Below are 72,089 nucleotides of genomic sequence, written 5' to 3'. Positions count from 1 at the left end.
CTAAATTAATCAAAAAGCGTAATTAAGTTTGAAATATAGGTTACTATTCTTTTAATGCATATATATATATATACTTTTTATACAGAGGTGAAGATTCGTCCCTGTGACCCAAGTAAAGCGTTTTATTTAAACTCTGAGATAATAATGTTATAAATTATTCGTTTAAAATAAAAACATACCTTTGTACTTGTATCAGATTAATATTACTCCGATATGAATGAATTTAGCTTAAAAGCACACTTAACTGAAATTACATAGAGCTTTTTACTTATTTGCATTTTAAACGGCTTTACATTTTACAAAGGACCTTTGAAAATATTTTCAATGTCATAGGAATAAAAATCTTAGAGAGGTCTTTTATCAAATGCAACAAAGCTTCCAACCTTATGATCGTTTGTGTAATATATATTGCGTAAATCGAGTTAACTCGGATTTATGCGGAAAATTTCCTTCAGCAAGCACTTTTAAAACGCCCAAGACTACTAAGGTATTTGAAGTAAATGCAGGGAACGTTAAATTCAATATTTTCTTTTAGTTTCGTTTGAAAATATTATCTTGAATGACTTGCCCTTTAATAAGTTTTACGAGATCTTTTCATCGTTTCTTATTTACAATTGAAAACTTTATAACACCTCTGATTGAAATTCAAAAATATCTTTATTTAAATAGACGTTTAGATGCAATTTTACATCGTCAATTATTTCAGCTATGTAAGTGGTAAACTACCACTTGCTCGGAATACTGATCTGCTGAGAAATGCCAGCTAATCAATCAACAGTTACTCTTTTTAAATTAAATAATCTGTGTTACACTTAACTTTATAAAGATTCTTAGGTAATATGGTTAGACGATGTGCTATTTGATTTAGCTAGAAATAAATGACTACACTAGAGCAGTGGTGGCTTAGCGGTAGAGAACTGAGACTTGCGATCGAAAGTCACAGATTCGATTATGTATCTTCTTGATATTAATGGAGTTTCTTTCTACTTCTATGGAGTTTCCTTCTTCTTCTCTACAACTATTACACCTTACAGTTGAGTCAAAAATAAAATAGATTAAAAAAAATAACGAATTTACGATACAATAAGAGTCGTGTTAAATTTCCAATGTTATATCAAGAGATTTTTTATTGAATGACAATTTTGTATGGTTTACACTTTGTGTCTTTCAAATAAATTTCTTAGAGAATGGATAGTATATCCTGCCATTGATATATTTGAGGGAAGCATGCACCTCTTGCGATGGGCGTCTATAGACTCAAATGACGTCACTCGTGGATGGAGAATATTTTTTTATAATCATCATATGTAAGTGCATATATTTTGTAATTACGAATTCTGGGCAAAACAAACCCAAAAGTATTATTGGCTTTAGAATCACGGAGAGGGACTATGAACAGGATTCCGCTACAAGATCGATATGTTTCGTAAACGAAAGAAAGTAACGACTAGCGGATTGTCAAGTTGAAGCGGTTATGAGTAGGCCACGAAGTCCGCGGAAATGCGTTATTTTACTATTTAACAGTTGTGATTTTTTTCAATATTTTTAGGTGTACACAGAAATAAAAATAAAATGCATACAAGTTAAAATATTTAATGTATTACGGAGACACTGTTTTTTTTTATTTAATTACAATAAACATAAAACAGAAGAACAAAAAATAAAACCAAAGGTGTTTTATTATTCTTTATCACTGCCAGAAATTACTCCCATTCTTTTTTCAGAATCGGTTCGAGTTCACTTTTAACACTCGAAGTTATTTGTGCCGATTCGATGTTTGAAGCAGAAATATTTACACTATGAGAGATGGTAATTAAATCGGTTATTAACAATTGCTTCGAATTTTTGTAAGATCTTTGTAAACTTCTTCATATTTAGCCAAGTCACACATAAGCTCGGGATTCCCCGTGAAATGTGTACACAGCACACGTGTTCAATCACAGCAGCATTTAGTAGAGTGCGATAAAAATCAAAAATAGAAACTCATTTCCAAAAACCGTGTAAAACAAGTACCGTGTAAATCGGGGGATAGGTGTACTTATAATTCAAGTTTTCATTTTAATATATATAATAAGATAACGACATTTTATTGTTAAATAATGGTAAATAAAAGTTAAAGCAATATTATGTTTATTCCGTCATGGACAAATACCGTTTGCCCGTTGGCATTTTCAGCTGAGGGCGCTTCGTATAAGCCTCTTACCAATAACAATGCTCCAGGGCGGCCTCAGGTACGTTATTAAAATTATATACTTGAATAATATATGTGTATGTACGTATGTATATTAAATGTTAAGAATTAAACACTCCTGTATCGATGAAGAAATATGTATGATGAGTAACAATGACGGAATTATTTTTTTTTAAACGGCACCCATCTTTCAGGACCTCTAATTACACCCAAATATGTGTGAGTCAATCACGTTACAACTATAGTAAAGTATTTTTTTTTTAATTTCACTTGCATTCACAATCTCTTTTTTATTTTAGCTTACCATATTTATTGGTTTTATATTAATGCTATTTCATATCCTTATCTGTGTAACAATTATTTTTTGATAGTAGAATTTCGTTTTAAGATACTGATCCCAGTGTTTTAGATGTGTATGTATTAGCTTCGTGTAGTATCGTATTGAGAATAAAATAAATTATCTGAAAATCATTCTACATTACTACTACTATTAATTTTTAATTAAACAATAACACAATTACATAGAAATTGTTTTTTTAGTTTTTCTATTAGAAACTTTGTTTATTATAACAGTGAACTATTACCAACTTGTGGCTTCTTTTGTAAATTGTTACTACAAAGAAGGGAAGTTGTTCAAAGAAAAATTAAGTGCTGCTTCAGAACTTAAAAGATGTTCTTTTTAAGTTTCGAACAAAAGTGCATTTCCGCTAAGAAAAACTGCGTAAGAATTATTGTAATTTATCGGAAACGTCGAACGGTGGTACATTTTAAAATCGACTACAATAGTCGTGATTTTCTCTTTTAGTAATAAAACAATATTGTGAAGAAAAATTTAAAGTACATTGACTGATATAAAGTGATTGGTTTAAAATATAACCTTTAAAGGTGATTGTAAATCACGTTCATCAACTAAAAGCTTTCAAGCTTTTACACTTATATTCGATCACCCAATAAGATGACAACTGTACCTTATGACATCATACTTTTTTAGAATGTCAAAATCTAAAGATACTTGTTAATAGTACTTAATTTTAATATGAAATTATTCGAATTTAAAAAAAGACTTTTTCAAGATTTTTTGAATTTAGTATGACAGCAAGTGAGCAATCTTTATCACTTATAACCTTGTATATTAATTCACACATTTGTGTATCAATTATAAAAGATTGCCATTGCTGATAGATAAGTTTCCAGAGTATGGGCAGCAGCATCCTCTGCGTACCATAATATTTCATCATTACCTACCCGCCTGTCAATCATTGTGATCATGGCACATCCCCCATAGACATATACATATTATATATATATGCCGCGAGCCTATATATATACACATATATAAATATATATATATATATAGACGTCGCGTTGGTTGCCACCCTCCCCGTTAGTTAGATTGACGACATAGTCAAGGTCGCCGGAAGCTGGATGCCGGCAGCGCAAGATAACGGTGCCTTGCAGAGGAGAACTATCGGCAGAAAAGAGAAGGAGATGTTCGTAGGAGAGCTTAATTTGATAGTAATATCTAATTTAATTCTTCTATAGGCTTCAAAAATTATATATATATGTGTGTGTGTAGTGTGTGTGTGTGTATTTGGCAGTTTTGTTTTTTGACGTTTATCCGTCAAATCGATGTAATGTCACGAGAAACAAGGTGGAGAAGTTGTTACACTGCTAATAATAAAATAGACTTTTGTTGGAGACCGCCACTTTTACTGTTTTACAATCCCAAACATATATACATATATGTATATGTACACTACATATATTTTTTAACATGTATATTTTGATATTTGTGATTAAAAATAAGAAAATAAATATATTTTCATTCGTATAAGTTAAACTCATACCATATACAGGGGACCTACGCTGTGAAAAGCGATTTCAACGAAGATGTCCGTCAAAGTAGAATTAATTTATCTCCCTTTGACGCTGACAGTAACAAGTTTATCGTATTAATAAACATTTTTATAACGTATTTAGTTGTATGGTGATGTTAAATTCATTACCGTGATATGAAGATTCCATTACAACTACTCGTAGATACGGGATAGTTAAATATTTAGCTTAAAATTAAAATTTCTTTGTCGTTGAAAATATCCAAAATTTAAATCTTCTACTTTTTATTCGTGTTAAGTTACACGTATATATATGTGTGTTTACTACACATGTATGTATATGTATGTATGTTCACCCTAAATGTAATGTATATGTAATCCTTCATGTCTCTCATCCCCATCCAAAGGTTGCTTAGTAGAGATCGCCTTGGGCGATAAGACAGCCTCTTGTACCTCTATATATATTGTTTAATTTTTAAATTTTGTTTATTATCTATGGTGTACAACAAAGTGTAAATAAATAAATATATGTTTTAATTTAAATAAACAATATATATATTAAAATAATGTCGAAAAATTCCATTTTGATACAAATTAAAATCAGATTGATTTGCCCATAATGGAATCCGTTAAGATTAACCTACGAGGTTTTGTGAAAAGAAGAAAGAGATTGAGTTTAATGCGAAGTCCTTCGAGATAAGAACCCATATCGAAATCTCTTAGCTTTATTTCAATTTGTTTGGTATCGTTTATAAGCAAAGCTTCTGACCTATGTCTCGCCAGATGTTCATCTATAACGAGGTCTTCGATGTATGCTTGCCTTAAATAAACCTTTTCACTCCTAACTTGAAGACTTCTAAGTCATAGTACCTCCTAGTTCGAAACAACGACGGTTGATTGTTCAATTTGATGGATGTTTTTGTAAAGGAGGTGAAATTAATTGAATTTCCTATCAATTTTTTCCAGCATTTAAGTATTATATTCTATATAATCGAAAAAAGAATATATGTATATATAAAATATGGTGACGAACTAAGATATTTAATTTCACGTTATTTTTGGAAAGGTGAGTTTTTTTTTACTTTTGTATACAAGGCGATTGATTGGTAGCATGTTCAACAGCTTTAACTACTTCAGTACGAGCGTCGAGTATAGTCGACGGCCACAGGTCAATGCCCACAGCCGGTTCTTACCTGCGACGAGCTCTATTTCGCACACTTGTGATGGGAGTGTTTTACATTACAAGCTGATACAGATACGCATTACCTTTATCTAATGTTATTACAATAAATTCTAAATGCAGAGACAAGTTAAAATTTCATTGTTGACGACTATACTCGACGCCCGGGGGATGTTAAGGGTTAGGTGACTGACAAATGCCGTATCTAGGTGGCTAAAGATATAAATGTATAAATAATCCGTAAAAATATTTTTACATCTATTTCCAAAACATCCTGTATAAAGCGATTAGGAATGCGATTGGCCAATAACTAATTTGATTTATTTAATATTCTTTATTGTATATGTCAGAAAATATATAAATAGTTTCATAATAATAAACAAAAAAGTGCAATTTGCAATTTATGCTAATTTTGATATGTTTAAAGCCTTTTTGAAACCATTGATTGGATACATTTATCGATTTAAGGCTTTTATATTTATAATTTATTCAACTTGTTGTGTGACTTTAATATTAATATATATATGTAGAAATTAATTATTAGAATTCCTCGAACTAAATCCTTGATACCTTGTAGGATTATTTAAAGCCTTTGATGGCACAGGGAGGTTGCATTTCAGCAACCTAGATGCCTAAAATCAACAAGGATCCAGGTTAGGGTAAATACAGGCTACACTACGACTCATCATCGGCAAAGGAAAATGCAAATTACACGAAGGTAAAGTCGCAGTGGATGCAATTCTGAATCCACTACGTAAAGAAAATTGAGGTTTCTAATTACAAAGTGTCCTTACAAAAAAAAAGTGACTTCATTAAGCGCCAGTACGATGTCACTGTAGTTGCTCTGATAAAGTTACAAAGATACTCGCATTTCAAAAGGGAACGAGTTGAAGAGTCGTGTAATTTTTATTTTTAAATTTAAATCTAGAATTTCGACATTTAAAATGCATTCCACGGTTTCCTTTTTTTAATAATTACTTACTTTTTTTTGGAAATAAATTACAAATGACCAGTAAGATGTTTTGTAATACGATGTTCCTATTTATTGCGTTTTATTTTTTACAAACAGACATACTTGCCAATAATCTTTCTGTTAACAGTTCTAATTGCAACACATTGCTAAACTTTTTAATACAGATATTTCATACGAGAAAAATACATAATTTTGATTACTAGCAAATTACGTGATTATTCTTCATCCAACTCTTTTATAAAATGAAGAATAATCAACTACTTTGATAAACACAAACATATTAATAGATTTACATAAATAGTGGTTTGGTGAAAGATTTTTTTACTATTTTCCTCTCAAGTTTTTCTTTTCATAGCACCATCACACGTAGTGATTTAAAATATGAAAAAAAAATTATTGAGGAATCTATCAAAACGTTCACCAGTTTCGCCCTTAGTAAAACATTCAAGTGTATTGTTGATTTATAAATGAAAAATACATTTAAAAAACTTTTAGGTTAAACGGTCGATACCCATATTGTGGTGGTTCTGGAAAAATATGTACCTAGTCCGCCATATTGGAACGGCGTCCATCTTGAATTTTAAATTTTGACATAATAATCGTGTTATTACTAGTGTAGCCCTTTCATTTGATACCCATTTGAGGGGGTTAAGGAAAAATATGTAATCCGCCATTTTGTATCGGCGGCCATCTTATATTTATAATGTTACTGATTTTATTATATTGTATTGTCATCTAAATTAAATGTGTGTACCAAATTTCAGATCAATCTGACAACGGGAAGGTGCTTAAATTTCAATTTCCAATTTTGACCCAAATAAATAAACAAGTAAATTCCGTACGGGTCGAACTAAATAAAACCGTTTAAAAAAAATTGAAATGTCGTCACAAACGTCTTAATTTTAAATTTCGAATCATCAAAAGCATTCTAGATTCGAATCTCGATTTTCGTATTGTTGGTAAAGTAATATTAGATAATTTTGCTGACAGCAAATGTATAGCTATATATACAACCTTTTAACGTTTTTATTATCATTGTCTTCAGAGAAATACCAATTTATCATTTTAGGTTAGAAGGCGTGATCGTTTTCGCTGTCGCCTGGTGCATTTACAAATTCCGCCGGTTCTAGGAAGCAGGGCGGGAATAGTATAAGCGTCTAAACTTCATTTTACATAGCAAAGCTCAAGTTATCCTACGGTAGCCTCGGCACGGGGCGCCATATACCTTATAAACATATACTAAAGTCTGAGTACTTGAAATGTTTTAACAAGTTTCTAAAGGAATTATGATACAAGTTACGAACTTCGTGTGAAATAACCACGTTGTTACATCTATATCAATTTATCACTATGTATATTAGTATAAAAATCTTAGTTTTCTTGGTAAAATACTTTGAAAAAAACTGATTTATTTTGAATTAATTAATTGATTTTACCTTTGTTTGATCAACGCAATAGTAAACTATTGGATATATACATTTTACAATTAGCAACACTAAACCAAAAACCTTTTGACTCATTATATGCTGTTTATAAACAAAATACAGCGAAAGAGATTTGTTTCATCAGCACCATTCGGACAATCGCCCCAGGATAGTACATCCAATTCAAAATATAATCACCTTTTTATCCTTTTTTTTTTTGTTTTATATACGTAATATAATATATTAGGATGACCGGAAAATATTGACATTTCTGTCGACATATTTCACAGAAAAACCGTTCGATTACCACTCCGACATTGAAAATTTGTATACTAGAATGGCGAAAGGTTGTTGATAACGAAGGTGAATATATTGTTGATTAAAATTAAAAACTTTTTAAAAATGTAGTTGTGCGAATTTAACTTAAGAAAGCGACATTGCTTTCCGGTCCCTCTAATATATAACTTGCTGCATATAAAATGAACAGTCTGCTTGCTAAAAAATAAAAGTTTAATAAAATAACACTTGTAAATAATAAACAGTAGCTTATATGGTAATAGATCTTTCGATATGGATTTTTCTCATATAAAAACATATTTAAGTTGAACGATTTTAAAACAGGAGAGGTTAATTCGAATAGTTTTTTTTTATCAAAACGGTTTTTTCTATTTTCCAAAATACGTGTATATGTAATCATAAGAAAAAAATAAATGAAACTTACATATACTCGTGGCGTTGAGGCATCGAACATTTGGCTGATTGCAGTAGTGAAAAGAATTTCCGTATAGAGCAATGTGAATATAAAAACAAAAACAGTAGAACACATCCGCCACAGGGATGTTATTCTGACAAGCTGGAATAGAAAACAAAGTTTATTTTACCTCGCCGAGTACTTTTTTTTTTTCACGTATAATCTACCAGCCAGTTAAAAGATAATTGGCTATCGGTGTAAAATCTTTAATGTTGAAAGGGTCAATGTTTTTTTAAACCTTTGCAGGTGAAGCATTTGACCTTTGTCTCGCCTGATGCTAAGCGATGACGAGGTCTACGATGGTACATGCTTGCCTAGAAGAAACCCATTCACTCTCGTCTTGAAGACTCCTAAGTTATAATTGTCTGGAAACAATGACGCCGGTGGGTTGTTTCTATTTTACTGTTCGCACTATAAAAGTATTAGCAATACGATTGGTGCAAGTGGAAGGAATTTCAACCGTGTACGGAAGTGTACATTGTTGTCTAATGGAAGAAAGGAGACGAGACACTCTCATAAACTGTTCGACGATACTCCGAGCTTTAAAGATTAAAGCTCACCAAAGTAATTAGCCTCTTGATTTGTCTCTGTATGGAGTCTAAAGCTCCGAGAGTACTTCGATCCATCCAACAGATGGCTACAATATTCTACACTTGACCGGACTTGTGCTACATACAGATTTAAGAGCTTTTCTGATGTTAAATACTGCCGAACTTACAGCTACAGCTTATTTTAGTTGATTTGTCAGCAAAAAGCTTTCAAGCATTTACATGTTCTTCTAATCACTCTGTATAAAATAATGACTTTAAAAAATAAGCGACAGGACCAATATGACTGACTAATTGACTCTGTGTTTGGCACTAATCGGTGTAGCATGGCTCCTGAAGGTGCCCCGTGGAGGGGTGAAACGCGCGTTGAGTAATTTAGCGGTGGCGGTTGTGTGATTCGCATTGTTTGCCGCATACGCATTTATCAGCGGGCTGGCGGGCGGTGCACTTTATTGCACGACTACCACTTCATGTGCGGAAGTGGCTAAATATTGGTCCTTTTCTTACTTAGGAACAATATTGTTTAGCAGTACAAAACACTGTATTGACAGATAGTAAATAATTATTAATTTTAATATGTAGTAATTCGAAATTCGAAAACACTTTTTATTACTATATTATCATTACGTTATTTATTATTTCTGAAACCATTTATTTTTATAGAATTTATTATTTATAAATCGACAGCTGAGGAGATATATATTCACTTCTTTTCTTTTTTATATCAGACACTAGCATTTTAAGCCGCTCCAAAAATCACACTCTTAAATTTAATTATTAATATTCAAATTAATTCCTTACATATAAGACATGTCAACCTCTATTGAATCATCTAGTTACAAAAATAAATTACGGATCATGTTAATTTACATTTGTATTAAATAATTGAAGAAATACGGATCAATATAAATATACCAGATCAAATATCAAATAATTTTGGTCGAAATTAACTTCAAAACAATGTTAATACTGTTACAATTCATTTTAAAAATATTAATGGAGGGATATGTTGATGTGAATAAATCAGTGGGCATGTCCCCCACTGGGTGGATTGACGATATTGTTAGGAAGTCGCTGAACATGGGCAACGTAAGACCGGTCTTCGTGGCAATCTTTGGGGCATCTTTCGGCTCAAAAGAAAAAGACAGTATAGTAACACTATATAGATGAAAGTCTATATTACCCCAAGACAATACTATACCGCTGTTCCGCGCTTTAGGTATCCGCGTAAAGAGACGGAAAGGGGGGGGGGGGGGGGGGTATAGCCTACTACGTTCTCATACTCTTTTTTTCACGACTCCTACCTCGCGGAGCGTTCTCAGAGCGCAGTACAGCAGTTTATGTACCACTATAGGTATATATAAAATATAAAATTTTGACAATAGTTTAATTGAAAAGTTTTATCTCGAAACGGAAACGAAAAGAGATTGAAAAACTCTGCATTAGACTAATATTACGGAGGTTTTCATATCACATTTTCCCGTCTAACATCTAACGTATCCGCAAACTCTCTGGAATATGCAAGAATCTGTACAAAAGCTCCTATTATTGTTAAGTTCATTTCTTTGTGTGTATTATTCTTTTCTCGGAAGCTCTCACGCTTGAACTACTGTTCAGCGGATTTGTTTTTTTTTAAACCGCATCGAAAGCTCCGATAATTGCCAATAAGCTTACCACCTACAAATATACATAAAAAAATGAAAAAACATTTAAAGCTTTTCGCTGAAAATTATAGCTTTAACGTCTATAATCAAATTTTAATTTTTAAACTAAATGTTTTAAATAAAAATGAATAGAAACAAAAATAAAGATTACTTGCCCTGAAAAGCGTAGAGTCCGTTACAGTGGCAAGAAAGAAATTTATAATCCATACGAGTGTAAGAAGAAATAATCTCGCTGTAAGATCATTTCTGTCCGGTGTAAAGTAGGTTAATCTGAAACATTAATTTGGTTTTAATAACGGTATTTAACGGGTGGCAAAAACAGTACCGGTAGACTTTATTATCTATAGTTGAACATATAACATTGTCAGTCGAAAAAGCGATACCCATGAACTGTATGGCAGTGTCCATCATGTACACTGATGAGACTCAATGCGATCGCAAAATCCATCGACGTGGCGAATACGGCAACCACAACAGATATTGACGCATAACCTGAGGATGACAATATGGAGTAGGGATCAGGACTTCCTGATCGTTCCTTCGTACGAATACTTATTCGTACGAAGTGTAATATAAAAATTTAGACGTTGTTATGGCTTCGTTAAGATAGATGAAGAGACTAACTTTTTTAATGACTGTAACATGTATAAACCGGTAAAAAAAATCGGAAACAATAAACGTAAATTTAAAACAAAAGCACGGACGCTAGTGTTTGTGGAATATCGAACATAAATTTAAAAAAATAGTTGAACATATCGTTATACTAGCAAGGCTGTTACAATTCAATCTAACTCAGGGAGCGAACGAATAAACTTTGTCCCTAGCGTTAAGTTACTACTTAAAAACTAAACGCGCCTCCTGTCGCGTCGAAGTGCTGCGTAAACACTTCTCTCTTCTTCTTGGTGTCTTCTTTGTGTCTTCATTGTGTCTTCTTTTCGTACGTAATCCTGTACGTTGTTGTTGTCTTTTTGATGTCTTCGGTTGACCATTTTGCTTGGACGTATCGAGTCACTTTGTAAATGACTTATTTTTTTAAAAGCGCCTCATAACCTCTTTCGATATCGGTGCATCTTGATCCGATAGTGCGAGTAGCCTACGTTTTTTTATGATCGAGTTCTTTTCTGATATAATTAGCCGCTTGGGCCTGATGGTTCGGGTGATGTACAGCGTATTGGATGTATCTCCTTAAAATATCTTTGAAGTGATGATCTAGCGGAGTGGTCATCAGGTAGTCTTCTAATCGGTAGACCGACAACATAGCCCGAGTCGCTGGATACGGGCAGTGTTGGACCGATCATCATAGCTTGTCGTGGCGACATACGTGCATTATAAATATATAACGTATTAGCTTTCAGCAGTGCATTTAATCTAATAAAACTAATTATTTTCTCTAATTTATTCTTAATAATAATGACTGGTATGTAGCGTATTATGTGGTCTACGAAAAACGCTGGTTGTAAATCGCTGCCAACAGATCATTTTGTAAATCAATGAAGGAGGTTTATATGAAGCTATGGACGTCCAGCGACTAAAATAATGATAATAATCTAATATATAAAATTCTCGTGTCACGGTGTTCGAACTTGAACTCCTCCGAAACGGCTTGACCGATTTTTACCAAATTTTACATGCGTATTCAGCATGTCTGAGAATCGGCTACTATCTATTTTCCATACCCCTAAGTGATAAGGGTGGTCCACCCCTAAATTTTATTTTTATTTTTTTCGACAATTTTTTTGATTTTTATTTTATTATGATACAGCATACAAAAATACATACAAACCTAAATTTTCACTCCTCTACGATCAACCCTTATCTTACATTTGTTAATTAAAAACTTTAATTTTTTTTGCAAAACAACGTTTGCGGGATCAGCTAGTCATAATATATATTATTTTACTTCAAGGAGTCATCGTTTCAACTCACTGATAGATATCTAAATGGGTTTATACAAAAACTCCCTCGCTTAGAAGGCGGGTTGTCGATTGCAGTGCAATGTTAAGGCTTTACAAATTATAGTTACTTTACAATTACTTGCCGTTCATATTTTACTTAACCTAATAGCTTTCTACATCTAGCCGTTCTTATTAATCTCAGCTTCATAGCTTTACTTAAAGCTAACTTACATCGAACACACATCGAGATTAGGATCGAGTTATAATTCTATTATTGTATCAGCATACACGCTTACTATAAAGCATGGCCATGACTCAAAGATATCTATGGGGCGATTCAACGTGATCGCTACGCTTAATGGGTTGATGGTCGCAGTGTGAAGGTATGTTTAAGGTACGCAGAGGACACATGAATCTTACACTATATATATATATATATATATATAACACAACTTTCCTAAAGAATTTGAGGACACACTCTCTTTCATTCTTTTTCATTGTAATGGAGGCAAGTGTTGTCTCTTCTATCTTTTTGCCTAGCCGGCATTCGGTCTCATATCGGAGCCGTCCAAATGCTTATCTAAACTTTGGACTAGAGAGGCCTCGAAGGCTTTTCCGGAAAAACATTGTTCAAGAACTGGGAAAAGCGTTGGCGAAGTGCTTTTTATCTGACGGTGATTACTTTGAATGTGATGAAATTGATTTAGAAGAATAAATAAAGAATTTGCAAAATATATATATATATATATATACACACACACACACACACACATATATATATACATATATATATATATATAATCAGTGCTTAAAGTGTGTTTTATATGAAATTCGACGATCAGTAAATCCTCTGCCGGATTAATAAATCTATGAAGGTCCAAAAATATACTCACTGATAATTCACATTAGCCGAGGTAACATTCAAGTTAGTCATTACGTTATTCCTACAGTTTAATATGATGGTTATAGTTTCCACGCATGTTGTTTGTATCGGTAATTTTTCACACTCTGACCAAGGCGGTAGCATATGTAGACCGGCGAAGAAGAACCGAACTGAGTCAGCCAAATCGCCTGCTAACTATTCGAAATATAAACGATAAGAAATTAAATTAAAAATGTATTTATATCTTAAAGAGGACCTCATATTCGTCGCACATTACAATGCTTAGGTCTCCCCAAATATCCCAACGATGTGACGAAATAATGAACAAAAATAAAATAAATCTGAAGTAATTATTTAAAGGCGAAATGGAACGTCCTTTGCTCACAGATGTTGTAAAGTAAAATAAATAAAATACGTTTGTCTTTACAATCACGAACGAAATAATCCCAACCAATATCATCACCATCATAACTTCAGCATTCAGACATCCACTACTGAAGTTAGACCTATCTTTAAGTTTTCTTACAAATTTATATGAGTCGTATCCCTATCTCTTGAGGGTGAACTTTGTACGTTGCTAACCCTTTCGTTACTAACGGAGTTAGCCGGCTTCCACCTTGTAATGTCGGTATATGTGTAGATCCTTGTTTTAAGATTTATCACAGCCAAATAAATTACTAGTAATTATCCTTACTTATTTTTTAATTAATATACAAGTAACATCTTTAAATGTGACACGAATGAGAAAATTCGAACAACAGTTTACCGCATACAATGTGCACACTTCACGGAGCACATGCCCGGTTCAGTAGCATTTATAACTTAATTAAAGCTGTGGTACACTTTCATAATCTTATCTTATCTCTACCCATAGCTACTTCAACTATCAGCTGATCTACTACATAAGTTAACTAAACTATAAATTTTGATGAATAAAAACTAGACGAGAGAACTGACTACGATATCACTTATATAAAAGTGATAGTAGCGTGATTGTTCAAGTTCAAAATTACACCTATCCCCCGATTTACACGGTAGATACGTTCCTGAGAAAAACGTGTAAATCGAAAATTTTAAATTTTCAAGTCAAAACCGTGTAAATCGAAAAACTTGCAGAAAATGCATTATTTTGCTATTTAACAGTTGTGATTTTTTTTCAATATTTTTTGGTGTACACAGAAATAAAAATAAAATGCATTGACAAGTTAAAATATTTAATATATTACGGAAACGCTGTTTTTTTTTTATTTAATTACAATAATTAAACAGAAGAACAAAAAATAAAACCATAGGTGGTTAATTATCCTTTATCACTGTCAGAAATTACTCTCATTGTTTTTTTCGTAATCCAAGGTTCGAATTCACTTTCATCACTCGAAGTTATTTATGCCGATTCGATGTTTGAATCAAAAATATTTACATTACAAGAGATGGTAATAAAATCGGTTATTAAAACAAAAAAATAACTTTTTTGGAAAACCATGTAAAAGCGAAAACGTGTAAAACAAGTACCGTGTAAATCGGGGGATAGGTGTATTTATATGATATTTAATTTATAACTAATCTTTCTGTACGATTTTTTATATAAATTTACTTTTACTCGAATGATTTACATAAAAGAATACATTTAAATACATTTCACGAGTATAAAACATAACAAGAATACGTGAAGATGTTGAGGAAAATTTACTTACAATAATATTCCACATGAGAGACTGCAGCAAGCAACCTAAATGAATGCCTCTCAATAACGGATTCAAGTATTGATAACAGTCAATCTTTCTCGTGTACTGTTTTATGAAAATATCCATAAACATGTATGTTATACCCATTGTTATTTCTAGAAATATAAAATCTAGAAATCTCACTGAAAATATTCAAACATATTAAATTTTAAAAAAGTCTATTTTTACGATATGATATAAACACAAACATTAAAATAATAAATAATACCTCGGTCGTGTAAAACCTTTGAAAACACATCAAAGTTAGGACTAGTTGACGAATATGTGTATGCGATATATATAAATTTCTTTATACTATTCCATATGAAATGTTTGTTCAATGCGTAATCCTGTAAAAGAAAAAAATATTTACATACCCTCATATATTAATACGAAATTAACTAAAAACTAAGTACTCGGTAATAAAAGTTATTTAATTGAATGAGTGGTTGTAGCTTAACGAAAGAGAACTGTCTTTCGTAGGTTGTATGCTCGATTCCCGTGATATAAACTTATATTATTCACATTGTGCATTAATTACACAGGGTTGCCTCCGCTCAAAAATAAGTTTCCAGAGGATGGGTCACTGCCCTGAGCAAAATAAAACACTACGATCTTTGAGAAAGTCCTATGCCTTGTAATGGGCTAAAATAATAAGAGAATTACAAGTAAATCTTTATATTGTTTTGTTTCGATGTAGATCTCCTTTGAGTAAGATCAAAGCTAAGAACTGTTAAAAGCGTAAGGCTATGCGGCTAAGTTAAATCTAAGCGACACTATATGTGAAGTTGAGAGGTTAAAATAAACCTAAATGGTTAAAGCTAGGAAGAATGTGAACGGTTCGGTGCGTAAGGCTTTTAAGCTAAGAGATATCTTAACATGTCGTGGTGTAAGATTGTATGGTTTTGAGGAACCTGGATGGCCCGAATAGGTTGTGAAATTAAGAAGAACCTGGACGTTCCTATGTACGGCTGTGAAACTATAAAAGAAGAATCTGAAAAAGCTGGGGCTGAAGGAACTAATCTAAATGTAATATAAAGAGAATAAATAAAAAGCTCTACCAACGAATTTCTAGCAGTACAATCTCTACAAGAACGCGTAGTATAAAATAATTAATTCTAATATATAGTAATGCAGTCCAGGAGGAAATGGCGAAGTAAAAGAGGTGATATATGAATAATAATCGAATAAATAGTGGAACAAGTGAGAAAAATTGAGAAGGACGAAAAGACAGCGGGGAAATAAAAATTAGAAAGTGAATAAATTATTTGAAAAATGAAAAAATAAATATGTTCGAATTTTTAACGAAAAGTCTGCGCAAGCGCAAGACTGGTCTTGTGGCGATCTTTGAGTAAGACTGATACCATGAATTTTTAAAACGTTTTTTCTTAATATATCATTATTACATTCTTCATATATTCATTCTTCATTCTTAATATATCATTAACCATTGGTTTATGGATGGGGCGTACCATATTTTAATTGACAAATATCTTTAAAGCTTTTAAACTGCTTTGTATAAATCAATAGTTATTGGTATCTTTGTAGCGTAAATCGTGATACAAAACTGACTATCGCTCTGTACTCTTTTGACCGTGAAATTTAAAAGCGACGTAACGAACTACGGTTAAACTCATGCATATTAATAAACTGGTACCCGAAAACTCACAAAGGAAACACGAGAGAATTAGTAAAGCAACGTGACTTCAAATCTTAAAGTTTACAATACAAACTACTCTTTTTTAATATGACGCAACATAACATGTTTTTTTTTTATGACCCCCGCTATTGGGGGCCTCTCGTACGTTTATGGTGGGACAGGGACTTTATTTGCAATTAAACTTTTCACGTGATTTTTTATTCTCTCTCTCTTCTTTCATATTTTACTTTCTCTTTCGGTCTATTATCTATCTTTCATGCTACATTTCTACTTTCTTACCCTTTTGCTCTGTTCATCTATCATTCTTTCCTCTTTTCTTTTTATATTTTTTCATTTTACATTTTTATTTTACATTTTTACTTATTTTCTATAATACATTATATGTCACATAACATAACATGTTATAATACGTTTAAATACAACGCTATTGGTTACCATACTGTTTTTATATTTATTCTTTAGAACGTTCATCTCTTTCTAGAAAGCTACGAGGATTTTTAATATTCCTTTTTTTACATCTATTTATATTTTTTTCACCTTTTACTTTACGCAACTATTATGTGTTACAAAACAATACGACATAATAAAATACAGTACAATACGATACAATACAATACAATACAATAAATATTCTCACACTTTTATCGTGAAGTGACGATGTGCTGATATGCAAATCACCGGCGGTCATTTTGTTCAATCCAAATCCAGGAGAATTCCAGGTTAAAGGTAAGCCCTCGTGTAACTTATTTAACTTAAAGTGGACAGATTGTAACAAAGTATACAATCTCTTGATAGTTCAAAAAGTCCGATCGATTGTAAAACATTAATTTTCTTAGCATAGCATCTTAAATTCTGTAGATAATCACTGCAACCAAAATTATGTAATTGAAGACCTGGGTACAATGCTCGATGATCACAGTAGAGACTCCGAATAAGAAAGCCTTAAAATAAACATGGATAAGACTTAAGTGATGTATAATAGCAAAGGGCCGCCCATCATGTACATTGGTGATCAAACGCGTTAAAAAAGATATCATCGCATGATCAGATTCGAAAAATCCCGAGTATAACCGTACAAGTGAAAAAAAATATCATCGCATTAAATTTCAACTGTTTTCATAAATTTCTCAAAGTCCGTTTAATTACAAAGGAACTGGAAAATCGTGTAGAGTGAAACGTTACAAATAAAAGAGAAGACTTAAAGTTACATTTTCCGGGTTTTTTATTAGGATAATTAAATTAGTATGGAATTAGAAACGGAATAGAGAAACAGAGTGATGGTAGTTGAAATTTTAAAACGCATTTTAATCTTGTTTCGTGATTAAAACATCGCGGATACTTATAAACTAAACAAAACTGAGAACGTAAATCTTATTTGTGGTGTATTTTTATAATCAACCAATTCAAACATAAATTGTTTCAGAGATATTATTTTTAAGAAATGTCTCTTTTATTAGAAAAAACAATACTTTAAAGTTAAAGCCTTTTGAAAATGTTAAATAATAGCCAAATTTAAAAAAAATACTGAAATACGTTAATAAAATAAACATTTATTTGTTTCAACCCATGGACGCCCACTGGAAGGCGTAGGCCTTCGCAAAAGATATCTATGGGGGTAACATACCATAAACGTAAACCTTGACAAGTAGGTTGGCGATCGCTGTGTGATATTATGTTACGCAAAGTACACTACTGCTAATCCTTTGAAAACTCATTTAAGAGCAATCCCAAATAATTAATGCACAAAGTGTGAAATATAAATGATTGTATCTCGGGAATAGAAACCGTATTTTATTATCGATTATTTATGAATAAATTATTGTATAGCGGTATCCACATAAAGTGATGGTACTCGAAGTTCTTTTATGTTTGAGTTAGATATTTTCGAAACATTGCCGATGTATCTAAATCAGTGATTCCCAAAGTGGTCTATATTGACCCCTAGGGGTCTATGACAACCTGCAAGTTGTCTACGTCAGCGAAAAAAAAAATTGGGGGTCCATGAAATGAAAATGGGGGTTCACGATAGTGGATCTCAACACATACACTGATAGTACCTATTTACTTACATCATACTATCTTATAATATCAAAACATTTACATTATTTATAAAAGTACCTATGAAGTAAAAAAATTATTATATATGTTTATAAAATTGTGTAAGTTGTAGGATGTTGGTATTCGCTTCGTGGTCGCAATACATTTTGAACTTGTAAAAACCTAATAAATGTATAAATTAACATGTGTTTTTACTTTAAGTTTTTAACACTAAGCTTCACTACAGTTAGAAATTTACAGGAGATCAATATCAGGTAAGTAGGGGGTCTACCCAACACGGAAAAACATGGCAAGGGGTCTACGACACAAAATAGTTTGGGGAACTCTGATTTAAATCAATAAAAATATATCTTCCTCGCATTTCTTAGACGTGGTAATCCTTGTGCTATACGAGTACTTGTTTAAATGCTGTTATATTGTTGAATGTTAAAGAAAAATATTACGCATACCATGGCCAGCATTACGCACCAACATGACTATCCTACATCAAAATTAATACGAAGCCCTCCATCAACAGGTTCTAAAATATGTTTTTTTTATATGGCACCCGATTTTGAGGGCGCCATATAAAAAAAAACAAATAATTTATTCACGGAATTCTATTATTTACTTCCTTATTTTTCTTCCATTTTAATGTCAATTATTCTTTCTTCTTTTATTCCTTACATATTCTTTCATACCTTTTTATTCTTTGATCCGTTCAAACTTCACCTCAATTTCGTTGCACTCCCTCACCGAATTTTACAGGCATTACATTTCCATTTTTGTTTTATTTTTGGTTTCTTATACATTATGCATTTATTTTTTAATTTATGATTTGACTTATTTATACTTTTATATTTTCTTAATTTTCTTAATAGCACTATTTCACAATTCAATACAGAGTTAATAGTCCGTTTCCTAAAATATATTGGTAATATCACCCTCAGATACCTAGATCACTTAAATAAACATCTGAACCTTTAGAAAGTAGACAGAAAAAGATCAGATGGGCGATACTGCCCTGAGGTAAACTTAGTATACAATATTTTTGTTAAAGAGTTTATTATCGATTTTGTCGATATATATGTTAAATATCATCATTACTAACTAATATAACATTACTTACATTCAGCTCTAAGACGTCCAGTTCTGGACATAGAGATATCATTTACAACCGGCGTCTTCCCACTGTACTATGCAGCACCTACCGGTTCTCACTCAAAAACTAGTGAAACCTATTTAAAAATCCATAGCCTTAACAACACAGATATCCCGGCAGCCTATATTTCTGCGCGCTAGCCTATTGCCATTTCAAAATGCCAATTCTCCGAGCCATGTCGCTTAATATTGTTCACTCACAAATCACCGTGCATAGTTCGTTGAGAGAATTATCGAAATCATCACCGGTAACACACATCAGTCGTAGATTTTCGTCTTTAAACAAAAATACGATAATACTTACGTTTCAAAAGAGTATCCAGTGTAAGTAACGTTTAACTTAAACTTAATTTAACGTTCACGAAACGGATAAAGATTTAAAGGAATCTCACAAATATAATTCGAAATTAAATATCATTAAAGCTCTATCCAAAATATTATAAAAACAGATTACAAGTAATGAAACGATTATATAAACATCTCAACCTGTCAGAATGTGACTTTCATTTTGACGTAAACGTGATTATAAAGATAACCTTCTTTGTGTTAATGCGAATAATTTATTTAAATGCTTTATTTTAGCAATTTATATGCGAATAAATAGAAAAAGATGTTTTTGTTCAGCTGTGCTAACCGGATATGATTTTTAAGGAAGCATAATCGACGTTTCAGCCCATAGTCGCCTACTAAAAAGCACAGGCCTCCCCCAAAAGGGATGGCAGGTGGCTTGGCTATCGAAATCCTAAATAAATTACATTAAATTGCATAAATGTTAAGGAAAGTGACATTACATGGTTGAGATATAACGGAACTGCATCGTGTTCGATTTATTAGATATCTAAGGGAGGATATACCATGATCGCCGCCCTAGGCAGGCAGATTGGCGATCGCAGTGTAGTATTATGATATGCATAAAACGCTGCTGGGCATCCTCAGGAAAATTATTTTGTAAACGGCCAATCCTAAATAATTAATGCACAATATGTGAGTTTCATAAGACTTCTAATAGAATCAGGCGTTACCTCGCAGAAGTCCATCTTAACTAAGAAAGGGACTAATATAGCTACTTCCGCTATGTAGCAGTAGTCGTGCAATGTAGCGCACCGCCCGCCAGCCCGCTAATAAATGTGCATACGGTGCTTCCTTAGGAGATGTTAGACTGATACTACTGGCGGGCGGTGCACTTCATTGCACGACTACTGCTGCATAGCGGAAGTAGCTATATATTAGTCCCTTTCTTAGTTTCATAATATGGAATCGAAACTTGATCTGCGATCGCAAATCCTTTACCGCTTGACTACCACTACTCGTTTTTTTATTAGTATAAATTAAAAACGTCTGATTTTGTGGTAATTCTTGAAGTTTCTGAAGTAGAGGACATACAGGGTGGACAGGCCGGCAAGCAATCTTATTGGAAATCTAGGGGGTGAACTTGTGTCTAACCTATGCTTTGTAGGGCATGTATCGGCTGAAAAGAAGAACCTATATCCAGCTGTAGACGCTCTACAGCTGAAATAATTATTGTAATGAAATTTGTCAATGATGAAGGAATGCTACTTTTTGTATAGCAGATGTTAGTAAGGTGATTGTGCCCAGAAAAGATACAAACAGATATCCGAGTGTTGATTTACCTAACGAACATCCCACGGTTATAACGACTATAATATATATATGTCTATATATATATATATATATATATATATATATATGTGTGTGTGTGTGTGTGTATATATATATATAAATGTATATATATATATATATATATATATATATATATATACGTTTTAATTTTATTAAAACGTATATATATATTTTTATTGTTCCACTTACCTTTATTAATTTATCAGTGCTCCTTCAAACGTTTAACTGGTAGAGAAAGCCTTTGTTATTAAGTTCGCGGTTATATATAAAATGTGTTTGAATATATAAATAAAACATTTTAAAAAATAACTAAAGCTAAAAGCAAATTACAAGCTTAAAAGAGATGAGAATAATCAAATCAAAGTAACTTACTTTAGTAGCTTTTAAACTTTAATTCTATTAAATCATGAAAATCTTTCACAATGAGAGCATTAACTAAAACACCCAAGGGAAGTTTTGATTGTTTGAAACAAGGCTTTAGTGCGAAGGTGCGATGTTGATTTGTTTAAGCTTTACCGAATCACTTAATGTCAACGTCGATTTCGCATTGCCACTTTGCTGTTAAGTTAGAATTGTATAGTTTATAGATTTGTATAGTTTCTTTAAGCCTTTATAAGTTAAAAAAAAACAAGAAACTGATTTATGTCATGAATAAAGCAATATAGTTTAAGTAAATGAATAATAAAATATTTTTAATTGTATAAAAATAAAACTAGTAATTTAAATTTCAAAAAATAGTATAATGCAGATAAGATAATTTATTGGTATCAGGCGTTACCTCGCGGAAGTCCATCCTAAGTAAGAAAAGGACCAATATTTAGCCACTTCCGCACATGCAGTGGTAGTCGTGCAATAAAATGTACCGCCCGCCAGCCCGCTGATAAATGCGTATGCGGCAAACAATGCGAATCACACAACCGCCACCGCCAAATTACTCAACACGTGTTTCACCCCTCCACGGGGCATCTTCAGGAGCTATGTTACACCGACTAGTACCAAACACAGAGTCTCTGTATAAAACTGTGATCAAGGATCGAAGATAATGTGTGAATGAATGTGAAGAAAGATAAAGATAGTGAGAAGGAAGTGAAATAAAAGAAAAAAAAATCAAGTTGTAAAATCCCTGCCTCATATATGACAGAGGGTAACAAGTTGTTCCAAAACAAAAAAAAAGTTTTTAAGTCATGTATTTATAGCTCACTTGTAAGTATAAAACTTTAAAGACTTAAGACAAGTAGGAGGTCGGGCCATTTCCACCCTTACATGGTAGATTTCATTCGGAGGCGTACTACCTGTTTCGATTCTGTGTTTTTAATCCGCACAATTCATGTATTCCAGAGAAATATAACCCATGTCTTTTCAAAGTCAGATTTAACAGGTACTTACTGAGTTTGCGTACTTCATCATCTACCACAACGTCGCTTTCCAATAGGCGAGTTGGTGGTCAAAGACGGACTAGTAAGTGATAATAAACACATATTTTCAATAACCCTCTATTAAGTGCTTACATTGTAATTTATTTCATTAATTTTCTTTAACAATTTTTTTTCTCTTTTAACAATATATTTTTTCTTTTACTTTACAAAATCCACGATGTCAGATTATAAACATTAGTTAATTTTAATGTGTTGTGATTCTAATTTCAAAAAGATTTTTTTACTTATTTATATGTATATATATATACGTGTGTGTGTGTGTATATATATATATATAAATACGGGTATATATGTGTGTGTGTGTTCTCCCCTTCAATCGTTTATACCCGTAACCAATCATTCTGTTTTTTTTGTTTATTTATTCAGCAAACGCGTTGGTGTCATAAATACACTTGAAAACCACTCGCCGTAACGAGGACCAATACCGAATTGCCAGTATGCGTATAAACAATTTATTTCGTAAGAATTTTTCATAAAATGTATGGAACTTTTTGAGTCTTTCCGATTATTAATTTGTTTATAATGTATAGCCCTGTAAGGATTTAATTCTCATCAAACAAAATATATTAAATATTTTAAATCAATTACAAACAATATACTGCATTGAAGACATTTTTAAAATAGGACACTACTCTTGATTCTATTTTAATTTTTTAAATCTTAAGTATAAAACCCAAGGTAAAATTTGCTTATCGGTTTCAGGATCAATCAGGACCATAGATGCAAAGTTTGTAAGCTGTGATTTAAAATATATAATTTAAAATACAACTGTCGTTTTAGGTGACATAAAGCTTTCTAAATACTATTTATTTATTTAAGTACAACCGTCGTACATGTTAAAAGTACATTAAAAGTTGCAGTATAAATAACGGTTCTGTTATGTGTTCCTTTATAGGTAACACAACACTTAATTATTACATTTACTATAAACAACATTGTAGAAAGAAACATACACAAAAAGTAGAGAGAAAAGTAATCGCGCGTAAGAGGAGTCTTCTGGCTTATGACATTAGACACCAAAACAGTTCTTAATTTGAAATTGATTCCTCCGGCGAGCAATTTTATCAAGGATGTGTACTTAAAATACTCAATTAAAATCACAAATGTTATTACAGCGAATTATTAGGATATTTTTTTTTAATGGACCCCGCTATTGGGGGCCTCTCGTACCCCTATCTTTGGTGGGACAAGGACTTTACGGGCAATTTATTTTTTCACATAGTTATTTATTATTTCCATTCTCTACTTTCGTTCTTCACATATTCTTTCAATCTATTCTTTCATGCCACATTTCTGCTATCTTTCCCTTTTACTCTGTGACCTTTCATTCCTCCCTCATTACATGTAACATTTTATCTTTATTTCTTTTCGTTTACATTTTATATCACATGTCGAGTTACATTTTATCACATTTTTATTGTCTATTTAAAATTTTTCTTATTATCTTTAATTTTTATTTTTTTGTATCACTTTTTTAATTATTTCCTTTATTAGGATGGTTTACGAAGATGATTATAAGAGCCGGAAAAGATATCAATGGCAATTGTTTAAATATTCTGTTATAAGAGCTGCCCATTCGTTGTATAGAAGAATGTAATGGCATTATTAACGCCTAAATGATGTATATATAATATTAAATTTAACTCGTACCATTGGGCATTGATAGGACTCGGAGTTCTCTCATATTTTGTTTCAAATAATTTTTCAAATTCCATCATATATGTTGTGTAGATCTATTTTAATGTTAGTTTAATAATCGCTCCTGAAAGATAGTGCTAACAGATCAACACTAAGATTAATACAACCATATTTGAACTCGTTCAGATGGAATTTCATCTCGTGGTACTATGTCATTCATGGATACGTATATAAAATAAAATTCTACATAATATCTTAGACCTTTCGTTTCTTAGTTCTATATTTAAAATTAAAAGTACAATATATAATGTATCATATTATAGCATTCAAGAGTTTTTACGTAATTCAAATGTGTGGAACTTGATTTATTGACTCATTTATATGATTAATATTATAATTAACATCAAAATTTTCTAAATTTAATTTAAAAAGAGTAATTGTTGAGTTTCTCTCCGGTTCTTCTCTTCAAATCAGCATAGCCGGTGATAGCATACAGCTTATAATGTTTAAATATACGACTATTACAAAGCACATGTATATTCCTTCTTAAATAAAGATATTTTCAATTTTTGAATTGTGATTTTGTGGTCGACCGCAACTAAAATTAGTAAAATATCATACAACGAAAATTTTAACGCTCAAAAATATATTTTAAGTTGCCCCCAATATGTGAAAATAAATGGCAGAATGACGTCATTGACGTAAAAGATAAGAGCTCGATTTTCGAATTTCAAATATTTTTATATTATTATTTTTGAACGAGCAAATTTGGAACACTTTAAATGTTGTCAACGTCTTTTTTTCGATCTATCGTAGTTGCCAAGTATTGTTTTTATTTAATATATTACAAAATAAAACGGGTCTCATATTTATGTTTTGTAATTTGTTTTTTAAAAACTATGTATACATTTAAAAACAGATAAAATTCATATATTCAACATCGGAACTTTTAACAGTCATTTTATTGATCTTCGACTTTTTTAATCTGTTTTAATTTTGACTCTACTCTGTGACTCTATTCGCTGTGTAGAGTTATAGTTGTAGAGACGAAGTAAGAACAGATTCTCTCGATTCACAGATTTATATTATATATATATATATATATATATATATATATATATATATATATATATATGTACATTTTCTTTCAGATAAAGTCTAAATTAAAATTATATAATCAAGTGATATCGCAGAATGCAAAACAAGAATTCTTATCATTTCAATATCATCTATTAATCAGCTCTCATACGTTCTGAAATAGACTATATAAAACTATTACTATACGAAGTATGATTAAACAATACGATGACTAATTTTACTGTGCACAAATTATTTAGTTTACCTCAATTTTAAATTAATTTCCTTCAAAATACTCTCCTTGGCTAGCGATACACTTATCCCAGCGTTGATTCTACGATTGGAAGGAACTCCTGAAATGCCTCTTTCATAAAGCCTTTCAGTTGTACTATCGTAGGTCTTTCAATGTCGAGAATTGTGTCGAAATGGTTTCCTTTTGACACTGTTTTTATTTTTAGAGGAACCAGAAATTGAATGCTGTTAAATGCGAAGAGTAAGGTAGGTGTGGATAGATAGTCATAATTTTTTTCCAAAGACACGTAGATTAGTAGCGAGGTATGGCACGGTGCATTTTCATGTTAGAAGAGGAAATCGTTGCTCCATTTTCCGGTTCACTTCCTCCATATGTCTTCTCGTAAACTTTGTAGAAAGCTCTCGATTAATCGTCTATTCGGCTGAACCATTTTTCATGATCTTTGCATATATTTTTTCATTTTTCACGCTTCATTCACGCTTTTGATTACTCATACCAATTATAAACAGACTTTCAAAGTAACCACAATATAACCGTACATAAATTTTGCTTCTTTGGAATCTTGTTACAAATCAAAATAAAATTTTTTGGTATGAAATACTGGTACAGTTATACTGTGATGTAATATACCTATCCTATGCTTGATAGACGCCTGGTTTACGCTGCTGGTATCCAGCGGCTTCCTGAGATCTTAACTATGTCGACGGTCCATCTAGTAGGTGACCACCCACCACCCACGAAGCATTTAACCGCAATGTCCGTGAATTGCACGTTGTCGTTATAGCTAGGAATATATTCTAGTAATGTTTAAATAAAAACGCAACATCATATATACACCTAGACTAATTGGACAACACTTTTGTTATTAAAAGACATTTACAAAATTTCAAATAAAGAAGGAACAACATTATTATCTCATGTATATCTCACAGAAAATTTAACTTAAGATTTAACGTCAATAAAAAAAAGAAACGTATCAAATCTTGAAGTGTAATAAAATAGAAAACTTAATATACAATATGTTTTATTGACAATTGAACGACGACAGACATGCATTGACGATATGAAGTTTTAGTAAAATAAATGCAACTTTTATATATCATAATATATATTTCTACATATATATAAACCATTACAACCAGTATATGTATTTTGTTACGAATGTTCTATATTCATATGATATTTCTCACTGAAAATACTATTTAACATCACGCGGTGTAAATACAGCTGTATATGGCTTTGGTCCTGAAATCAATCCAATAACAGGTTCACCAGATGGAAGGACATCCTCGATGCAGTCGATTTGAAACTTTTGCAGGATGCCGACAAATACGATAAATATAAATGATTTTGCTAACGCATCCCCTGGACATTTCCTTCGTCCTGCGAACAAGTTTAAACAAATTCAATAATGAAATAAATAGAAGTTTATTTTAAATATAAACTTGAAAGAATAAGTGTTGGGTAAATCGAATGTAAAACCATATTTCCACACACGTAATATAAAGAAAACAGAAATCGTGTAAAACTAAGCAACAACAAATTGAATTAGCAATTCGCACACCTCAAAAAACGAGAAAGGCACCAATTGTATCGTTTTGAATTCGCCGTCGGCAAAATTTTAAATGCATTTGTGTGAGATTTTCGTTGTTTTTTTTTTGCACGAAACTGGAAAGGCATTGTAATTAAAAACAAAACGAAATAGAAAACTTTGTGAAGAATATTAAATGAAACGCCTTTGTCTTTGAAATTTACTATTCGTTAATTTTATTTTGATATTTATATTCTTCGTAAGTTTCATTGTTGTATTGCTTTTTTAAGGCCCTTATTATAGCGTACCTTTCCCTTCATTCGTCACAATATATATCTTACTACTCTTTCATTTAACAATTCTATCTATTTTTCTCCTCCACACTGATTACCTTTCGTCCATCCTCAATCACTGCACATATGTCTTTTTACAATTTGCAATACCTCAGATTATATATTTCTAATTTTCTCTTACATTTATATCACAATTCTTTTATTAAATCACAGTAACTTTGTATTAATTGCACGGCAGCAAGCTATATTCAGAATTAACTTATATAAACAATAAATAAAATATACATACAGAAAATCGCAAAAGGCTAAGCATTATTTGTTTTAAATTATTTTTATTTAACTTATTCGCTTTAGCCAATTCTATGTATCAATTTTTTTAATTATCCCATGCAAAGATATAACAGGTAGCGCAAAAGTAATGTCATAATATAAAATTGCTTTATTTTTTACAAATGACAGCATATATCACTGTGTTACCACATTTATGATGTAAGTATAAAGAGAATTAATTATCAATAAACAATCGTGTATATCTATATAAAATACACGTTCATATAATCGCGATAGCAGATTTTTTTGAATTGTATTGTGCAATTCAATTATATACAAATGGAAATTCTATTTATATACGGACTCATCATGATATTTCTAAAATCTTGAAGGTATGAACTACTTCTCGAATGTACTTTTCATAAATCTAAAGTTAACGAGAGATTAACAAACGGTTAACTACATAGGTTTTTACGAAAGTATATTTTCACCAATGTTCGTCAGGATATCTATGTAACTACTTGGTTCCGAGACTTGAAAATTGATATAAATATTTCTGTCGCATTATAGAGGTCATCCAATAATTTTTTCAAAATTTAAACCGTAAGAGGCATTAGTAAGAACAGGACCAATATTTAGCCACTTCCGCACATGCAGTGGTTGTCGTGCAATAAAGTGCACCGCCATCCAGCCCGCTGATAAATGCGTATGCGGCAAACAATGCGAATCACACGGCCGCCACCACCAAATTACTCAACACGTTTTTTACCCCTCCACGGGGCATCTTAAGGAGTAATGTTACACCGATTAGTGCCAAACACAGAGTCATTCATAAAAGAAAGATATTCATAAAAAAACACTTGTTTTAATTGTTACAGCTCTATAGTTATAAAATATGCCCACAATAATATTTTTGCAGGTTAAAATTACCAAGAATTGATTTTATGGAGTAACATCACATAGCAAAGCGGGCCGTGCGGAATGGCTTTGGCAGATCTAGGACACATTTATACTTATTACTATATATATATATATATATATGCAACACGCTTAAAACATTTAATAAAATTTTATTTATTTAGGCATTATATATATCAGCTGCGCAATATAACCTATTTCCGCAATCAAAAACAGTTAAAAGTATATCTTTAATTAATTAAAATAAAAAAACGATAAAAGTTTAATTTCGCAAATGATAAATATAATTCGCTTTATAAACATACGCTGTGAACTGTATTAATAAATAAAAGGTTTATTATCTCGATCGATGTACGACTTATTTATTTATACTTTTTACGGTTTGAATAACGTCAAAATTAATGTCTTATTGCAAAGGTGGGCGGTATTTTTTTTACTTAATCTTCTTTATTTTTAGCCGATGGACTCCCACTGCAAAAGATGTGCCTCACCCGTGGGCCCACTACCATGATAGGTCCTGCGCTGTCCACACCCGGCAACTTATCGCGAACTTACCTAAGTCGTCGGTCCTCCTAGAAAGCCTTACCACTCCGCCTCTACCGACTTGTGATCATCACATATAAACCTTCCGCCTACTGATGATGATGATAGATGAACAATAATTTGAAAATCTCCAATGATCTTAGTTCTTCTGATCTTTTCACATTTGATTCGATCTCACAACGAAATTTCAAGCATAGCCCTATCTATTTCTCTCTGACTTCAAACCTTTCTATTAGGCCCGTCGTTGGTTTTCAAACAATGCGATATTTATGACGAGAAAATGTTTCGGAGCTTCCTGAACGCTGCCTATTCGAGTTAAACTTACCATAATAATAAATACTATTTATTTACATTAATACTCTTTGTCAATTGTAAAACAAAACGGTTAAATATCTCGCAAAGCATTAAAACATTTTAACACGTTCACTGCGGGCCAAATTTTGAAGAACTTTCAGCTGGTGCGGTTGAGGTCGAATCAGCCTCAAGCTGAACTTCCTAGTAGTGCGGTTGAGGCCTTTTCTGCCTCATGTTCATCAATATTTTTTTATAATATTGAATCAATGCTTCGCAGACATAAAGAAAGCTATATTTGTCTTTGTCATACCTCATACGGTTGAGTGTTAACAGCCGCCGCACTAGAGAGAAAACACGAGTTTTACGCGCCGCACCAGTGCAAAGTCTACCATGAGGCTGAATCGACCTCAAGCCGCAGTGAACGTGTTAAAATCGAATTCTATCGTTCGATATTTAAATTTATATGTTAAAAATTACTTACCAAGACCAAATGGGTAAACATTCTCTACATCTTTGAGTGCCCCACTTTCGTCTATAAATCTCTCCGGTTTAAATTCATTTGGCTCGTCCCATAATTGTGGATCACTGTACAGATCACCTACTGCGATAAGTACAGTCGTGTCCTTCGGTATAAAATAACCGCCAATCGTTGTATCTTCTAAAGCGCGCCGCGGACCCGCCAGTGGTACAACTGTATAATATCGATGTATCTCTTGTAGGAATGCAGTTGTATAAACAAGTCTAATAACAAAAAAAAAATTACATTCTATACACACACAGATATATTCGTCATCATTTAGTTTAAGTAATTACGCAAACTGCTTCAAAAGCCTCGATGGGTAACACAGTTAAATTAAAATTTAATTAAAATCATACATAGCCTCTTTATGCGAACTAGTTCGAAAAAAAGACAGACTTATGTTCAGCATTGAACGTTTTAAGTCAAAGATGATAATGATAGACCAGAACAAAATTGTTCACAGAAGTTGATGAAAAAGGTTCGTCGTTTCAGCCCATACATGCCCACTGCAATATGCCTTCTCCAAAGATATCTACAGGATCCCAATGTGTTAATATAATACGAAGAACACGCAAAATACGGAGAGTAGGAACCTTCGGAAACTTATTTGTTTGCTATGGCAAACCTATATAATTAATTAACAAAGTGTAAATCATATATGTTTATATATATATATATATATATATGTGTGTGTGTGTGTGTGTGTGTGTGTGTGTGTGTAAATATATAATATATTATTAATTATACTCGTATAATAAAGCAAAATAAACCCAATAAACTAAATGTATTACCTGTTGTTATTAGTTGAGGATAGACGACGTAAGTAAGGCGAGGTATGGAAGGAATACAAAGATGTAATGAAATGCAACTGTAGTAATAATGACAAAGAGGTAAATAAAATAAAAACTGGTAACTGTGATAAACAGTGATAATATATAATAAATTATCATAATATAAAATTGTAGAATGAAAGAAGAGGAAAGATAGATGATACGAACGACGATAGAAGAGTACAGAAATAAAAGAAAAAGAAAGTGAAAATTTTTTTAAAGAATGTCAAACCCTGTCCTATAACAAATAGGGAGTAAGTAAGAAAAGGACCAATATTTAGCCACTTCCGCACATGCAGTGGTAGTCGCGCAACAAATGCACCGCCCGCCAGTCCGCTGACAAATGCGTATGCGGCAAACAACGCGAATCACACATCCGCCACCGCCAAATTACTCAACACGTGTTTCACCCCTCCACGGGGCATCTTCAGGAGTTATGTTACACCGATTAGTGACTCTGTGTTTGACACTTAGGATGGACTTCCGCGAGGTAACGCCTGATTCCATTAAATTGCTTTTACTCCAGTGAAAACGTCTCCGCTTTCCTTTTTTTTCTTTTCAGCCGAAAGAAGACCAAAGTTCATCCAAAGATGGCCAAAATGGTCGATCTTATGCTGCCTATGTCTTAGATCCGCGTAGTAGACACCCCATGGCGCCACAACTAGCGTTTCGACCCTAACGGTCGTCAACTGCATGGTTGATGTATACCTCCAACTGCCCCTTTTCGAGCAATTCTTGAAAGTAACTCTACGACTCCGTTTATACTACGGATCTCTTCATTCAGAATGAGATTCAAATCAGAATTCGATCTTACAGCCAAACTTCGAATATAACTCATAGATCAGGATGTCATCACTTGAACACGTTGAGGACCTTCATCTTCAGACACAACGGTATTTGGGACGAAGTGTTTTGAAGCTTCCCGAACGCTGCCCATTTGAGTTGAACACAAAGAGAGATCTCTTTCTCAAAGAGTGATCTCTTTCTCAAAGAGTGATCTCTTTCTCAAAGAGTGATCTCTTTCTCAAAGAGTGTTCTCTTTCCCAAAGAGTGATCTCTTTCTCTAAGTTGGATATACCGAACTGGGTGGTTTGTCCCAGATATATATAGTCATCTAAAACTTCGAACGTAACACCTTCGATAACTACTTAAGTAGGCACGACATAGACATTAGACATCAACTTTGCCTTGACCATATCTATTTCAAAGCCTATTTATTCGAAGGCTCTATTGAGATCATAGAACATTGTACCTGGGTCTTTCATGGTCTCAGCCATAAATTAATTGTTAGCTGTATATTCACCATTTGTAGCTTTGGCTTTTTAATTTGATTTTAGATTTTTTTAATTTAACTCGTGTAGCTTTGTTCTTGTGAACACAAGTAACCTTTAATATGTCCTATGTGGGTAATACATGAATAATTATTAAATTAATCAAGCAGATGGTGTACAGTACCTGGCGATAAATATTGCACATCGACATTTGGAAAGAGAAAATCGGGTAATTTCGGCTTCGTAGAGCGTTATCTCTGTCGCACGAAATACAACGACAGACAAAGTTAATGCTCTACGAAGCCGAAATTGGCCAATTGTCTTTTTCCAAAAGTCGATGTGCCATACTTATCGCCGGGTACTATATAAAATTTAAAACGAATACATGAATAAAATAAGCAAAATAATGCCGATTATAATGTTTATTCTATCACAAAAAGGGTGACGGTAAATAATTCTTTAGCAATAAAAACCTCTCTGATCATAATTGTAAATTAAAAATATCTCTCTCTCCGTCATACTAAAAATTTGTAAACATATTATAAAAGTGTAAAGTTTATTTAACGTAATAAAGAAATTGTTCAACATCCATTGCATCGTATTGTAGTATAAGCTTGCGTTAACATCGACTTTCAACCGAAAATATATCCGTGTAAATAAAAATATACGAGAGAGTACTTGAAATTGCATTATTCATCCTACAATTCGCGGAATAAAATTAGTTTTTCGTATTCTTGTCCGCAACGTCGACCGAATCATGGCACTTTCGGACAGTTGCAAACACAATACATTTATATGTACATTTAATGTCTTAGTACATAAACTTTTAGATATATTAATTGTATAATATATTATTTGTACGTGATTGTACTTTGTTAGTTACTAGTAGAATAAATACTCTATTTTCCTGAAAGGAAAATCCTCCCAGACAGGGTATATATATATACTACTTTATAGGATGATCTGTTTTTATCAGTCGTCTTTTTATTTCGTTTGTATTCGTCTTGAAATTTGAATCATCGTCTTAACGCCGATGACAATCTCTTTTATAATACATATATATATATATATATATATATATATATATATATATATATATATATATATATATATATATATATACATATATATATATATATATATAAAATAAATAGATAACACTGTAATATTTTGAGCAATGATGTATATATCCAAAAAAAATAAGTGGTATTTAAATGTAATACAAAAAGGTTAATTAAAAAATATATGAAAACCTTTTGATATAATTACTAAAGCGCAATGTAATTTTTACATTATTTTATAGCTCCGAAATGGTAGCGGTTAACAAAAAATATCCCAACTTGAACTGGCAGTGGGCATATCTTGCCCACTGCCAGTTCATATCTCGAAGAAGAGAATGCCGCTGGTGCCTTTAGTTATTGTGGCTTGTGGAGACCACGAAGAGTGAACACAACTCTGGATATGTCCAGCATTGGACGTCCTATTGCTTAATTTATGACGATCATGACAGAAACAAAAATCTTATGAAAATCGTCGTTTCATCAATGTTTACATCAGATCTAATTTTCATATGATATATATTAGGGGTGTGCAACCTTTTTATTTGGGACTAAAATTTAAATTTAAATTTTTTTGTCGAGCTATATATAATGTAACACTTATTAATAATTTACAAAAATTTATATTTTTATAAACACGAAAATACCTTAAAATTTTATATGAAAAATTTCTCACCGTTTTTTTGATGCAAGCGTATATATACATACGCGGCTTTCTAACCGTGCATCACCCAGTTTTGATCGGTGATTATTATTAAATAATGTTTCCAGCTTAGTATGTACTACATTTTGTTGCACCGTTTTATTATAATTAATTTTGTAACAATCTATTGATGAAAGAAAATCGTTATTTTAAATTCAATTTTACAAATGCTTGGCGGGTCGCATATACATGTTTTACGGCCCGCGTGTTGCTCAACCCTGATCTACAATAGATAGATCGATGACTTAGTCAAGATCCCGGGAATCATAATACCTGTCTTCGCAACGATCTTTGGGATTGCACAATATGTAATTAATAGGAATAAAACATAGTTAAACATAAAATATTGTAAGTCTTATTATATATTTAATTTTATTAAAATAGATTTATTTAAATTAAAATAAAAAATGTAAAATTGATGAACACGAGAAAAATGAATAAACTAAATAAAGCTGTGATACTGCAATAGAAAATACAACTGAATTGTTGGAGGATGGATGAAAGGAATGGAATGATTGAGGAAGGAAGATGGAATTATGGAATGATAGAAGAAAGAAAAAAAGATATTGTGAACTATGGAAGACGAGGACGAAAATAATAAATTCATGTGAAAACATTGTTAAGAAATAAAAACCCTGAAAACAAAATAGGTGTGGAAGGAGAGGTTCCAATAGAGGAGGCCTTTAAAAAAAACGATCTTTGGGTAAATCCTAGCAGTGCGTCAATCACGTGATGTATTGTTGATGATATGTTTTTAATATTAATATAAAAAACCACCTGGAATTATCGGACCACGACGGCGTTTCACCTTGCAATACTTGATTTATCTCATCATAAAGCTTCTGTTGAATATTTTTATTCCTCAATGCTGTTAATATACCGAATTCTATAACATTGCTAGTTGTCTGAAATCCGGCTATTATTATATCCAGGCATATAATCTTCAGTTGTTCCTCTGAAACATATATATTTTTTTTATTTATTTATCTTTATAAAGACAAATTATAATTTTAAATAGAAAATAACATGAGAAAGTGGCTTTATATTTACAGTAACAGAGTTGATAATGAATAAAAAAACCATTAAATATATAGTTTCACTATTCAAAATAAACTTTAACTATGGTAGTATAGTACTACATACAAAAACTAAAGTGAAATTGTTTATAAATTATAAATCATTTATTTATTCTTCCAAATCAATTTCACCCACTTTAAAGTAATCACCGTCAAAAAAAACGCAATTTTGTCAACACTTTTTCCAGTCGTTGAAACAGTTGGAATAGATTATTCCAGAAAAGCCTTCAAGAATTTGCTTCGATATGGTTTTCATCTCCACAATAGTGTCAAAACGGCTTCTCCGCATTGGTATTTTGGGTTTTCTAAATATCCAGATGTCGGTACGAGTCGAATTTTTGACGATTTTTTTTCCAAAAAATTGAGCGATTTTATACTTATCGAGAAATCGTTTCAAACACAAAACAAAATGGTTTGGGCTGAGATAAATGATATATTTGAAATGTTGAAAAACAGAAGGTAAATGTTATAGACAGTCTTACCACCTTATAAAAAAAATTAACTGCCTTCGTACTGCCCGTGAGTTTTAAATGACAATTACACCTTTCTTTTTGATCACAGTAAATTATAACATTAACCATGTAAATGTTTTAACAAATCAAGTTTCACATACGTGTGATCAGTTTATAAATCGATTAGGCTTTTAATAAATAAATTTTATTATTTTACTTTATAAATTTGCAATGAGTTAATAGCCCTAATGCTTCAGGAATAAAATTTTCAAAATAGAGTTCTAGGTATAGCGTTACCCATGTAAGTATAGATTAATAATTAAATATTACAATTGTGTATAATTTTCAAAAATATTCTACAAAGGCGGACTTTATTCTTTATATACGTTCTCTACCAATCAACCTAGCAATGCCGAGAAAAACAGTAGACAGGTGTGTAACTATTTAAGAAGAATGTAATTATTTTGATCTTCACGTTTTCCGCTATTTTGAGCCTTTCATACTTCTCTCGTCCTGGATACACAGGGATTTCACATACAACAATAATTTATTAACTAAATTTTATTATTTTCATACTATTCTTCCTTTCATATTATTAACATCCATTCATTCCTCTTCTGTTCTTCACAATTCCTTGCATTACATTACATCTTTGTATTTCTTCCATACCTCGCCTCACTTACGTCGTCTCTCCTCAACGAACTACAGGAAGTAAATTTTGTTTATTTAATTCATATTCATTTCTTTGCTTTATAAAAGAATTTGTACATTTTAAATTGTGTTCATTTACTATATGCATATAGTATTTTATATTATAGTGGTCGGTTAAAATTGACTTCATAAAAATGGTCAAGGTCACCGGTCAACTTGCTGGTAAACGGCGAGTTATTCTCAGCTCGGGTATTTACCTGCTCAGCAAGAGATATAAGCTAGATATATCCACTATTAGACTAGATTCCGTAACAGGAACTCTTAAGCAGACGATGGTTTGAAATGGTCTCGAATCATCGTGATAGCACCGTGAGGGTTTTGAGGGTAGCGTGAACCATACTCGCATACCCCGAGGCTGGCTATCTAAAATAGCATAGCGAGAGGGAAGACCGAATGGTGATCCCTGATCGGGAGATACCGCGATCCCCCGCATAGCGCAAAATGCGATCACCGGGGCGGTTTTAATGGGTAGGAATCCCACATGGACACCCACAGGACAGGGGGTCCTCCCCCCAGAGGCGGAACATCTTGAACGTCCGGAAGATTTCCCCCCAAAAACCAAAAAAAAAAGATCTTGTGATGGGATTGCTGGAAGATTTCCCCCCCCGAAATCAAAAAAAAATACCGTGATGGGTGAGAAGTGAGTGTACCAATAACTCTGGTACTATATCCTGGTAATTTTAGAGCAAACTTACCCGGCGTCCCGAGTGAAGATTGAATTATATGCACATTTTTGGTGACGGAAATGAATGTGCCTGGTGGTGGAGGCAAGACCTACCGTAAATAGATCTCTGTCTTCGGGCAGGTTTACTATATCCACTAGTATAATGGACCAGTTGAGAAATTTGGGGACTGTATTGTAAACAAATAAGGAGTAGGTTAGAGAGGGAATGTCTCCTATAATATACGAATGCACCTCCAAAGGTTGTATTTGTAATGGCTCCGAAGTGTCGTCAAGTCGTTCGGATTCGAGCACGTGACTTAGTATTAGAAGAATAAAAGTACTGGCCGAAATATACGTCAATATTTTTAACAATTTACTATTGTCTTTATTACAACTGTTATATAATTAGTTTCTATATGCAGTACAACTGTCTGCATTAGGCAAAAGCTTACCATTAGTGTGTAGTGAATCATACATTATAAAGATGCAGTCTCTGGCTTTGAACGTGCTACATGGGTCACCGGGTCATTGTACTTGTTTCTCTTTGCCAAATTGCTTATATGTATGCTCTTTGACTCTATACGTATCTTGATAAGTTATTTTTAGCTTAGCGTTCTCTCCTATAAACTTCCAGTTCGGTTTAATAAATAACATACAGGATGATTTATTATAGATTTAAATTTTAAATTTGTTAATTTAAAACTCATTTGTTATCTATCACTCTGTATACGATTAATCTTAAATATGTGACATTTAATGGAATCAGGCGTTACCTTGCGGAAGTCCATCATAAGTAAGAAAAGGACCAATATTTAGCCACTTCACATGCAGTGGTAGTCGTGCAACAAAGTGCACCGCCCGCCAGCCCGCTGATAAATGCGTATGCGGCAAACAATGCGAATCACACAACTGCCACCGCCAAATCACTCAACACGTGTTTCACCCCTCCACGGGACATCTTCAGGAGTTATGTTACACCGATTAGTGCCAAATACAGACTCTTAAATATTGGCTAAATTTTGGTCCTTTTATTATATATGTGAGATTGTTTATAGAATATGATAGGACAATCTCTTCTGTGTAAAAAGTCTGTGGAAACAGATAATAAACAGATATTTATTATAATTTAGTTGAAAGGTTTGATTCTTGGGATACATTCTAATATAAAAAGTTCTCGTGACAAGGTGTGCTTGATTGAATTCCTCCGAAACGGCTCAGCGGAGTTCCGTGAATCTTAGCGTGCATATCAGCCAGGGTGGAGAATCGGACAACATCTATTTTTCATTCCCTTAAATGTTAAGGGTGGTGGTCCACCCCTAATTTTTTTTATTTTTTTATGATACAGCATGTAAAAATACCTACAACCCTAAATTTTCACACCTTTACGATCATATATAGAACCCTTATTTTTTATTTGTTAATTAAAACTTTATTTTTGCAAAACATCGTTTGCGGGATCAGCAAGTATATAAATAGGATGGTCACTGCTCAAAAGCTTCTAGAGAATAGTCAGCAGAATTCTCTCCGTACCATAATAACACAGCGATCGCCATCCCGCCTGTGTAGTGTGGCGATTATAGTAACAACCGTAGATATATATAGCGGAGGAATATGCCTTGAAGTGGGCATATATCTCATAATAGTAACATAAAGATATAAAAAGCTATACGTAACATTTTTTATATATTAATTAATATGTTTTCGGACACACACAAGATTATTTGAATTACTTTTTATTACATAAATCTTTATCACTTATATTTCTTTGTTAATGTATTTCAATTGCAATTAATTTATTATAAATCCTATCTAATGAAACGATAATATATTAAAAAGCCTTTTTTAAAATTCGGTTTCTTTCATTACAACAAATAAACGCTAACTGCAAGGCATAAGGCTTTATAGGCGGGTTGGCAATCACAATATTTGGTAATATGGTACGAGACATAGACAGAGAGGACATTGCTGCCCATCATCAGGTAGCTCGATCGTAAATAGTGACAACCTTACGCAATTAAAGCAGAATTGTGAATTATATATAAGACTATATCGCTAAAATCAAACCCCCGACCTACCATAGCAAGTCACAGTCCTTACCACTAGACAACCTTTACTCAATCTTAAGTGCGTTTAAATAATTCATCACAAAAAGAAATGTAACTTTGTTTGTTGTTATATCTTTTTAAATCAGCATTATAAAACCGTATAAAGTCTTATTTTAGATAGACGGAAGTTCTATCAGATTGGAAACTTCTGGAATTACATGAAGTTGAACTTTTACTTACCAGTGTAACCTTCTTTCTTGGCTTCGACTTCTTCCAAAAATGAATACATGAAATCCGTTCCTTCTACCAATTTCTTTTTATGTCTCTCAATATTTTCCTGAAATATAATTTTTTATTTAATTAATAATGTGACACAGGTTAAAAATATATTACATTATTATGTTTTTAATAAAAATATACCGGACAAGTTATATATTTATATTTGAACACAAACTTTGTTCTATTGCATTACCCATAAATCAAGGTCGAACCAAAATCGTGAGACTGTGCAGATAGCTGCTAACTACAGATAATCAATCACAATCAATTACGCCGTATTTAAAAATGAATGTAAAATTGGATGAATTGATCATTTTGAATATATTTTTTTAACAAAAAATAAATTTCGTAAAATATTTTTTACGATCCTTACAATAATTTCATAGAAAGGAAATGAAAAAAATAAATTTAATCTTGATTAAAAAAATACATCAAGCGGCACAAAAATCCATCTGCTTTTTATAGCTTCACGTTGATTTTTAGAACAATATTCTACACGAATTACATTAGAACAATTGTTTAGTTAAAATATTTGAAAGTTATACACAAATAACGATTAAAAAGTAATTAAAAATGCGTGCTAATTAAAATAAAAATCAATCTAAGATGACACCAGCGAAGGTATATCCGTAAAGCAAAATGAAACAGGAAGTTGGCGCGCCTTAGAGAAATTCCGGCAATTTCCTGCGAAGCACAATTTTGCGACCCTGTCATATCTCATTGTTGATTCGTACCCGTGATATTGTTCGCTTATACTCTATGGACACACAAATAATAATGTATATATATCATAAATCAATTCTTGAAATGCATTAATATGTGAAGATTATTTTGTTTAAAAAAATACGTAATTAAAAATGATAAATAAATGTACGCCTTCCGTTCATGTTTATCTTGAAAAGGACAATGTTTTTCACAATTCGATAATTTTTGTCACTTTCATTTTTCTCTTCTTTTATTAACAAAAATGTAACCTAAATACAATTCATGTTATCTAATAGACGCCCATTGCAAGAATAAAGCCTTCCAAAAGATCGGCGCAATGACCAATCCTACGCTGCCTGTATTCAGTGGCCCAGGCTATGTTGTAAGTCCACCTGGAGGAGGACTAGAACCTGTCGGCATCAACGGCCGCACGAGCGATGAGCCCCGCCCACTTCTAATGAGCAATTCTTCGAGCTATATCGGTGATATCGATTCCTCTGCGGATGTTCTCATTTCTTTTTCGATCTCTCAACGTAACTATAGCCTGAGACCTTGAGCCTTATTATCAGGCCCTGATATGTTTAACAGTTAAGCAGTAAGTAAGAAAGCTATCTTATATAATTTTCAGTTTTCGAATTAATTATATAAAAATGAGGAGACATAGGTTTCATCGAATAATTAGTAATTACCTCAATGATTTGTGATAGCTGTTCGTTAAGTCTCTTTATAATTGCATAGCCGCTCCATTCTGGTAAAATGAATCGACACCAAGGTAATTGATTCAGGAAGCCGCCGGTAATGTTGAAAGCTTTCGATCTAGCTTTTAGTAACCCTAGCAAAAAGTTCACCTTTTCTTCACCTATCCGCTCACCTGAAATTTCATAGGATATTTGTAATTTTTCACACTTCAAATTTACAACAAGTGATATTGTAAATCAGACTTAGTCAATATCTCATGTAATGTCCTATTTGTGTAGCCATAACTTTGCGGTCGCCATTATCACCTTGGAGTCCATTAGCAGCATAAATAACGATCATGTAAGGACTTTCAATCGGTAAAAATCACCAATGGTAGCCGAGCGGTTGAGTACTAAGACTCACGGTTGTAGGTCGCGGGTTCGATTACGAATCTTATATAATTCACACCTTATGCATTACATATACATCATTGCCACTGCTCACAAACAAGCTTCTAGAGGTTGGGCAGCGTCCTCTGCGTACCATTGTAAAATTCAAGTTACTCGTAACTACAGGTTACTACCTGTAGTTACTCGTTGAAGGGAGGCGACGTAAGTGAGACGCGGTATGAAAGGAATACAAAGAATGAAATAGAATTCAAGAAATAGTGATATATATATATATATATACTACTTTATAGAATGATCTTTTTTTACCAGTCGTCTTTTTATTTCTTTTGTATTCGTCTTGAAATACCTTGACGCCGATAACAAGCTCTTTTCATACTAACCTAACTTTTAATTTTTTAAGTGCAGTAATAAAGGACTATATCATAACAAGGAATATATCAGAGGTTCGTTTAAGGTAGCTCCGATCCCCAGCAAATTACAGGAAAATAGATTGCGATGGTATGGCCACATTCAACGAAAACCAGATGACCACGCGGTAAAAACTGCCTTAAGCTTCCCAGAATTCCCAAGAGGAAAAGGGCGTCCAAAAGCTACGTGGTGGTCTAATATCGGAAAGGAACTGGAGACCCTTCAACTTGATGTAGAGACAACCCAGGATAGAGTGGCCTGGCGCAAATTGATAAGGAGACCCGACTCCAAATAAAAGGAAAAGGGAAGAAAGAAGAAGAATAAGAATAAAGGAGGATCCAATTATTTATTTAAGAGAGATACTAATCTGTATGATCATACATAATGTTTTAGGTTAAAATATTATGTTTTCATTTGAACACCCTTTAAAGTTGTTTCGTCATTATTGTCATCACTATCGTTTTTTCTAATATTGTTTTAACTACACTGTTTAGGTTATGTAGACTAAATTTGTTATGGAATCATATAATATCAGATGTTTTTTGAACTTTCATCAATTCAATTCAATCAATGAAGAGGCTTTTGTCTAGATGTGGACAGCCTACAGCTGAAATCGCTGATGTTAGAGGACTTGTTATATTATTCTATACTATTCCTGTATGTATGAAATAAGGCTTTTTTACCATTCTTTCCAAGCGGCCAATATAAATGATATAAAAGTTAAACATACGATATGTGAACCAATAAATATATATTACTATATATAATTCATAAAATATACGCACATGTTACATACGAAACTATATTTACACGTAGCAATCGCTTTCCGCATCGCTAATCCTAACAGATGTCCATAAATCTGTTCAATAAATCAATTCATAATTTACCACAAATTTTGCTTCATATGGTTTAATCGCAAACATGTTTCGAATTATTATATATTTATTTTTTTCGTTTTTCATACAATAAACCACCCGGGTTTGTATCTATGCTAATAAATAAGGAATATTTTTTATTTATTCATATATCTGCTATTGATCATTTATATTTATTACTTCTGTTCGTTATAAAAATTCCAGAAGATTCCTTTTAGATAGAATCTAGCATGAAATTGAGATTATAGCCTCTCTCCACAGTTTAATTTAATTAAATATACTACCAGTACAATAATGTAAATGCACCTATTTATTACAATATTAGAATTAATATAAACTGTACTGTGATTCGTTGTCAAGTGCAACCATATACAAAAATAATAATAAAATGCAGGAGGATGGTAATGGATGCAATAGGTAAAAATAAATAATGTTGCAAAATAGAATAGTGGGGAAACCTAGAATGTAGTGGTTGAGGATGAATGTATGGCTAATGGAATGAAATGAAATGGGAAAATTGTAGAATGAAAGAAATAGTACGACAGATAAGATGATATGAAAGAGAAGAATGATAATAATAAAAAATAAAAAAAAATAAATGAATAAATTAGTAGAATTAAAAAGTCTCTGTCCCACACGAGATAGGGGAACAAGAGGTCACCAACAGCGGGGACCGTATAAAAAAAACCATATACAAAGCATTTATTAACGTAACTAGTAACATCTGTTAGTTTAACAGTAGATTCCCTACGTCACACTTCAGCTGGTAGCTTTAAAAATAGATATTCCACAGGCTGCTTTACATTGACATATAAAGGCTATAAGCATTTCGATCGCATATGAGGAAAACATATAACAAACCTAGTCGAATTGTTTTATTACTGTGATAGTAACACAACATTTATTATATTGCAGGATCTGAAACCCTTCATCATTTTGCGTTAAGAGTAAAAGAAAATGTCGTGTAAGCACATAGAGAAGGATAGTAATAATAAAGCAGACCTGACAGACAAAGACGCGGACCTGAAGATCAAAAGACGACCTGAGTATGAAACATGCTCCGTTTCATTTTTCATGCGACAGCTTAGGTTAGAGTCACTCGACGAATGGAAGAGACAAACAATGCGGATATATTTTCCGAGCGCCATGCTAGTCAAATGTTCACGGAGCATGCAGAATTCGTTAAATACGTGGACAGGTTTAAACTCAAGGAAAGTCCCTCGTGCACCTGTAACCTTGGGGGGATCAGACCGTGGTGCACTCGAGGACCAACTGTACCACATTCCAGCTGTTCCATGCAAGGTAAAGATGAGATTGAGATGTGAAGCTGAAGGTAAAGATAGAAAGTAGCACTATTACCTCCATAATGAATAAAAATAAAACTAAATAAAAATTAAACAAAAGTTCATTATAAGGTTAAGTAACGAAAAAATTGTAAAATAACAAAATAATGATATAAATTTATAATTGTGAACTAAATAGTAGTAGTAAAAGGATGCGACATAGGAAAAGACGCGTTGTGTGTGAGGATTGTGAATGAAAGAAAAGAGTAGACAAGAGAATGTAAAATGTAAAAGACCTTCTGAATGATTACAGAAGAGAACGCTAGTAAAAAATACTGAAAAATAATTTATAACAAAAATCCCTGTCATAGGTTTAAGATAGAAGAACAAAGGGCTATTTGAAAGAAGCCGGAATCAGAGTAGAAGAGAGAAATATAGCATTTCTAATGGGCGACGAGGACTATCGCCCCACTTTTCTTATGTATTGCAGAGTAATGGTACAAGAAACAAAAGAAATGAAATTGAAATGAAAATGAAAATTGGTAAAAATCACAATTATAGTGAAATAAACATATAAAATTAAGTGGTAAAATCATAAAAGAGACCATCAAATTATGATACGTAAGTAAACTGAAATAAACAAATTGTAATATATCTGTGATAATTATAGGAGTTGTGGAGAAGAATGACAGAAGATATTTGAAAATTATAAGATCTGTGAAGTAAGAATAAAAGTTGTGAAAGATGAAATAACTAACACTGAAAAAAAAAACATTAACCCTGTGAATAATAAAGTTCCTGACCATACTACCACGGTTTGAACAAGACGGCCCAATAACGGAGCGATGTTGATGATCTATACATAAAACAAATTTATCCATTTCTTAAAAAAACTAGTCAATGTGTTGGTACTTCATTTTATTTCGCATATTTTTCAATTAAGATCTTCAATTTAAATTAATCAATATTTATTTTTACTAGTGAAAATTAGATGAACTTTTTAAATTTATCGCACGATAGATAACATTACGTGGAAGTTTATATTGAAAGCTCTCTATTCAATATGTATTCCAGAGACACGTGTACATTAACATATAGCTTCCTCCACGATTTTCAGTAAAACATTTTACCTATTCCGATCGCTCGGTATTAAAGCCACGTATTCTAAAACATTGAAGTCTAAATAAACGATTCATTTGTTAGAATCATTTTATGCTCCCGTATTCGGTAACAACAATACATGTTTACAGTGAAACATGCAGCTATAATGGTGTTGCATCGAACATTCCATGATTTTCATTCGCCATTATGGCTTTATCATGTGACTTTCGAATACATATATACAAGCCTAACCAACATATAATGTACTTACCTGTACTTACTTTGAATAATCAATTATAAAGTTTATAACTAAAAGGTAATTGAAAGAAAATTCACATTATGGCATTACTTTTGCGCCACTTGTTACTTTATATTTTATAACTGTCACTATTTTTAAAAATATATTACACGTTAAAATTAAATAATATTTTCTTCGGCTACGACTTTACTTTCATCTTTTTCAAAGTTTCCTATAATTGTGTAGAAAATTTTTATAAAATAATATATAATATCCAGTGCTTATATTCGATATGTTTTTAAGTAAACCGCAAATACAGATGTTAAGTGTTTGTGGCAATGATGTTGCAAATTCATATACTTCACATGGCCAATCATACGTCGCTTGTTGTCGTATTGGAAAAACAGTAACATTATTTAATTCGCTAGTCCTCGTTGTCGCCTACTCCAAGGCATAGACCTTCCCCAAAACTTATTTATGGGAAGCTATACCATAATCCCCTTGGCATGTGGATTGGTGATGGGGGTGCGATATCATCGTGCGTCGACAACGCTGGTGTCCATCCACGTGTGAATCAATTTAGATTGTATACCAGGAATCGAACTCGCGAAGCGATCGCAAATCTCAATCCTCTACCGCTCTAACCGCATTGTATATATAATTATATATGTACATATAAATATTCAAGTGGCAGCGATATGAGGAAACTCAATAAAAACTATTGAGCTTAAAAGGGCATGAAAAGGTTACCTCTGTAAGCTTAAGGAGGACTTTCACTGCAAACTTTCGACGATACGACTGGAATAAATTTGCTATGAAAGAATACAACAATTCACAAAGTGCCATTCTGGTCACTTGCCTTATATATCCGCAAAGTAAAGTATCGGAGTTTTCAAGTCGTATCGTAAATTTTCAAACAATATTCTTCTTATAGATTTCAATATGACAAACGATTTTATAACCAATAATTTTAAATCTTTGTTATTTAAATGTTTTCCCAATAAAAAGTAAAATAAATTAAAAAAAATTGGATCTTTGAAAGAAAAATGATCATAATTCGACATCTTGAATACATTACAAATAAGGAAATAAAATACATTAGTTCATACTTCAAGAATATTGGCACAAATATGCTATACAACATTTTAATCCAGAAGTGATTTTTAGAGCATCCAGCGTATTCGAAAGATAAAAAAGAATTCAAATTTTTTGTGTTCTATAGACTATATTTTGGAGAGTGTACATTTGAGTTACATCAATTACCTTACCTTCTTCTATCGGACAACAAGACTAGGGCTTACAATACCGGGACTACCGGAATCCCGGACGATTTTTGTCCGGTATTCAAAACCGGTATTAATGTAAAAATAATTATTTCGGTATTACATTAGTTCACTATTTAAAATTATATTAATTAATAACAAGATATTTTTAAGTTATACAAACAATATGATTGTATTCAAATGTCAAATATATACAATACAATATATCAGGTATATTTACTACACACACCGAGCCGATGAACTGTGTGTCGGCACTATAAAGCGATCATTTATGTTTTACGTCTAATGCCTAATATGTCTCATTTATACAAATACAAGTATGTAACACGAAAATGATTAAATAGTTTAAATAAGATTGTTTCATTTTGCAAATCAGCTGTAGTGTTTACAAATAAAGTTTGAACGATTGATTGTTTATATTTTTTTTAGAGCATACTTTAATAAACACTACGCAAATTATTAATATTATTTCATAAATACTTTCAATTGAAATTTATTTTTTCTTTAATTATATAATGCCATACAAGCGTATTATATGTAAAATGTAACATACAACCTAATATTGAATTTCATATATTATTTGTTAACAAGTCAATGTAGCAACTGAGGTAAATAAAATGTAACTAGTATTTTTTTAATTAATAATACCGATTTTAATACCGGTATTCCGATATTTCAAATATCAAATACCGGTGTTAAAATTTTAGTTCGATATTGTAAGCCCTAAACAAGATACACGGATTCAAGACATCCATACAAAGTTGAAATACCTTCAAGCATCACTATGCTCTTACATTGTGAACAGCCACACAATGGAACTATTTACCGAAGTCGTTATTTCTAACTAACTATAACTTGAAAGTCTTTATGTAAAGAGTGAATATGGTTTAAGTCATCACTTAACATCAGGCGAGGCAGAGGAAAAAAGCACATCTTTGTACATACAAAAGCCTCCTGAGAAAGGATGCAGTGCCTTATACAAACATACAAACTGTTAAGTTAACTAGACAGAAATATTATCGTTTGACCCTATTTACTTAAATAAGTATCACTCCTTCGCTATCTTACAAATAATCATCTGTCTGTCCGTCTGTTCGAAGAAAAGTTCTCAATTTTGCCGGTATATATTGTCCGAATCATAAATTCAAATTCATATTTAAAATATCTTTATTGAAGTAGGTATTTACATGCGCTTTTGAATCGTCGATTATTTTAATATTAAATGTAGCTTATACAAGCTCGGAACGCGATCTCTTTAAATCAAATTTAACAATTTTAATGCATACATTATAAGACCAACCATGTAAATGATTCAACAAAGTTCGATGCATTTCGATCAGCTAAAAACCATTGAATGCTGTAATAAGATTTTATTAATAAAATGCTTTTAATTTTAGATTCTAAACTAAAAAAATGAAGATAGAAGATATCTTTTGCAACTTTATAATATATGCGTACATACAAACCCGTGAAGGATTTGTCATTACAGTAATACCCCGCTATACGCGACCCCGTTATACGCGGTTTCACTATAACGCGAATTGCAAATTTCGCGCTTAAATGCCTCGAATTATGCGAAAGAGTGCGTATAAATATAATGTAGTCATCAACTTCTATATGGTGTCTTGACCATCTGTCAAACAATGAAAAACAGTGTTGGGTGTTATGAACGTATTTTACAAGAACCTAAACAAAACGTTACCCAAAAGACAATAGATGTATTTTTCCGTAAAAAATAAGAGTATGTATTGCATAAAGTGTTCCTAGAATTAAAGTGATTGATTAAAATGATTTGTATTTTTTTGTAATAATTTTTGACTATGTTTAAACATAAACCTCGTTATACGCGAATTTCAGTTAACGCGATTTTTTTTTTGGAACGTATCCCTCGCGTAAAGCGGGGTATTACTGTGTATGTAAGATTTTATTTTGACGCACAAATAATATGTTATTAAATTCATTTGAGAAGCAACTGCTAGAATATTTTTTATAAAACAACTCTCAGAGAATCTATCGCTTAATAAATCTATCGCTTATAAGTTATAAATATCTATAACAGCTATTTTTACGTAAAATAAATAAATATTTTCAGCTGCACTGCTACGTAATAAAATAAAGTATGAAGATAGTAGCTAAAATATACGAGTCTTAAATAGTGTTATATGGACAAAAATATTTATATGTGTATACATATATATATTTAAAATGGATTACTTACAGAAATGTACAACAGAGAACTAAAACAACATGCAAACGTCAACAAACCTAACCACGCTGACGTTGGTGCAAAACAGGTATTAAATTCGAATGGAATATTATTGAAACTCGAGGCGCTTTGTAAGGTAAATACGTTACGTTTGTAGTTTGCGCTAGTTCACGGTACTTGCAATAAAACGGACGTCGTTGCTCAGAATAATCTGTCTAATTAAAACAGCTTTCAGCATAAATAAATAAAATTGAAATATCTGTTTGTAATATTAAAATAACTGCTTTTTACTACGTGCTTATAAATACAGTACGTTTACAAAATAAGTTCCTTTATTTATTTTTTTCAGGACCGATTCTGACGGAACTTAGGCAACTTTCATTTTAGAGAAAAAAATGTAAATATTTTTTTGTTAAATTTCACGCAAGCAAAATCGCAGGTACAGTTAGTTCATAACACAATTCGAGTATATACTTCTCGACCAATATCTCTGTGCCCCTCATTGGATCAGAGATCGAATTGGAAATTGGAACATATATAGAAAGAAATTATCATATATAACTCAGAGTATTAGCAAGTTGGAGTATCAATGAACCGCCACAGATATGTTATAACAATATATTACATTGGTAATCCTATATACATAATGCCCAAGTGTTAATTATGTATGATTTAAACCTAAATTAGCCAACTAATAATTGATGTCTTATTTGTTTTTATCTTAACAATGTCAAGTTTTTAATATACGATTCGTGTGACCACTTCCTCATCCATGCTCCATATTGCTATCCTCAGGCTTCGTGTCAGTATCTTTGCAACGGTTGCCGTATTCGCCATCAAAACATCAATGAATCTTGCGATCGCACCTTGAGTCTTGCTCGTGTAATACACGCACAAGTTCAGGTGAAGTCATATTGATACCGCCGCATAATGGACACATATATACAGCCCAAAGGCTCACTCTTTAGTTTACTGAGCCTCTTGGATGGTGAGCGTCTCTGAACCTGTCTTTGTACTATAACCTTGGTTAATGAGAACTTGTTTATCAGCTTAAATGTGAGTTAAGTACAGGATGTTTCTTTGTTTAAGGATATACCCAGAGTAAGGACACCAGCTTAGATATTGCACAAAATATATTATATGCTGTAAATCTATTAGACCTTAATTATACTATCTAAAGGACATAGACTCCTCTTTATTAAGTCATGACCAATCACGAAAAATTCTTTTAAAATTCGGCAAATACATTATAAACAAAACAGTGAGTTGTAATAAGACCCAGCCTGCCTCATACAATAATACAAGATAATTTAAGCGAGTAGTATTAGTCAAATATTATTATATAGCGGCATTGAACAAGTTTAAGAAAATAGTATAATAGTTTAATTGTAAAAATAAAGAAAAGACATAAACATAACCAAAATGTAAATTAACATAGCTGTAATATTAAGAACCGAGGTGAAGAATGAGAGAAGATGGAAGAAAGGAATGTAATAAATGATAAAGAGTGGAAGACATTGTGATGGGTGGCAGTAGAGAGATTGAATTATAACGTGACGTATGACAGAAGATATAAATTAAGAGTGTGATAACGTAAAAAGTGATAACTTAAAAAAAAGGACATAGACTTTTTCTAATAATTGTCAGTGGGATCGGTCTGATAACATTGATGCATTAAAATAATTCTTTTTATCGATGTACAAAATTTAATATTTTTAAATAAAAAAAGTCAACAAGTCAACAACCAGTACACTTATGATATATATAGTTAATTATATTCAAAACGTCCCTGATTTAACGACAAAGTATATGACATAAGTATTGGTATATTGCAATTCTTTTTTTCAGGCGATGGACGCTCACTACAAGGAAGGGGCTGTCCACAAAGATAGCCACTATGACCAGTCCAGCACTGCCATCATCCATCGACTTCCAGCGATCATAACTATATTCTCGGTTCACCTTGAGGTGTGGGCTACCTAAACTTCGTCTAGTGGGTTTTGATCCTTTCGGCCCCAACAACCATCGACTTATGAGACCGAATGCCGGCTAGGCAAAAACATAATGGAGGCAACACTTGCCTCCATTATAATGGAAAAGGATGAAAGAGAGTGTGTCCTCAAATTCTTTAGGAAAGTTGCACAATACGCAATAGACAAGAACAAAACATAGGCGAATAAAACATTGTAAAGTTATTAAAATTTCATTCATTTTTATTAAAAAAAATTGTAAAATAAATCCGTGATAAAATTGATGTACACGAGAAAATAATTAAACCAATTAAAACTGTGATACTGTAATAGAAATGAATAACTGAAGTGTTTGAGGATGTACGAAAGGAATATAATGATTGAGAAATGAAGATGGAATTGTAGAAAGATAGAAGGAAAAAAGATATTGTGTATAGAGGTACGGAATTTTCGCAAAAAAAATCACCAATTTCGCATTAATATTTTTCAAAATTTGCAAATTTCGCATAAATTTCGCATTTATACTTTAAAATTATAAAATTTGGGTAAATTAGGCATTTATTAAACAAATATTTTTGTTTAGTAATTTTATTGATAAATATGAAAGTAAAATTTAACAAAATTTTAAAGTACAAGTCTTAACTTCAAACAGTTTTAATTAATTAAAAGATAACATTGTAAAAAATAAAGATTCGACTTTTTAAATGTCGTTTTTTGGTCTGTACGACGAGATTTTATATGCAGAAGAAGCGTTAAGCGTCCACACTGTTAATTGCACTATGTAATGCTGCTTCAGCCAAAAAACGAAAAGTTGCATTTGACGGCCAACAATATGTCCTGCACATTGGGGTTTTTATTTATATTAATGGACCGAATAATTAGCCTATGACAGTGTGCATATTCATCAATTATCTCATTTTGAGGAAGGCCTTGGAAAAAAGAAAAATACCATACATTTCGCATTTATTCGCATTTATGAGTAATTTTCGCATTTATTCGCATCTATTTCGTAAATACGAAATTTCCGTACCCCTAATTGTGTACTATGAAAGACGAGAACGAAAAAAAAATTTTAGTGAAAAAAAAATATTAAGAAATACAAAACCCTGTTCCCAATTAAATAGGGGGTGGAAGGAGAGGACCCCAATAGCGGGGACCATAAAAAAAACAACCATCGGCTGAATAAGCGATATACCCCACTTCATACTAACAATTCTTCGATCTACGTCAGTGATCTTTTTTCTTATGTATTAAAAATCATTAAATTTCTTTAACTTCTCATTTCTACATTTCATATACAAACCTTTCAATAACTTGCGTGTTTATATAAGCGATAATAAAAATATTAAATATAATCTCTAAATAAAAATATATGATTCCTTATATTTTCTTAGATAGTCTTTTTCGCTTTGTTGACGAATGTCAAAAGGACAAAATACAATGAAGGAATTCGAAAAGGAAATCCTACAAACCTCTTAAGCCCGTAGGACATGTAGAGCTCAATTCATAAAGTCACGTCTTTGTAAAAAAGGAATATGTTTTCTATTAAAAGAAATAAACATCACATTCCCGTTATTCTATATACCATAAATGTTTTTAGTAAATCGATGTACAAAATTTATGATCTCATATCGCTTTTGGTTAGTAGTATATATTTAATATTTTTATATCAATAGTACACATTTTCACAAAAGGCAAATGAATATGTAGTTGACACTGTGGTAAACTCTATTCTACTATAATTCGAGGTTACATATAGCACTACTTTGATGATTTGTTACCGTACGAAATTCCAGGCACAGAGAGCCGCAACGCCATCTTTCAAAAAACAGCGAGAACTTATTCAAGGTCCTAATATATAAAAAGTCCAGACATAAAACAGTCTTTATTGTACATCTATAAGGGCAGTACGTGTCTATCAGTACACGTATGATATATATATATATAGTTAATTATATTCAAAACGTCACTGATTTAACCTCAAAGTATATAAATATATAATTCTTCTTTTCAGCTGATAGACGTTCACTTCTAGATAAAAGCCTCCCTTAAAGATCTCTACGATGACCAGTCTTATTCTGCCCGCATACAGTACCTTAACTGTGTCGTTGGTCCACGTAGTAGGGAACCTGCTTATACCAACTCTACCAGTTCAAACTGCATTCGGTTTCACGAACGATGTACTCCCCCACTGCTACTTCAGACAAGAAATTCTTGGAGATATATCAGTGATCTCGATTATTTAATTTTCGACTCTTCTGTTATTATCATTACGTACACAATTAATCACTATATATTATTCCAAGTGGATAATTAAAAATTAATGACTGGAATCTCTATGAAGCTTACACTCTACCTAGATTGATAGGACATTAAGTTCAGAAATCATGTAGATGAACAATTCATAGAGTTACTGAACGGAAAAAAAGGCCCCGATTTAGGCTACCATTCTAAATGAATTAATATTCATATCATAGAGTTGCCTATAGATACGATCATGTCTAATTTGTAGAGTAGGTCAAAATCATTATTCATCTTAGTTGTGAGAATATATTTAGGTGTAGTTTATTTTTTAACATATTTATAACGTATTTCTCTTGTTATTTTGTTAAACAAAAGATAATTTAAAAAATATAACTCACCAGCAATATAAGTCCACAAAATATTCATAACAGAAGTAACCAATATCGGCTGTGGTTTAATAGGTTCACCATTAAATTTTTCCAGATATTTCAATATAGAAGACAACTCTCTCTGAATCTCTTTCTCCATCTTTGTCTTCCCGAAACCGACGTTCCTCAATTGTTTCACCGTAAACTGCCTCTGTTCTCTCCAGAAATTTCCATCAGCGAATGTTATACCTAAAAATATTAAATAAACATTATATATATAAGACAATCTAATATTCAAATGAGTCACGCAAGAGGAGCTTTGCTACGAGAACTGTTCTCCTGTGACATCTCCAAAGAACTTGAGCATAGAAACGTTGCTTAAGTTCTTCTATTGATTATATGAAAAATAAATACTTTACTCATGTTATAAATATATTGACCAATGCAGATGTTAAGCGACAATAAAAATTTACAACACAAATCGTGTTATGTTCATATTGTACTGCAATATGCACGAAGTGTCAATAAATATTATATTTTCTTTAAAAAATATGTCTTAGATGTTTTTTAATGATGTTTTTTTTTCTAAAAATAATTTGCAAAGTACAAGTCAGTAGGGTCATAAATATACAGTAATACACCGCTTTACGCGACCCCGTTATACGCGATTTCACTATAACGCGAATTGCAAATTTCGCGCTCAAATGCCTCGAATTACGCGAAAGAGTGCATATAAATATAATGTAGTCATCAACTTCTCTATGGTGTCTTGACCATCTGTCAAACTATTAAAACAGTGTTGGACATTATGAACGTATTTTACAAGAACGTAAACAAAACGTTACCCAAATGACAACAGATGTATTTTTCCGTAAAAAATAAGAGTATGTGTTGCATAAAGTGTTCCTAGAATTAAAGTGATTGATTAAAATGATTTGTATTTTTTTGTAATAATTTTTGACTATGTTTAATCATAAACCTCGTTATACGCGAATTTCAGTTAAAGCGATTTTTTTTGGAACGTATCCCTCGCGTAAAGCGGGGTATTACTGTATGTTATAACCGATGTATATATGCATTCAAATATATAGATCGTGTCTTAAATGGTCTAAGTGTACCAACATAATCACGGTCGCGAGAAATCATTGTATGCGGGCAGTGTAAGACTATACATTATGGCGATATTTGTGGGCGGCTCATGCCTACCAGTTGGTGACATGAATGAATATCAGCCTATAGACTTGAATAAAAACTTACAACTGTAGTACATAGAAACGTTTATATGAAAATTGATTAAATAAAAAAGTACTAAGGTATGTACATTGGTTATTATTTAACTCAATTAGCATTACATAAAAATAATTTAATAAGTATATTTATTACGGCCCCGTTGATGACCACCAGAAACAAGATCTTGTATGTTTTTCAACAAATTATCTTCTCATCTTTTTTTTATGTAATTTATTCATTATTATTTTATTCTTCACAAATTCTTTTATTCCTTTTATTTTTCAAAATCGTCTCCTTCCCACCATAATACTGGTTTACATTTACATTCCTTTATAATTTAATTTTTACTTTTCTATTTTCACACTACATTTATCACAGATTTATTCCTTATAGTAAACTTTTAAATTTCCTTATTCTATTACTATATCTATAGTAAACTATTTTGGTATTATAGGATTGGTTATAGGTGAAAAAGATTTAAAGTTCAAACCTATATGTAAAATATCATGTATAGATTCTTCAGGAAAAAGCCTTAAAGGCTTTTAATAAGGTTTTAAATTAGAATACGACATTTTTAATGTCTGGTCTGGATGCAGGCATGTTTCCTACAATAGGTGTCTATCGACTGATATAATAATAAAGATTGTAATATGACACGATTATAATTTCTATTAGTAAAAATATAAGTAAATAAATCTGTTACTATAGCTATAAATAAATGATAAAAAAATCAATGATAATATCTCAATAAAATGACGAATAAAATTTCGACACTCACCCATTTTAGTTCCCAAACAACGAAGTCTAACAAAGAAATTGTCAGGTCTTCCTTCGAACACCTTTTCAGTGAATACCTGCCTTATATATTTCGCTCCATATACTATAACAGTCTTCTCATTGCACAACTTTAAACCCAAGACGTCTGTTGAATATTGTTTTGAAAGCGTCGTAAAACCCTGCCACTGGGAGCCGTGTTTTTTTGCTAGCCTATTAATTAAGTTACTGCATCCGAAATATGGATACCATATAGGACCTGTAACAAAGAATAAGTAATTATAATAAACATTTACTACACACACACAGTGACGTACAAACAATGACATATAAAAAACAGACAAATACAATAAAAATACACTTATTATCAATAAAAATACAAAATAATTAAAGAGCCATATAATAATTAAAAATTGTTTATATTGAGAAATTTAACTTCATTTAATATTTTGTATTTTAAACGTAAGAAATTAAATACATTATTTAATAATAACAACGAAAAGGTAGTGCCAATAGGCGGTCTTATCTAGACAATTTGTTAGAGATAATTTGCTATGGAAATAGTATGACAACTAACGGGTAGTCGAAATGTACATACAAAGTAACATAGGCTATATATATACTTACATAAAGTAAACACACACACTCATGTGTATATATATATATATACATATACATACATTTATATGTATATATATATATATATATATATATATATATATATATATATATATATATATAAATAGTGTGTGTGTATGTTAGCAGAAGTTATCCCAATTGAAATATATACATAATTTTAATCGCAAGTCAACTATTTTTTGACATCAGCCGCGACATTGATGATTTAAATATATACCGTATATATTAAAAAAAATCAATTTTAAATTAACTAGGACAAATTAATATTAAAGAGAGAGAGAAACAAGGAAAACGAGAATTTTAAAAAATCTTAACAAATGAATGTGTTAGCAATTGTAAATAAAATACTCCGTAACAAATGTTTTTAAAAAATTCTTAGCGATTTCTCACGTCTTAAATTTCAGTGATTATAATATTACTTGACTTTGTTGAAATATTCAGTTTTATTTTTGTTAAAGAGTGAAAATAAAAACGAATACAGAATCAATGATTCAGCGCCACATTTAATTCACCATGAGATGAACGTCTGGCATCAATTGATCACAAATTCCGACATACTTTGGCTACGTTAAAATTGCACGTTTAAAGTGGCAGTTAACGAGTCACATGGTTCGTACAACTCGTAGTTGGGAACGAAAGGTTCTCGAGTGAAGACCTCGAGTTGGAAGAGGTGGTGGGGGCTCACCCCCCACTAGTTGGACTGACGAAGTAGTTTATATCTCTAGAAGTTGCTGGATGTGGCAGCGCAAAACTGATCATCGATCTTCGGAAGCCTTGTGGTGAACATTTATCTCACTGATATGATAATAATAAGGGAATTAAGCGCTTCCAAATAATACTTCAATTCCCGCTGGACGAATCAGTTTAAACTCGGAGCGAAATACGTCGATGAGAAAAAATAGCGTGCGATAAATACAAATCCGTTCAATGATGCCCAAGTGTAAACTTGGCTGGTCTCCCAAGAGTGCGGGACTGAGTAAAACTAGTGTAAAGTATTTTAGATTAATTGATTGGTGATCTTGTTGGCAATGTGACATTTTAATAAACTAAAATATATGACTTTCTACAACTGTAATGTACCGGCTAAAAGTTTCGCGCATTCTATACATGTATCTCAAATATTTATATATATGTATATATATATATATATATATATATATATATATATATATATGATATTTAATTTTATTTTTAAACAGTGTTAAGAAGTTATATGGTAGTTCAAATTTAACTACGAATCGAATACGGACATCACTTATCAAGTTAAAGTTTATCACTTGTTATAAATGCTACAGACCTAAGAAGAACATTCAAACAATAAATATATATATACATATATATATATATATATATATATATATATATATATATATATATATATATATATATATATATATATATATATATGTATATATATACATACAAATATATATATATATATATATATATATATTTGTATGTGTGTGTGTATGTATATATTTTCGAACATAACTCTTAGGCATATAGCTTGGCTAGAACATTTTGTTTGTTTAAAAATTATCAAGGATGAATTTTATAAAATTATCAGACAGCAGGTATCATTAGTGTAAACATATGCACTAATCTTAAGTTATCTCAAGTTAAATTCACACGACTACATTTTCAACAAGTTTTTATTTCTTATCGACAATATATTCACATTCCTTTTCAACAACCTTTTGCCATCTAGTATACAAATTATCATTGCTGGAGCGTTAATATTCAATCGGTTTTTCTGTAAAATATTCCTTTAATATATATGTATATATGCATAAGTTAATTTATATACCTTTCATTTCTAGGGTTATAGATTCTTAAACCTTTCCTTACCAACGCCAAAGTTAGACGGCATCCACTGGACACGCCGTGTATACCAGTGCCGTATTTAGGTGTCATCCATTTTCCATTTCTTATATTGCAATGTGATTGAATTGATTCCTCTAAGGGTACAAGCGTGTTATTAAGTACGCCTTTACTTAAATACAATTCTTCGAAATTATAGTATGTATTTGAAAATTAATATTAAAAATATAAAAAGGTATCACCGCAACAATAATCTATCATGGTTGACCGAAAGATATTTTACTTTTAATTTATAAATCAGTAGAAATAAATCGAAGTAGAAGGTACGTTGTTTGCAGTGCAACTGGCAAAAGGCGGGAATCTAAATATGATCGTAAAAATTGTAATGTGGGCTTGTGAAGATCCCAGTGTTAAGATTTATCACAGTAAAACCAATTATAAAGAATTCTATTTTTAATTAATATACCAGTAAAATCTTTAAATATGTAACATTTAAATGAGAAAACTCGAACATCAGAATACCGCCATGCAACGTGCATAATTCGGGGCGCGCTAGCGTCACTTTGGAGGAACGTGCTGCGGTAAGGAAAGGGTTAAAATTCGTTAGATTATATACACTTCGATTTATACTTTAATCATCAGTAATCTCATCTCAGGCAGTTACAATATATCACAGAATTTAAACTCCATGCTCTTAGAACGATTATAAAAATACTTCAAAGTGTGATTTAATTGAAAAGTTGACAGGAAATGCAAAGTAAAGTAACAAGTTAATTGCATAATAGATTCAAATCCGAGAACTCAATGCCAATATGTCGTTAATTGGTACCCAGTTCACAGACAGTGTAATTCTTTTGTTCAGACTGCAATCTGTTACCTTGTTTAAACAAACATATCTTGTAAACTATAGAATACGGCAAGTAACAGATAAGATAATAACAGATAATATAACAAGTCATATTATCAAATACATACTTTCTTTTGTTTGTTTACATTCCTACATGTTTAAACACAACCCATCGATAAATTAAAATTAAAAAATACACGAATATGCTGAATAAACATAAATAAAAATTATATTTTAATTCCAAATAATTTTAATAATGATTTAGATATAAAATTTTTAATTTTAATTTATTAAGATACTTTGATACTGGCTGCACATAAATTTTATTTCGTTAGTCGATTTCTTTTTTTTATTTGGTTTTTTAACAGCACAAATTAGCTAAAAATGAAGATGGATACGATATTATTTTCTTGCAGAGTTGGTTGCATTTGGGTGTTTAATTACCGTCTCACGAAGCCATTCTGTCAAGCCAACTATACGTTTTGAGTCTTCAAGACAAGATTGAATAGGTATCTTCTAAGCAACCATTGTTTAACATAAGGCAAGATAGAGGTCAAATGCTTCACCTATAACAGATCCCCCTGTGGAACTAGGCTTCACATTGGGAAACACTGATATATTTAATAATTTATTGTATTACATATGTTACACGCATCAATTAAACTGAAACTAAAATAACAATAGTGAATTTAAATTTTCGTGGTTTGTTTTTACGAAAAAAAAAAACACGTTCTAAATTTGAAACCCAACGCAAAATTGGAAGAGAAGCTTAAAATGGACAGAGTGATATTATTATATTTTTATGAAAAAAATAAACGTGTTTTTTGTTAGTTGAATTTATTTTCAACGCATATAAGCCGGGATTTATGGAATGCGCTTATGTGTATTCAATTCGTTTTTGTATAAAATGTTCATAAGTGTATTTTTATATCGACATACGAGTATTATGAAGGCTGATAAAGTATATTCGTTGACGAGTTTTTTAAGTACTTTTTTTCTCAATCATATATAGGTTTGCTTAAATGCTATGATATTTAATTTTTTTTAAATAGTATTAAGAAGTTATATGGTAATTCAAATTCAAGTACGATTCGAATACGAACATCACTTCTCAAGTTGAAGTTTATCACTTGCTATAAATGCTACAGACCTAAGAAGAACAATAAAAAAATCTACATATATGTACAGTTTTTAAATATTATATAAATAATTCTTTAATAAAAATATCGTGTATAGGCGAAAGTAACTTTCAAAGTGTATGTGTATATATCTGTGTTGTTAAACTTTATTAAAATATGTGTTGTTGTGGAGTTTCTTCCTACTTCTTCTCCATAACTATAAAAAGTTTCGAAGCTAAGTAGAGTAAAAAATAAAAAATAATTTGACTATCAATAATAAATCAGCTAACAATTACAAAGTTGAATAAATGAATTTTATTTTTATATTTATGTTTATTAATTCTCTCAACGACTAAAGAAATTGATTAACATAGCCAAGTGTATTGGCAAAGCCACATGGCACGCTTAACAGATAGATGGTACTTTACGATTTTTTATAGTACCTCGTACATTCCCATGTCTTGGGTACACAGGGACAGTTGTAACTTAATATTGTTTCCACGTTCTCTTTTATTTTAAACTATTCTTTTATCCTTCTTAACATTTACACCCATTCTTCTTTTTTCTGCACATTACCTCTCATTTGTTTTTCTTCCTTTACCTTTCATACATCGCCTCTTTTCTATGTTTATTTAACATTTTATAATTCTTTTAAATTTTAAATATTTGTGTATATATATATATATACACAAATATTTAAATACATTCATATATATTTATTATATATTATATATATTATTTAACCTGTTTTATTTTTGACTCTACTCTACTTCGAAAGTTGTTATAGTTGTGGAGAAAAAGTAGGAAGAAACTCCACAACAGCACATATTTTAATAAAGTTTAACAGCACAGATATATACACGTGCACTTTGACCGTTATGTTCGCCTGTAGACGGTATGTTTATTAAAGAATTATGTATGTAATATTTTTAAATATATATATATATATATATATATATATTATTAACTTATTTATATATATATATATATATATATATATATATATATATATTTAAATTTATTATATGATTTCTTAGTCATAATTAACAATTTATCTCCATTTTACTTTTGTTCACCAATGATATGATGATGTTTCTTTCTATCTTTTTGCGGAACCTAGACTGACATTCAATCCTTAACGAAGCCAAATATGGGACGGGTCTTTATGTTTGTGAAGAAGAGATTACAGACTGCCAAGCGCAGCTAAGGACGCCCACACACAAGGCCATGGAGAAATCTATAAGCGAGGCCAATGCCCAACAGTGGACGTCTTTTGATGATGGGTATCTCTTAAAAATCTTTCAATCTTCTTTATTACATAACGAAAAAAAAACTTCTCGACTTTCTCTTGATTGACTATTATATCTACTACACTAATCTAATTGACTTTATTTTAATTGACCTCTGTGATTACTATTTTAAATGTATATATAAAGACATATGGCATTCAAATTTGCGGAGTCGTCATAAAAAAACAATACAACATGCTTACGAATGGTTCAATAACATCCTCAGGAATATTAAAACTCTCCATGGTTCAGAATGAGCGATGAATAAGTGCTTGAAGTTGTGATCGAATAACGTCTCACAAATCAACTTAATCCGCCCGCCTTTAGTTCAGGGGTACGCAACCTTTTTAAAAAACGAAATTTTTTGGCCGCACATAATCTAATAATTATTTTATTGATTTAGATTATTTTATTTTTATATAAACATTTGTTATACTTTATGTGAAAACAAATCTGTTTAATTTGCATAGTACTGTTGTAAATCTTTATAATGATTGTTTTAGTTTATCTAAATCTATGTCTCACCTGTGTAGATAATAGAAACCGATAAAACAACTAATTTTGCAAAATAACTTAACAAGTAAAAAATATTTTATGCAAAATTAAAATAATCAAGTTAAGAACGGAGAAACAAATATACTAGAAAAAATTTGATAAGCAATTTACCCACATTTTTTTAATACTAGTTTATATATAAAACGTACATTTTCAAATCGTTCAAATTTTGATCGACGGTTATTATTAAAATATTTCGGTTTAGCATGTACCACTATTTTATAATAATTAATTTTATAATAATACATTAATGGAAGGAAGTCGATAAAATAAGTTCGAATTTATAAACGCGTGACGGGTCGCAAAAATATGTTCAACGAGCCGCGTGTTACTCAACCCTGCTATAGATTAGTTGACGAAAGTCTGGGTAAAAGGTTAAAGAAAAATCACGTACATTGTTTTGTCGTCATAGATAGCGAAAATTAGAATATACAAGATGATTGGTTATATACAAAAGTTTTAACGCGATGAATGTATATCTTTTTGATTAGTTAAGTAAATTACAGCTATTACAATCACCTATTTACAATAACCATGTACAAATTGATCACTCTAAAATGTGTTACATTAATTTGTTTTTTTATACACAGTCCAATTACTTCTTGTAATACTATGTCTGTATGTATAGTATTAAAAAAATAAGAACATAAATGCAATTGTGCGGGTCAAATTGAACGAACGAAAGCTGGCCAGGACAAGCAAATAAAAGATTAAGAAGTAGATCAAATGAAATATGGATTGATGAAAAGAAAAGCTAATGAAAATTAGATCACCAAAGCAAAAGGTAGACAGATGAGAGCTAAATGGAGGAGGTCTACCCATAGGGGGGTCAATTGTTTATAAAAATAAATTTTATTATTGTTTCTAAATTTAATCTATTTAATTTATTTATCATTTAATATTTATATACGTTGAATTTATTAATTATGATTGGTATTTAAATTTAAGGATTATTAAAAATATTATTTTATTCACATGCACATATTATGTATTAATCGTGAGATATAATTGTTTAATATATTATTCATTACGGAATTAAAGAGTCTTTAATAATAATAATAACTTTTCTTACTTCTGTTATTGACTTTAAGTTATTCTATTTTACGTCTAAAACTTTTTTTATATCTCCGTTACACTTTTATTGAGTAGAAAAATTCTAGTTACGAATATAAAATAATGTATTAATACATTGACGGCGGTGTACATGTTGACAGTTTATTACAGTATAGCTCACCGAGTCTACGCCACAATGGACATTTTAGTTGCCACACTATACGTGTCAAACGAAGTTGACAGGCTGACATTTCCTGTATTAAGCCTGTGTAGATAATTGAACATATGGAATATAGTAACGTCGAATGTGAACACAATGCACAAGCGATTCGCATATATAGTTTGTCCAAAATATTATTTATATTTTAATATAAAATTTTAGATATGTTTATACGGTAGATTTTAATTATTTTTAAAAATGTATCAATTATTCGCTAAAATTTATTTTAAGTTACTTTTCTATTTTATTTAAGAACTCACCTAGATGTTATCTCCGTACGAGTCTAGATTGATTGGTAGAGAATGCCTTTAAGGCTTTAAGCGTCCACATACACCACGTTAAATTTTAAAACAAAACGTAAGAGTGTATGTAATTTAAAAAGGTTACTTTTTTGACAACATCACTGTTCTCATTTATCTTTATTTAAAAATAACCGTGTAGAGTAACTAACCTATTAATAACTCAAGAACGGCTGATCTAGTTTTAACGATTATTGTGTTTGTAGATTTAGTTTTTTTTTCCATCGTTCGGAATATAATGATGACAATTAAAATATGACATTTAAAAAAGAGTCCGTACATCTGTCAATTCATTTATATATATAAATAAATTCGCGTTAATTACACCATATATAAAAATTAAAAGTTAAAATAAGAACTTTGATTTCTTCAATAATATGATTTTTAAAAATCGTTTTTTTTTTTTCATCGATTTTCTCTTTCCCAATTTATCACAAACTTTTATTTACGAACCTTCCTTGCATCTACACCTAACTACACACAGATATGGGTGTACGTATATATTATAAAGTTACGCATAAACACATGAATTTTTTTCTTAATTTTCCTTAAAAGACCAGCTGTTGAGTATCTGGTCGGCTTTTAAACTGATCAAGCCGAGCCGGTGGTAACTAATAACTTACATTGTCAAAATAATCAACGGTTCAAAAGCGCACGCCTACTTGAACAGAATATTGTATTTCTTTTTATTGTATCACTTATTACTGTTTAAAATTAGTGTAAGAATATTTGTCGGCTCTACATCTCCCATCAGGAAGGCAATGCTGTCACTCTCTATTCTCTTTCCGATTTGCATCTCACTCTCTGTCTGTTAAATACAAGATAGTACACAATTACGTGCAGCAGGCCTTTTTTAATGTATACTCTCAAAAAAATTTACTTCGTAATTGTAAAATTTAAATTTTCAACTATAAGCTAGAAAATGCACGCATAGCTTGTTTTGGTAATGACTAATATTTCGATTGTTTTACATATCAATACATTAATATATTTAACTATGCAGATGATTAACTATATGGCTAATGCATTTACTTATCACCTATGCTATTGACCTATTTGTACAGATATATAATTTGTAACGGGTATATTTTCCGTATTGCCGATGGCGATGTATTGCCTTTGTCGCTATGAACATTTATTTTTTTGGCCCCCGCTATTGGGGGCCTCTCGTTCCCCCTATCTTTTGTGGGACAGGGACTTTACGGGCAAATTTAATTATTCACATAATTTTTTATTATTTGCTTTCTCTTCTTTCATACTTCACATTGTCTTTCGGTTTATTCTTTCATGCCACAATTCTGCTTTCTTTCATTCATTCCTCTTTTCTATTTACATTTTCATAATTACATTGTTATTTTATATCACATTTTTATTACTTAAATTCTATAATTATTTTATATCACAGTACTGTGTATTATTTTGCTCTTATTTTGTCTTCATTATCTATTTATTTGCAATATTTACGTTTTATTTCTTTCTATAGCATTTTTTACAATTTTTCTGCAGAGGGCGATGAATGACTGTTTGGTGTCTTTTTCAGGGAGGCTATTGACTCCTCCCCGATTTTAATACCAGACCGGCACTCGAAGTCGAGCCGGAGTACCCCGAATGCGGGACGCTATGAACATAATTATATATTGAATAAATATATTAAAGGTTAATGAATGTATTTTTTAACGGAAAAATTTCCAAGAAAAAAAAAATGAAAAAAAATATAAGTATAGTTTATGATTATATTTTTAAATTCCAACTAATACTTTAAATTAATTGCTTTAATATAATAAAAAGTTAGTGAACATAATCTGTGGTTAAACAGTGGCACAACGACACCACTTTTAGCAAATTTTATGAAACTGCTAATTAAAAATGTTTTAATATGAATATTTAAAAATTTTAATATTAACTTCATATTTTGGGAAGCGATCAAATTAGATATTTTGTGAAATTATTTAGCCAAATTAAAATTGTACACAAATTTAAATTATAGCATTAGATATTAAGTATTTATTTAATTATAAAAGTTTTAAAGGTATGTAACACAACATGAACCTTATTCATTTATTATTATCCAATGGTGAGGAATTTTGACCTTGTTGACAGCTCTGTAAAATATCCACTTTTTGGACCCTCCAACTAAAAGGTCAATCACTACGCGAGCTCAGTGCAATTGTTGGTTCTTCTCCACATATCTTTAAGTTGAAGAAAACAATTGTAAACGAGCTGAGTGAATAAATAAAACCGACGATTGTGAAACTTTTCGGAAAGTTCATCGCGTACTATGTCGCGCCATCTATTCCATTCTTACGTCTATATAGACGGCAATATAACCAGGCGATAACACAATAGCAGTATTGTGATATCGCATGGTTCGAACTTGATTAGACCAGCGCATATAGTCTGCCTCTCACTCTTCCAATAATCTATTTTTTTTAATTGTCACTGGCAGATAACTCAAAAATATATATTTAATAGACAAATGGACATTTCAAGCTTCATCTATATGTATGTTGGTTGTACGAATAGTACACGGAATTCGAAAAATTCGCCACAAGTGCCGCATCTAAAAAGGCGTCAACGGGATTTTTTTATTTACATACACAAGCGTTTTTTATTCTAACACGTATCTGTTGGAAGCAGTGTTACCGGTTCGTCATTAGCGGTAATGTTAAAATTTATTGCCTGCCCAGATAAAAAAAAACCTAACAATCGATCGTAAATCTGTTAAAAATTGAATGGAATCTGGAAAATGTATAAGACGGTATAAATCATTTATTGTTAAAAATAGGTGAGGAATTCAAAAAGAATTGGACACTTGTGATTGTAATGTACTACAAATATGATGCATTAAAAACAACATTATAAAAATCATAAATATCAACAATAGAAGAACTGCAGATGTTCAAGCTAAAGCCAAAATATATATCATTCTATCAAAAGATATCATTATCGTTATCATTCCAGCTGTAGAACATCCACTGCAGGGTAAAAGCCTCCCATAATTTAATTTCATTTATTATTCTTTATTTTACACGCTAGAATACATATATATATATATATATATATATATATAATAGTAAAGAGAAAATACAATGGGCGGTCTTATCACACGAAGCAAGTTATTTCAGACAACCAAAACATAGAAACATCCAAATATACAAACATACGTATAGAGCATATCTAATTATAATAAATACAGTATAATACATGATTATAAATACAATAATAAATAAAAACATCAGGCTAACTCGGATCGCACCAGCCTCAGAAAGAATAAACAAACAGAGAGAGAAAAAAATAAATAAAGGATGAATAATCATTGTTCTAGTGAATATTTTCTTAACATTTTCTAAAAAGGAGATAATGAGTTAGCACGTCTTATATTCAGCGGTAAATCATTCCACAATTAAATGACCTGTGTAAAAGATTTGGCCATACACGAAGAAAAATGCGCCGGCATTTTTAATTTCAGATTGTTTTATGATTTCAAAGACCACTCATATATATCGTGAAGAAATTGACCTGGAAGCCTGCACCGCTGGGTGAAGAAGCTGGGCTATCGGTGTTCGTAACATGCCTATCCACCTCTTGCGTTCACACTACACGCCCTGACCTGTCTACTATCACCTCAACTTTCCAATCTAATAGACTACGTTGGTGCTTTCGTTCTGCAACAGGTCTACTTATTCCAGTCCTGATTTCGTAAAGAAACTTCAAGTATAATCCTCTCTATGGATTTTTGATCTCACGTATCAATGTAGCACAACACTATAGACCACGTTTCTATGCTGAAACTGATTCCTGATAATATACATCGGTACTAAAATTTCGTCTATATACACTAGGATTACATGAATGACCCATTTCTCAAGTTCGATGTACAATGTTTGACTTGTACCTTCGAATACGAATCAATTCCATAATCAAGCCTTCAACTCATATTAGAATAAAAATGACTGTAAGTTACTGTTATATTTCGTAGATTAACTTTAAGTAATGTCAAGATGAGCAGTGTAACACTGGTAGAAAACTACTTGCGATGGTTTATCGCAAATTCGATTCCTTGGATACAATCTTATGTAATTCACAATTTGTATATTAATTATATAAACAAGTTTCTAGTTTTTGGGCAACAGCGTCCTCTGCGTACCATCACCATCACATCATTCAGCCATCACCAAATTTTTTTTAGGAGGCCTATTCCTTCCAATGGGCGTATATAGGCTGAAATTACCACGAACGAATTTTATTCTAGGAACCACTATCTACGTCTGTTTAAATGAGTATGTTCGACAGTTTGATTCATTGAGATAATCTGTGGCATAAAAAAAGTTGCGACTTATGTAACAGCTAACACAGCTGGAAGAGTGAGGTCATAAGCTGTATTTGTCTCGCATCATTGATTTTGGACTAAGTTGCAAAACGGAGACATATAAGCTAATGCAATTCAAATTAGTGTAAGGTAATGTGGTGACTTTGAATACTTGAATGCTATAAGTGCTATAAGTCAACCTAAAAACCGACAAAAACATTGCAAAGAGTAGCAAATATTTTTCCAATAGGTTGCCAAATAGTCGATAGACGATTTGAGAGCTTGTCGTTGAACTAAACATCTCTTTTGAGTCCGTGCAAAGAATTTTAACCGATCGTTTTCAAATGAGACGACGCACGGTGTGAAACATCGCTATTGATTCGCGAGTTTTTGTCATAAAATATATAACTGTCTGTCCACACCCGTCTTACTCTTAGATTTAGCAAGAAAACTTTTGAACAAAATTACACACACAGAGCTGAAAACCCTTCCGAAAGAAGCATTCCAGAAGTTCTTACAATCTAGAAATCAATGTGATTATGCCATCGTTGACCAAGGACAGTACTATGAAGAAGATATATTTAAATTAGTCACCGTAGTTTTTGATCATACCTCATATATGCTAAGTAAATTAAGTATCATTTTAAAACACATTTTAGACGTAAAGCATGTTAGGAATTCAAATTCAAAAATCTTTATTTTTTGTTTCATTATCTTCGTGATAAAATATCATTAAATCATCTTGATTTTTATTTGAAGTATAAACAAAAAAAAAACTAAATAATGATTATTTATTAAAATTTTAATTTAATAACCCTTATAATTTTTTTAAAAAATAATATTTTATGATTTAATTAATAATTTTAAAAAGAAAAAAATGTTTATGTTACTTTTAATTTGATCATTTATAAACCAATTTACATAAATACAATACATAATAAACTTATGTAAGCAAATATAAAAACATTTAATAAATTTTCTAGCTTATTATAATTATGGTAATTTTTTATTCGCATTCGCTTTCATTAAACTGATAATGATTTAGTTACATATATCATTAAACATGTATCATTAATTCCAACACGTATTTATACTAATATGTGTCATATATAAATAATTAAATAAGAATAGTTGGATGAGTTACGCTATTTCCTCGTCGTTCTATATTTAACATGACAATGGGTACATTGGAATATTTGTCACGCCGTTTACCAATTGGTTCAATCAATGCGATGAATTTTAAATTGTCAATTACAATGCAATGATTAATGATAAATGTAATTTAATTGAATAATTGATAATAAAAATTATTATGAATAATTATTTATTGAATAAATTTAATATATACCTGGTGGATAATTTTTCGGTTTGATAACACTTTTTAAAAGTCCTGTAATAATTATGATAACCAATAAAATTATGAACATAGGAACCATTGCGTAAAGGGTATGCGCACGCGACTATAATACGTTCACAAACACGACACACGTACTGCCAACACTCGCGTCTAATGATCGACTGTAAGTTTTTGGGTTAACATTCTTTTTTTATAGGTTCCAATAACCATTAAATGGGTTCACGGATCGCTCATGTAACGAAGATTATTACTTTTTCATCTCATACTCAATTATATCATGTACAGGGGGATGCATAAATTGTAAATTAAACAACATATCTTCATATTAAAAACATTAAGACATATAATTATGTAAAAAAAAAAATTTGCATACGAATTTAATTTATCATCCTTTTGGCTGTATTTTCAAAAGTCAATTTTATAAAAGTTTAACTCTTTAATGTTTAACAACAAATCTACATACAAACAAACAAAATCGGCGTGTCTGTTCGTAATATATATATATATATATATATATATATATATAGTTAAGGTTTAATAAAATATAATACTTTTTTAATTTTGGCCTATGCGTTAGTTTCGACTAATCTCAGAAATGGCTGGATCGATTTTTACGGGTTTTATACTGGCAGGTAGCTGATATAAGAAGTAATATAGGCTTACCTTTTAAATTATTTAAAAAAAAAATCTTAAAACTAAAAAAGTTAATAATTTTTATTATTAAATTACACGTGGTCGAAGACACGGGCATAGCTAGTCTATATAATAATGAATCTCCGAATAATTAACAAAAATATTAGGTAAATAAAAAGTGCAAAACAACTGTTTTGAAACAAAACAGTAAATACATCTCCTTAGCTTTCAAACATTTGACGTCAATCAAAAAGGGTGTGGGGGGTTATCTTTGGTTGACCAAATCGTTAGTAACAAGCCTGAAAAACGAAACACAAAAATGGCGCATGCGATAAAAAAAAAATGTATGTAATATATAAAATTCTCGTGTCACGGTGTTCGAACTTGAACTCCTCCGAAACGGCTTGACCGATTTTTACCAAATTTTACATGCGTATTCAGTATGTCTGAGAATCGGCTACTATCTATTTTCCATACCCCTAAGTGATAAGGGTCCATACCCCTAAATTTTATTTTTTAGACAATTTTTTGGTTTTTATTTTATTATGATACAGCATACAAAAATACATACAAACCTAAATTTTCACCCCTCTACGATCAACCCTTATCTTACATTTGTTAATTAAAAACTTTAATTTTTTTGCAAAACAACGTTTGCGGGATCAGCTAGTAAATATATAAATAAACATTATAATATAGTCCATATATGATAATTGCAAGGCATAGGCCTCGCCTAATAATATTTATGGAAGGATATACCCTAATCGCCACACTTAGGAGGAGGATTAGCAATCGCAGTTTTGTACCATGGTGCGCTAACAACACTGCTGCCCATATAAATTAAACTAGTTCTTGAGCAGTAGCAACCATATATAATTAACTAACAAAGTGTGAATTATTTAAAATCGTATCTTGGAAATCGAATGCTCGACCTAAGATCGAATGTCCCAGTTCTTTATCGATGAGCTACCACTGCTCTATTAATACATATAAGACAGTGTATTAACAAATTGGAGTAATTCCATATAGTTAATGCACAAATTGTGAATTATATAAGACTGTGTAACAGGAATAGAACCGGCGATCTAAGATCGCAAGTTACAGTCTTCTACCGCTGGGCTACTGTACAGTGTAGTGGCCAGCTGGAGTAGGTTGGTTGAGTACGAACAACGAAGGAAGTGAGACGATATATGGAAGGAATGTATGGATAGGAATGCAAGGAAAGAAATGCGTTGAGAAGGACGAAAGATTAGTAAGGAATTGATTAAAAATTATTCGAAAATTTTAAATGTAAATAAAGACCATGTCCAACCGTGATAGTGGTTGAAAGGTCCAAAAAACAGAACCAATAAAAACTTTGAGAGGCGGTGGAAAGAACTATAAGGAGTTGAGACTTGACTGACATGAGCAGCGAAGATGTCCGTCTTCAAATTAAGCAGGCGATATAGTTACAAAATAATAATATGTGTACAAAATAATATAGGCTGCTTCATTCTGTTCCTATTGGAAATATATGGTAGAAGAATATTTCCAGCAGTGGACGTAGTATGCTATGTCTGAAATAATAATAATGATAATAACATTTAATGGAATCAGGCGTTACCTCGCGGAAGTCCATCCTAGGCAAGAAAAGGACCAATATTTAGCCACTTCCGCACATGCAGTAGTAGTCATGCTATAAAATGCACCGCACGCCAGCCCGCTGATAAATGCGTATGCGGCAAACAATGCGAATCACACAACCGCCACAGCCAAATCACTCAACACGTGTTTCACCCCTCCACGGGGCATCTTCAGGAGTTATGTTACACCGATTAGTACCAAACACAGAGTCAAATATGTAATAATGATAATAACATGTGTGACGGAATAGGAAACTATGATTTATATAGTTTATCATAATCAGTAATTTAAATAGATTCCTAACTTCATATTGCTTCTTTTATTTAAGTAAATCTAATCTATAGTCTTGTTTTTCTTCTTATTATTCATATATAGGTCTTGATAATACTAATGTAATATTTCTTTTTTTTTATGGCGCTCATTATTTGGAGCACATTCACCTATCTTGTTTTTGATACATGGATTTATTTAATTTTTAATTAATCTTTCTTTCATCCTTGACAATCTCTCTCTTTCTTCCCTCTTTCATCGTTCATATTTTCTGTCATCCTCACAGCATTCATTTACATTCACGCAGCGGTCTCTTTCTTCACCATATTTCGAAAATTTTTAATTTTTCTATTTTAGACTACAATTATAACTTTCCCAGTTTCTATATAACAATATACTTTAATTTTTTTCAGTAATTCTATACATTACAATGGCTTCTTACACGGTTTTGTTACGCTTAATTATATAACTTGTCATCTTGTAACAAAACCGCGAGAAAGCGTGGCGACTCTCTTCTTCCAAAAGTAAAGCAATGCTGCTGCAAGTAATGATCTTACCCATTTCTATTTTACAAACCACTCTAAACCCTTCATATACAGGAAATCAGGTAATTGCGAGCACCGCGGTCTTGTCCACAGCTGGGTTACAGATCTTCCTTGGTCTCCACTCTAGCCTGAAGTCCGAAATATAGCCTCTTCATAACATATCTTTAACACATTGTTTTTAGGCCTTGCTGTTAGTTGCAATTCGACGAGAAGATATTTAGTATTTGACACATGCCCCGTATCAATTAATATAGGTAAATAAAAACTCTCAGCACAAGCTAGAATCGTTAGCGGCATAAATAAATATTA

General features: G+C 31.6%; 1 protein-coding gene across 1 annotated transcript; it reads right to left on the bottom strand.

Moving 5' to 3' along the window:
• Window positions 1–27,150: 27,150 nt before the first annotated feature.
• LOC137933056 (probable cytochrome P450 305a1) lies at window positions 27,151–55,285 on the bottom strand. The gene is made up of 7 exons (XM_068776794.1): window positions 55,207–55,285; window positions 53,229–53,447; window positions 40,824–41,005; window positions 39,391–39,487; window positions 34,980–35,157; window positions 30,302–30,561; window positions 27,151–27,354 (listed from the first exon to the last, which is right to left on the bottom strand). The coding sequence occupies exons 1-7, from the start codon at window positions 55,208–55,210 to the stop codon at window positions 27,170–27,172; spliced, it is 1,125 nt and encodes a 374-aa protein (XP_068632895.1). The 5' UTR covers window positions 55,211–55,285; the 3' UTR covers window positions 27,151–27,169.
• Between the last annotated feature and the right edge of the window lie 16,804 nt (window positions 55,286–72,089).

Source organism: Battus philenor, unplaced genomic scaffold (genome assembly GCF_028537555.1).
Source record: "Battus philenor isolate CCGP_79_NKW_IND1 unplaced genomic scaffold, ilBatPhil1.0.hap1 SCAF_1, whole genome shotgun sequence".
NCBI classification, from domain to species: domain Eukaryota; kingdom Metazoa; phylum Arthropoda; class Insecta; order Lepidoptera; family Papilionidae; genus Battus; species Battus philenor.
The sequence above is the reverse complement of the archived record's forward strand: the minus strand, read 5'-3'. Positions and strand labels throughout refer to the sequence as shown.

Bases quoted from the DNA above. Each gene is read 5' to 3' on its own strand.
- LOC137933056 (XM_068776794.1), bottom strand. The intron at 39,488-40,823 runs GTAATTACTAAT...ATTATATTTCAG, and splicing joins AGCTATCACAAATCATTGAG to GAAAATATTGAGAGACATAA. The intron at 35,158-39,390 runs GTAAGTAAAAGT...TATATGTTTCAG, and splicing joins CAAGAAAGAAGGTTACACTG to AGGAACAACTGAAGATTATA.